Source organism: Melopsittacus undulatus, chromosome Z, assembly GCF_012275295.1.
Source record: "Melopsittacus undulatus isolate bMelUnd1 chromosome Z, bMelUnd1.mat.Z, whole genome shotgun sequence".
Classification (NCBI taxonomy): domain Eukaryota; kingdom Metazoa; phylum Chordata; class Aves; order Psittaciformes; family Psittaculidae; genus Melopsittacus; species Melopsittacus undulatus.
Genome location: NC_047557.1, coordinates 3,584,882 through 3,655,386, shown reverse-complemented (window position 1 = coordinate 3,655,386; position 70,505 = coordinate 3,584,882). Strand labels below are relative to the sequence as shown.

Genomic DNA, 70,505 nt, shown 5'->3' with positions numbered 1-70,505 from the left:
GCGGAAAAACATCAGGAGGCAACCTGATGTCCTTGTCCCTTCAGAGCAGGGAATAAGAGCGAAGAGGGACTTACAGGTTTTGTTTCACCAGGAAGCATTCTCCTGGTACAGTGTGCTTATGTACATCATTGCTTGCCGGTCTTATGTCCATCCTAATGGCAAAAGGACTACCAGTGCTGAAGCAAAGTCATCCTAAGCACATGCATAACAATTGCTTCTATTTAAATTTTTCACTGAATATTTGTCTCATTCTATCCAGGCACTTGTATTTCTATGTCCTGTTTCTATTTCAAACATAAACTTCATATCTTTAATTGCAATTACATTCACTGTCTTAGCATTAGTATATCAAACCCTTTCTTTCGTTGCCTTAGGAACTTGACCCCAGACCTAGTATAGAAAAGTCTTATTATTGCAAAGCCTTACTATTGACCTTAAAGCTCTAAAATTGGAAAGTCTTAATATTGTTCAGCCCCATCCCCAGTTATGCGAAAACAACACTGTTTTTCTCACAGCTGGGAGTAACTGGAAACACCACAACACTGTCCAGACCAACAGTGTCTTCTGCCTGGAGAACCTACAAACAGGATCAACAGCATCTAGTTATGTATCCGTCAACTGTGACATAACCAGGCTCACCTGAAAGAGAAAGCACAAAAAAATTAGGTCTGCTTATGAGAAGTGCTCATTACAAGATTCTACACTGGCCACCTGTGTTAAAGGGATGGAAGGCAATGGAGGATGAGGCTGAAAGAGATGTCTTGATTCTATGATTCTATGATTTGTTGAAAAAACAAAGCATTTTACCAAGTTCCATCATTTAAGTGCCACTGGGAATTATATAGCTCATGTTGTTGAAACAGTGAAGGGCCCAAACTGGAGAGGAGATTGGTGGGATCCCAAACTTGGACATCCTTAAGCTCCACAAATGCCTACATACAGGGCTTTGATCAGAACTTCTCCTTAGTGAAACCTTGTCTCCAGAGTCAAGAGTCCAGCTTCCCAGGATCTTTCAGGGGCACCAGAATTCACCTAAACCAGTCCCTTTAGAGAGCTAAAGCTCATGATCTGATGGGGGAAAGCAAAAGCAGAGTTCTTCTGTGGAGCCAGACACCCCCTTGTTGTGGTTTAAATCCAACCACACAGTCTCTCTCTCTCACCCCCCAGTCTGTCTTTCCTCCCAGCTTCCCCTCCTCCCCACCATTTTTGTAGGCCCCTTTCAGACACTGGAAGCTGCTAGGAGGTTTTCATGCAGCATTCTTTTCTATAGGCTGTACAGCCGCAACTTGCTCATCCTGTCTTCATATAGGAGGTGCTCCAGCCCCCTTCTGTTGCCTTCAAAAGGCGTGATGACCTGGTTCAGGAACAGCGCGATGGCCCCCCCTTGGCTGCTCGGTCCAAATGCTCACAGACACCAATGTGGTGGACGGCAAATGGTGTTTATTGAAAAAGAACATGGCATTATATAGTCTAGGTTTACAACGTCACTTCCATCTGCTTGTATCATAAAGCTTGCATCATAACCTAAATGCTATTGGCTATCAGGAGAGGGGTCCTATCTTTCCGTACAGCACGATATCTTCCGGCCGCCAGACCCTATCTGCCTACATTTCCCCCCTCCCTATGCTTAATTAACTTGGCTAAAATGTAACAATCTTAAAAAATATATGTATTGTAAGAATATACTAAATACATTCTACTCCTATTCTTTGCTCTATAACAGGCTTAGGATATATATCAGAAACTTGGATAGAAAACATAAGGCACACTAAGCAAGAGGTAACAGGAGGGCAACTGGGAATAATGGGGTATAACTGGGGATAAGTAAAGGAAATTTTGAACAAGAACATTCTTAAAGCAGTTGTTAGCTGCGTTTTTAAAGCAGTTGCTGGCGTTCTACTAACATGATGTTAACTTTCTCTAACCGGCTCCTTACAAACGACATGAGCTTATTCAGTATACATGGTCCAAAGATTAATGCAAGTATGATCATTGCAAGTGGGCCTATTATGGTAGATAGCAAAGTGGTCAGCCATGGCGACTGATTAAACCATGACGTAAACCAATTTTGTTGTTGTGCCTCTCGTTCTTTTTTCTGCTTTTCTATTCCTTCTCATAATTTGGCCATAGTATCTCTCACTATTCCGGTGTGGTCCACATATATACAACACTCCTCCTTTAGTGCAGCACACACTCCCCCTTGTTGTAAGAACATTAGATCTAGACCTCTTAGATTTTGCAACACGACTTCAGATAGCGATCTAACTGATTGTTCCAATGCACTTATTGATTGTTCAATTCTGGCTAGGTCTTCATCTACCGCCATCCTTAGGGCATGAATTCCGTACTCTGATGCACTAAGGTTGCTACTCCTGTACCTATTCCCCCCATTCCCATGAGCATTAGAAGACCTACGGTTATGCTGTAAAGGGTTCTCGTTTCGTTAGATGATGTTCTGGGGTAGTATATGAACCGTAGGCATAGTTTGCGGGATGGTAAAATATCCTGGGGACTATAGTTACCTGGATACAATATTCTGCAGATTCGTTAAATAATGGCAACGACAAACAAGGTGTAACTCCCATAATAGAACAAACCCACTTGGAATTGCTGGCTGGTATTAACCATTTTGCAGGAGTAGTTATATCTAATGTTTTATCAATACACAGTTGTTTTTTGTCCTTTGGGACTTTGCCAATGCAAATACCTTTTCCTACTACCTGTGCTAGTGTAATCCCTTGCTTTTCTGTGTCCCATGTGCACTGGGTCAAATTCAAGTTATTTTCCCGTATGGGTGTGTCAGTTACTCCTACAGCCTCATAAAAGGGTGGTTCTATTCCATAGCATAGCCAGCAGTGGTCTGTGAGATTTGGGTAGGTTTTGTTTAGTACTTGATAGCTAGCTTGCATCATTTTCCAAAGAGGATTTCTATCAAATTTGAATGTATGAATTGTGGTGACGCGTGTCGCTGTGGGTGTGGTGACTTTGGTATCTTTTGTGGTAGTGCGTGGTAAAGGTGTAGGTGTCTGTGGGGATGTGGCTATTTGTAGGTTAGGAACTAGGTTTTCTGAGTTAAGAACTGGATTAGGCCCAATTGCCTGGGGAGCTTCTGGCACGAGTTTAATAATTTTTAATAGTACTCCTGTATTGTGAATAGCCTTGTGAATGAATATCGACCAAATTTTTCCTATAGCCCAACCCGTATGAGTTGGTTGTAAGATTTTTAACTTCAAATGGGTAAAAGTGCCTCTATGATATACCAATCCATCACTTGCAAATTTTGAATGATCACAACCATCTGGTCCCCATGTTACCTGTAAGAATTCATCACTTTTTGTCGGCTTCCATCTATCACTTGTTACAATGGTCTCACATCCCCAATACCCACAATAATAATAATCCCGGATAGTTACAATAACTCATTCCTGGATTTGAAGCGGGGCACCAATACATTCCGTACAATGATCTAGATTTGTGTCCTCCTATCATGGGGAATATTTCACCAAGTGTTAGTGTAAAGCTTGGGGTACCTGCTGTTATGGTTTCCTTTATCGTCTGTTGTCTGTTGGTAGGGCTTAGTACGACCCACTTAAATGGTTGATGGGGATGGTGCTGTGCTGTTACCTGTCTTACAGCGATAAACTCTAAAATCATGATCATACAAAGGCACTGCGTTAGCTGTCATTTGGATCTAACCGGTGCGGAACTCTCAGGTGAGGGCTGGATGCTTGTCGGCTTATCATCCTCTCTTGTCACCGGGGTATACGGGTTACAGGGACATCCGATAATCCAGTCCTGTGGATAGAAACTCACAGTTTTCATTAGTTTTATTCTGGAGGTCTGGTTTAACAGATTTAAGTGGGCACCACTTAACATTACCGTCTTTTTTGACGGCAGCATATCCTCGCCCTGTCAGAACTAACCTCCATCCTTTTTCCCATTGTCCTAGCTCATTCCTGACTATGACTGGCAGACCCTCTTCTAAGGCCCGTGTGGCCCAGTGTTTTTGCACCGGGCTGTTTGTTTCGTCCCCTCTGACAAACTGGTTCAGTGCTAAGAGGGCGGTTGTTAATAAACGAGCTTGATCTTGTGGCGGGATAGTGCTTGTAAATTCTTCTGCCCTCACTAGCACCTCTAACTTAGCTTTCAGGGTTTGATTTGCACACTTGACTATAGCTTGCCCTATAGTATTGTATGGAATACCTTGTACCAATCTAATGCCCCACTTCAAAGCAAACGCTTGAGCTGACTTAGAAGTGAAGTTTGGGCCATTATCTGTCTTAATCTGGGTAGGGACACCGAGCCATGCCATGGCTGTGAGCCAGTGCTGGACAGTCACTTTAGAGTCTGTTTTGTTGTGCTGGGTTGCCACAATGACTCTGCTATAGGTGTCCACTATTACTGCAAGCCACGCTCGGGGTTTTAGCAGTTGGCAAAGCGTAAAGTCTGTTTGCCACACCTCGGCGGCTTTGAGACCTCGGGGGTTGACTCTGCTAGACCAGAGTGGTGCCCTTTGGCGGGGGGGGGCATGTAGCAACTACGTGTTTTGCATCCATTGCAGAGATTCCCGCATCTTTTTGCTAGTGCTTTAGCCCCGATGTGGAGGGACTCATGCAGTTGGCGGGCGTCCTTCAGCGTCCACACTCCTTTTGCAGCAGTGTCTGCCTTGTCGTTACCAAGGTGGAAAAGCCCTTTAATTGGATTGTGGCTGTTGACGTGGAAGACCGATATGGTGCCTTGGCGGGAAGACAGAGCTTGCTTTGTATTTTCTTCCAATCTGTGAGAGGGGTTTCTTCCCCTCGTGGTCCCTTTTTAGTTTGGGTGGGAATACTTTGGCTCTTGATTTTGTTTATCTCTGTTGCCTCCTCCTCTAAACTTGAATCGGTTGCGAACCGCTCGTCCCACTACGTGTCTGATTCAGAGTCGGAACTCGACCGGCGGTTTGCGGTGCCTGTTTGTTGGGCTCCGGCCCCGCCCGCTTTTGTGGGTGGGCCGTTCCCTCTCTCTGGGTTCGCCCCTCCCTCTGCTCGGGTTCCAACCCCGCCTGCTTCTCCAGTGGGAGGACCATTCCTCCCCTTTTGGCTCACTCCTCCCTCTACTCGGGAGGGGGGTGGTGGGGGTGGGGGGGGGTGGCGTGCTTGCCCAACATGGGCATTTTTCTGGATGGCTGCTCTGATTGGCTTTCCGCCCTTCGCCCACAACCTCTCCCCCTTTTTGTGCTTCCTCCCTCTTCCCGACAAGGGCATCCTCACCCCGCCTTTCACCTTTCTGCTCGGCGCCATCTTGGGGCGAATAGGGCGGTAGTCTAGCCCTGACCTCCACGGGCCCCTCTCTCTCCGCGACCCCCCTGGCTTCCTCGGTTACCCCACCCCAGAAGGATCCAGCCTGTTTCTGTCCCTCCGCGAGCGTGTCAGTAGCCAGGGATTGAGGGGTCGTGTCGCCCTCTTGCCGATCTTCCAGGCTAATGGAGTCGGCATAGTCTGGGGGGGCAAAGTCTGTGTGGCTGCCCCGACTCCTAATTTTGGGGTGGCCATCAAATAGTCCCTTGCCACCTTCCAGGTTTCCTGCTCTTGCAGGGCCTTCCGTAGAGCTTGGACGACTCTGCCCCATGATTTAAGATGTTTCCCGCTACCCGAGGACATCATCTCCTCAGCTAACGTGTTAGTACATTTATCCCATGATTCTGAGTGGAGGATATCCACCGGTTGGGCAATAGCCCCAATTTGCACAAGCCTAGCAACAGCGAGAGTAAAATCTTTGGGTTTACAATCAATACCCCACTGCTTATGTGGTTCTGATATGACTTTCACAAGGGCTTCCATCCTCCTTGCGGGTCCGGGAGCATCCTTCTTCACCGGGCTGGTCCAGCCGCTCCAGCCGCCATTCACCCATCCAGACAATTCCCAACCCCCTGGGTTCCTGATTATCGGGCTTCCTGGTTTCACCTGGGTTCCCGACTGTCGGGCCTCCCAAGTGTCCACCAGGTTCCCACCTTCCAGCTTCCTGGGTTTCGGCACCACTTGTTGCCTTCGAAAGGTGTGACAATCCGGTTCAGGAACAGCGCGACGGCCCCCCCTTGGCTGCTCGGTCCAAATGCTCACAGGCACCAATGTGGTGGATGGCAAATGGTGTTTATTGAAAAAGAACTCGGCATTATATTGTCTAGGTTTACAACGTCACTTCCATCTGCTTGTATCATAAAGCTTGCATCATAACCTAAACGCTATTGGCTATCAGGAGAGGGGTCCTATCTTTCCGTACAGCACGATATCTTCCGGCCGCCAGACCCTATCCGCCTACACCCTTGTCATCCTTGTGGCCCTCCTCTGGACTAGCCCCAACAGCTCCATGTTCTTTTTATGTTGAGGACACCAGAACTGTACACAGTACTCCAAGTGAGGTCTCACGAGAGCAGAATAGAGGGGCAGGATCACCACCTTCAAACCTGACACAGGTCAATAGCAGAGCACTCCCCTAGCACTTGCTAGAAGTCCTGGCTAGACCATTTTGCTATGAGTCAGTCTGCTTTAGGCTGATACATCCACTCAGAGGGGTTCCCATGCTACAACGTGAGATACATGGTGAAGGGCTGCTGGCACAGTAGGTTCACATGGAGATGTTTTTATCCAGCTTGCATTCCCAGTGTGCCAGTACCTTCTGTTGCAAACTCATTTAAAGCCCTTCAAAGTTTCAGAGTCTGCTATGTGGTGTCGTGGCTATAGGACACACAGGTCTTAAGTCACTGGGTACCCAGAGTGACCAATGCTGTTCAGGATAATGGCCACACCAAATCTGCAATCAGGTCAATTGTTAAAAAGGTCACTATGATTCTGTTACTTTGAAAAGGTAGTGGAAGGAAAAATAAAAACATAAATAAGAGTGGAAACCTTGAAGTTGTGCGACATTAAATGCAAAAATCAAGCTGAAGACACCCACAGGATTAGCTGCAAGACATCCCGCTGCTTCACTGCCATGGAAACACACAAAAGGCACATCTGTACCATCCCAAACCCCTGCAATGAGGAGTGGACATCCACAGGACCACACTGCCCTGTGAAGGCATTTGGAGGCTTTTACCTCACAAGCTTTGACGTGCTCTTTCTGCCATTCTTCCCGGATCCTCTCCAGTGTGGTAATGCTCTGCCGGTAACTCCTATCTGCGAGAGAAATCATGCTCTAATCTGGTTAAAAATTACTAAAAATACCTTTTGCTAAAAGACTATACGTGAAGCCTGAATTTGCAGGGACATCAGGGAGAAAGCAGCAGTAAAGTGTGAGCTCTGCTGTGGATGTGCACTGCAGGGAGATGCAGAGCTCCACAGTAAGGTGGAGGGTCATGCCACAGGGAAATGGTGGGAAGGGCCTAGGTGGGGATACAGAGGCTTCTCCACCTCTGGTGGTATAGTGGGCATGAGTTTCTGCGGAGCCAGACCTGACCTAAGAGCTAGAGCTCACTGAAGAGCCATGCCATGGCTTCACACCTCCTCCCCAGAAAACACTCCCCTCACATGCCAAAGCCTGCATTTCCACACTCACCACAGGCCTCCAGAGATGATTTTGTCTGAGTCAGACTGAGGAACAGCTACCAAAAATGTGAGAGAGAAGAAAGCTACAGGAGAGATAACATTCATCGCCAATGCTATTGAAGCCTAACTAGAGATTGTAGCCAGTCCTTCCATCACACCCCCAATCCCAGAGCTGGGAGAAGAGTTATGGGGCAAGAAAACTCGCCCCTCCTCCTGTCTCATAGCCACCCACCTCACTATACCTTGTCCTGCTGCTTCTGTGTAACCACATTTTGTTGTGGGGCACAGCTTGTTCTACCTCATCCTTATGCCTGCAGCTCTGCTCATAAAGGCGCTTGGCCTAGGAGAGCCAACAAACAGGGCAGAAGTGTGTTAGCAAGCAGTGAGATGCTATTACAGCTCATGCAGGTAGCTCTGGAGGAAAGCACAGCCTACAAGTGAAGAAGTGGACACAGGCTGCCCGCAGAGCAGGGTGCAACACAGAAGGTCCCCAGTGCCCTGCTGCTTGAGCAAAATTGATCTCACAAGAAAAACTGCTCTTCATTTGGCATGAAAAGCTCATGGCAATCAAGTCCTTGACATCTAAATCACTCTTACCCAACCATGCAAGGCAGCTACCAGCCATATCACTAGTAAATTCTTCAGTTTTTCAGAGCACACTATGCAGACTGAAATGTGTCAATCTTCCTCTGATGCAGCTCTTGATGTAGTGTCTGCTTGAGTTGCAGCAGAGGTAAACCCTCATATTTAAGACTCCACCAGGACTCTGTGTGTGTGTTAGCAGTGTTAAACCGCATAGCAAGAAAGAACAGCATGTCTGCTTTACCTCCATGGTCTTCTTGTACTGCAGATATTTCCCTTTTTTCAGTCGTGAGGAACTTCACCTGACTGCCATGATTTTTCAAATGTGATGGCTGGTGGCTTAGCAACTTCATTCGCCAGCTCCTTCAGTATACTAATGAAGGTTTAGATATATTTATATATATAAAGCACCACCATATTGATAAACATTCTTTGTAATAACTCGAGGCAGAGGTAAGAACAGGAGTCACACTGGTCCTACCTCAGCACTTCTGTTCCCAATAACAGTCACAAAACTTTGCTGCCAGTCTGCCCATTGTCCTACTTCTACAGTCCCTAAGGAAGAGTCTCTCACCAGCATCCTCGTAGGCCCTTTTCAAATAGTGGAAGCTGCTAGGAAGTGTCCACACAGCCTTCTCTTCTCCATGATGAGCAACCATAACTTTCTCAGCCTGTCTTTGTACAGGAGGTGCTGCAACCTCCTGATCATCCTCATAGTCCTCCGCTGGACTAGCCCCAACAGCTCCATGTCCTTTTCATGTTGAGGACACCAGAACTGCACACAATACTCCAAGTTAGGTCTCACAAGAGCAGAGTAGAGGGACACTATCACCTGCTTCGACCCTCAGTTACAGATCACAGATAGCTGCAAGACACATGTCAGCAGCAGAGCAGCATCATAGTCCTCTCTCCTGTAGCTCTAGACTGCCCCAGCACTTGCTGGTTGAGCTAGTCCTAGCTAGACCACTTCGCTATGAGTCAGTCTGCTTTAGACTGATACATCTGCTCAGAGGTGTTCCCATGCTACCATGTGAGATACATGGAGAAGGGCAGCTGGCACACTGGGTTCACATGGAAATGGCTTCACACAGCCTGCATCTCCAGTGTGCCAGCACCTTTTGCTGCAAACTCAGTCTTCAGAGTTTCACAGTCTGCTAGGTGGTGCTGTGATTGTAGGACATACTAGATTTAAGTCACCAAGTACCCAGAGGTGACCAGCGCTGTTCAGGATAAGGGCCACACCAAATGCACAAGCAGGTTAATGGGCAGAAGTATCACTACTTTGATTCTGTTAATTTTAAAATGTGGTAGACAAAAAATAAATTAAAAAAAGACAGTGGAAAACTTGAAGTAGTGGGACCTTAAATCCAAAAGCCAAGAATAAGACACACAGGGTTGGCTGCTTCACTGCCAGGGCAACACAGGGAAGGCGAATCTGCGACATCACAGACCCCTGCAATGAGGAGTGGACATCCAAAGTACCACACCGCTACGTGAAGGCATTTGGGGGCTTTTACCTCACAAGCTTTGAGGTAACAGCCCCCCCCCTGTTCTTTCTTTCATTCTTCCCAGATCTTCTCCAGTGTGGTAATGCTCTGCTGGTAATTCCTGCCTGCAAGAGAAATCACTCTCATCTGATTAACATTGATTTAAAACACCTTTTGCTAGAAGGCAATACATGAAGCCTGAATTGGCAGGGATGCCAGGGAGAAAGCAGCAGTAATGCGTGATCTCAGCTATGGATGTGCACTGCAAGGAGATGCACAGCTGTACAGCAAGGTGCAGGGTTATACACAAGGAAATGGTGGGAACAACCTTGGTAGGGTCATGAAGGCTTCTCCACCTCTGGTAGGTTGGGCATGAGTTTCTGAGGAGCCAGCCCTGACCCAAAAGCTGGACCTCACTCAAGAGCCATGCCATGGCTTCACAACCCTCTGCCCCAGAAAACACTCCCCTCACCCTCCAAGCCCTGCATTTCCACACTCACCAATGTCCTGCAGAGATGATTTCATCTGAACCAACTTCAGGAACAGCTGCCAAAAATGGGAGAGAGAAGAAAGCTAGACAAGAGACCAGGTACCTTGCCAATGGTATTGAAGCCCAACTACAGATAATTGCCAGCCCTTCCATCTAAGCTCCAAAGCCAGAGCTGTGAGAAGAGTTATGGGGCAGGAGAGCTTCAAGAACATACAACCTTCTTCCTCCTGTCCCATGGCCACCCACCTCTCCAAACCTTCTCTTCCTGCTTCTGTGTAACCATGTTTGCGTTGCAGTGCACAGCTTGTTTGTTCCACCTCATCCTTACACCTGCAGGACTGCTCATAGAGCCAATTGGCAGAGGAGAGCCAACGAACAGGGCAGGAACCTGTTAGTAAGCAATAAGTTGCTATGACAGCTCATGAAAGTAGCTCTGGAGGAAAACACAGCCTACAAGTAAAGAGGCAGCAACAAACTACCTGCATAGGAGGAAACAGCTTGAGCCAAAGTGACTTCACAAGACAAGCTACTCTTCATTTGGGATGAAAACTCATAGCAATCAAGTCCTTTGCATCTAAGTTACTCCCATCCAACCCTGCGAGGCTGCTACCAGTCATGTCCCTGGTGTACTCTTCAGTTTTTCAGAGCACACTGTGCAGACTTAAATGTGAGGATCTTCCTCTGAAGCAGCTCTTGATGTTGTGTCTGCATGAGCTGCAGCAGAAGAAGACTCTCACATTTAAGACTTCTACAGCACTGTGCATTTGTGTTAACAATGTTAAACCATATAGCAAGAAAGAGCAGCATGTTTGCTTTACCTTCATGGTCTCCTTGTACTGCAGATTCCTGAGCCAAACTGAGATGGCTTTAAGGACCTTTGTCCACCTAAAGCATCTTCACAAAGCCCACCTTTTGTACTTCTGCCTAAGACTCCTCTTGTATATGCAAAGAAACTCTACAATTAAACCTGGCAATATATTGTACCGTAAAATCTCCATAGTATCTGGAAAAACTCGTAAAGCCACTCCCTTCTGCTAGTTCCAAACTTCTAGCAGTTTTCCCTCATATTCCAGGCAAAGGAATCTCAAGGCAGAAAAAGTTAAAAGCCTCCCCCAGTGGCCTCCCCCAAAAGGCACCCAAAGGAGAAGATGTGGCAGTCAGAAGAAGGAAATCACAGGTTGCTGCACAGTTCAGCAGCAGGGTAGCAACTTATAGGAAGGAGCTCAGTACTTCCTAGCAGCAGCAGACAGTGGGGGAACGCAGGAGGCTGGGGCATGGTGGGAGACACGAGCCAGGAGACATCACCAAGGATGGTGATGGATCAACATCCTGAATTTCTTCTGATGCAGTTTTGGCTTTTCCCTAAACTACATTTGCTTTGCTTCTTCTCAAAGTTTTTGCGCCATGTGAATGTGACTGTCCCACATTGTGTAGCTCTGCAAAGAAGAAAGTTTCATATATATATATATATACACACATACACAAAAAGACTCTGTTGCTCAAATCAACTTTTATAAGTGACATCAAGCTGACCCCATATCACACCCCCATTTCCAGAAACATATAAAAGTAGTGTGACTTTTGAAGCGGCATCCAAGCAGCATTGCATATGTAAGGATCAGTCCTGCTTGGGCCTGCCTTTTAGTGTAAAAAACTGGTAACAGGAATTTATTCAAGGAAGCATAGTCACATCTGCCCCTCACCCCAATGAATTCAGCCAGGTTTCAACACACAGAAGCCTGAAGCAAAGAGTTTCACCACTTAAGCAGACAGACAACCTAAGGACAGAAAAAAACTGATACTGAAAAACCTCAAGCTCATTCTCCTGAATTGGAGTGTCATCACTTTGATAGGTGGACCACTCGGTGGATAAAGAACTGTCTGAATGGTCACACTCAAAGAGTTGTGGTCAATGGTTCAATGTCCGGCTGGAGACCAGTAATGAGTGGTGTCCCTCAGGGATCGGTGTTGGGACCGGTCTTGTTGAATATCTTTGTCGCTGACATGGACAATGGAATTGAGTGTGCCCTCAGCAAGTTTGCCGATGACACCAAGCTGTGTGGTTCTGTTGATACACTAGAGGGAAGGAGTGCCATTCAGAGGGACCTTGACACACTTGTGAAGTGGGCTGATGCCAACCTTATGAAGTTTAACCATGCCAAGTGCAAGGTCCTACACCTGGGTTGGAGCAATCCCCAGGCACAGCTACAAGTTAGGCAAAAAGGAAATTCATGGTAGTCCTGCGGAGAAGGACTTGGGGGTGTTAGTCAATCAGAAAATGAACATGAGCCAGCAGTGTGCACTCACAGCACAGAAAGCCAAATGTATCCTGGGCTGCATCAAAAGGAGTGTGACAGCAGGTCGAAGGAGGTGATCCTGCCCCTCTGCTCTGCTCTCGTGAGACCTCACTTGCAGTATTGTGTGCAATTTGGTGTTCTCAACATAAAAAGGACATGGAACTGTTAGAACAAGTCCAGAGGAGGGCCACAAGGATGATCAGGAGACTGGAGCACTTCCCATATGAAGATAGGCTGAGAAAATTGGGGCTGTTCAGCCTGGAGAAGAGAAGGCTGCATGGAGACCTCATAGCAGCCTTCCAGTATCTGAAGGGGGCCTACAAGGATGCTGGTGAGGGACTGTTCATTAGGGACTGTAGTGATAGGACAAGGGGTAACGGGTTCAAACTTAAACAGCAGAGGTTTAAACTGGATATAAGGAAGAAATTCTTTCCTGTTAGGGTGGTGAGGTACTGGAATGGGTTGCCCAGGGAGGTAGTGAATGCTCCATCCCTGTCAGTGTTCAAGACCAGGTTGGATGAAGCCTTGCGTGATATGGTTTAGTGTGAGGTGTCCCTGCCCATGTCAGGGGGGTTGGAACTAGGTGATCGTAAGGTCCTTTCCAACCCTAACTATTCTATGATTCTATGAAAGTGAGTGGCAATACCACAGAACAGCACCCCGGCAAGCTCATCAAGGGCCATAAGCAAAGTGTAGTTCACGATTCAAATGCCAGAGCTGTTTCAAACCCATAGCTATGAATAGCCAGCTGCTTCCACAGCAGAGCCACACTGGGGAGATTCACCAAAGGTCAGGGCAGCAGACAAAAGTGGCTGGGGTAGACAGAAAGCAGAGTGCCAACCCTCTGCGTAAGGATGCTGTCAGCCATGTGTACATGGAAATGATGAGACAATGTAAGGTGGCCAAAGCACCATCTTGCAAATGGTCAGATTAGAGTTGCAGACTCATTAGGCTGGAAAAGACCTTTAAGATCATTGAGTCCAACCATTTACCCTGTGCTGCCAAATCCACCACTAAACCGTGTCACAATGTGCCACATCTGCACATCTTCTAAACACTTCAGGGATTGTGACTGCATCACTGCCCTGGGCAGCCTGTTCCAGTGCTTGACAACCCTCTTGGGGAAGAAATTGTTCCTAATCTCCAGTCTAAACCTCACCTGGTGCAGCATGAGGCCATTTCCTCTTGTCCTATCACTTGGTACTTGGGAGACGAGTCCTACCCCCACCTCACAACCTCCTTTCAGGTGGTAGAATCACTGCAGTATGGGCCCTAAATCCTGGCCAAGGCCTAAAAAAGTCGGGGAAATTCAAGTGTTAAACATGCATTGTAGGAGAGAGGAACCTCTGGCAGATCCCATAGTTACAGAGTTGATAATACAGGAACATATATAATACAATATAAATTTATCACTGAACATATAAAAAAACTTCCTTTGCAGGAGTACCATCCTTGTTGTTGCATCCAGTATTGGTGGTTAAGCTTAAGATGGAATGAGCAGGGTGCTAAGGAAGTTCATGTTTAAGAAAAGATAAAACCTGCCCTGTGTGGGGAGAGTCTTCTCTGCTTTCATGAGTGGCTCCAGCTGTGACCTCCCACCAACTGAAATCATGGAACCACAGCCTGCTTTGGGTTGGAAGGGACCTTAAAGCTCATCCAGTTCCAACCCCCTTCCAACACCTTCCACAAGAGCAGGTTGCTCCAAGCGCCATCCGACCTGTGCTTGAACACTGCCAGGGACAGGGCAGCCTCAGCTTCTCTGGGCACACTGTGCCAGCAACTCACCACCCTCACAGGGAAGAACGTCTGCCTAAGATACTATCTTAATCTGCCCTCTGTTAATTTAAAGCAATTAACCAACCTCCACAACATGCCTGGCTACTTCTGGGGGGAAAAAATTATCTTAAAATATTTGTTTTTGCAGTGACAGTTCCTGAAAGATACTCAGAGGACAATAACCTGTCACACAGACATTAATACACAGCAGCGAGGAACACGCAATGCCATTTATGACAGCATACAGGAAAGTACAACAACACAGGCAGGGGCCATGAGCATCTGCCTTGCATTTGCAACAAGAGTGATAAATGGAAAGTTGCTCAAAAGTTCCTTACTCAGCTGAAGGAACCAGCAGGTTGTAGGTGTAGAAAATGAAAGAATCACTGACTATGCTAGGTACAGTGTAATTAGTAAACAGGGAGGTATTAGTGATCTGTAAATATTTGAATGGACAAGGGCCTATAGGTACAGGCCAAGGGGAATGGTTTTAATCTGCCGTGGAATGGACTCAGTCAGAGATCAATATGATCAGGCAAAAAGCCATTTATTGCAAAGCATTAACTCCTTATATACTATTGTTTACACACACCTACAGCAATTTGGCATATCATGATTGGATACTTGTCTTGAAGACCCTGAGTGACTAACATATAATTGGTTAAGCACAGGTGTGAGAACTTGACCTCGAAAGCTTGCCAACAGTCCACAGTCCTCATAACTCGGTGAATTCCAGCTTCCTCTTATCTTGCTTGCTTAAGCTTCCTTGAGCCTCTCACAGCCTTGCTGTATCTTTCAGAGTTACTCAGAGCTCATGTACCAAATATTCATTCTCCTGTGAGAACACTGTCTCCACATTAAACTGCCAGAGAGGAGACTGAGATGAGCTCTTAGGCTGAAGTTCTTCCCTGTGAGGGTGCTGAGGTGCTGGCACAGGGTGCCCAGAGAAGCTGTGGCTGCCCCATCCCTGGCAGTACTCAAGGCTAAGTTGGATGGTGTTGAAGCAACCTGCTGTAGTGGAAGGTGTCACTCCTTGAGGCAGGCGGCTGGAATGAGATGAGCTTTAAGCTCCCTTCCAACCCAGACCACTCTGGGATTCTATCATCTGACCTGAGTGCTCCCCACCAATATGCACACAGACACACAGGCTCATTTTCATCAGCTTTCGATTCACTGGTTGTGCCACCTCCCTGTGTTACTGGTGCTAGACCAGCTGAACTTTGGGGATACTATCTTCAGGAAGCCCTGGGCGTCGTTCCACTGCTTGGCAGCCCTGCAGCTGAGCAGTCTTCCTTCCAGCTCACAAGAAACTCAGCTTTTCACCAGATTATGCCTGTTTCTGGGGCATAGCAATTCAAAAGTCCTTTAATGCAACTGAGCCCCAAACAGCAGCCTCAAAACACAATATTAACAGAAGTGAGCAAAATAATAGCCACAAAAGTATTAGGAATTGTAACACTGAGGAAATATGGATTCTACACATGACATTGCCAACGAATTGTTTCACAGTGAATTACACCTGGAAGGCACAGCCAAAGACAGCAGCCACCAGAGTAATTCTATACACATGTTAATGGGCAGCGGTGTCACCAGTGAAACCCCACCTTGCTGCAGGGAACGGATTCTTCCAGGTAGCAGTCTTAGGATGTGACTGCCTCACACATGTTATGGGGCTGAATCAAAACAGTGACACACTTACTGTCAGCCATAGATGACACTTAGATCAGGGATGGGCCATGCCTTTTCAGAGGCAGACACCCCCCTGATACAACCACTTCCAGCAGCAGACAAACACAGACACGAACACAGTCTGGAGCTGACAGCCTCTCCACTGCTTTAAACTCACTCAGAAATAGGCCCGAACTCGAGACAAAGCCCTGACAAATGCCCCACGGCATTTAACCGCCACACAGACCCATCTCCATCTCTCTAAGCCCACCGGACCAGCCACAACGAGCAGGCTCCGGTTCCAACCCAGCCAAGAGCCAATGGAACCACTCCCTGCCGTCACGTCACTATCCTGTACCTTGCGCCTGCTTTTGACGCAGGCCTTGCGGGCCCCCTCACGGCCTCTGTCATGACAACACTCAGCAGCACCACCATGCCACAGCCACGGCGCCTGCAGGCGGAAGAAGGGGGTGTCTGATACCCCCCCCGCGCCTTCCCGTCCAGTCTGCAAGGTGGAGGTTACATAATGCATGGAAGGACGCGACTGGCCTGTGCAGGGAGGGGTGTCCAGGCGTGAGAGCAGTGGGTGTGCAGTCATTTAATACACGGATTCTCATGGAAAGGCCAGGATCCTCAATAAAAGCCAGGAGGGAGGCCAGGATACTCCGTAGGATCCTATGGGGAGATTGTGCCCTCAATAAGAGTTTGGAATCAGGATTGGCCCTCCTGTGAGACCCTGTGGGGGGACAACATCCTCTATAAAGTTCTGTGTAGAGGCCAAAACTCCTTTATAGGAGCCTGGGAGGGAGCAAGGTTCCCATATTGAGCAACGGATATGAGGCCAGGATCATCTATAGGAGGCAGGGAAGAATCCAGCCTCCTCTCTAAAGATACAAGCCAGACTGTCTCAACAAGGGCAACCAGGGAAGCAAGACTCATCTGCTGGAACCTAGGAGGAGGCCAGCTTCCCCTATATGGGCCTGCAGAGGGGCCAAGCTCTTACATAAGGCTCATCAGGGGTAGGGCTCCCACTATAAGGACTGTCAGGGAGGTGAAGGTCACATATAGAACCTAGGAAGAGGACAGATTCCCCTGTATGCACCTGTGGAGGGGCCAGGCTCTCCTATGAAGCCCAGGTGGGTGTACGGGTGTAAGGTTCCTCTGTAAGAGCCTGGGAGGTTGCCAGGTGTCTCTATAAAGGTCTGTGGGGAGGTCAAGCTGTTGCTAGAGGGAATGTGAGGTGCGAAAACAAGACCCTATTACTGAAAATGGGGAGTGTGAGGTCTCTTCTTTCTACTTGTGCCATAGCAGGACCTGGAAGTGCCACTGGAGCGGGGCAGCCTGTCCTGCACTGCCTGAGGCATCCCTAGCAACAGTGAGGCTCCTGGTTCAGCCTGGGGGACCGGGCATCACTGACCCTTGTGTTCCCTTGTCCTGTTGGTCTGCTGTCTCCAGGGAGCCACTGTTGGAGACAAGTTCAAGCCCCACTGGAGCAGAAGTGATTTCAACCAGTCCCCACATGGATGAGACCCTGCAGAGCTCAGTTCCTCCCTGCAGAAGACACTGTAGTCAAGGAACTAATGATCTTGAACAGGAGTGGGACAGCCTGTCTTGCAGTGCCTGAAGCATCTCCAGCTACAGTAAGGTTCCTGGCTCAGTCTGGGGGACCAGGAGTCACTGGCCTTCTGATACCTTCCCTAGTGCTCAGCTGCTCCAAGGAGCCATCACTGGAGCCGAGGTCAAGCCCCACTGGAGCAGAAGTGATTTCAACCAGTCCCCACATGGGTGAGACCCTGCAGAGCTCTGTCCCTCCTTGCAGAAGACATTGTAGTCGAGGAACTAATGATCAGATAATGTGCACTCTATTAGACCTTGTACTTTGGGCTGGAGAAGACCTTTTGTTATCAACATCATCTGTCATGTCTAATACCTGTGGGAAAAGTAAATTATGCATGGGTCAAGGCAGAGATGATCCTGACACACAGCAACCTGAAGCAAAGAGTTGCCCCAGGTTAGTACACAGTCAAGCTGAGGCACAGAAAAACTGACAGGAAAAAGCCCTCAGGCTCATCATGGTGAAAGTGAGTGGCCATACCGCAGAACTGCACCCCAGCAAGCTCATCAAGGGACATAAGCAAAGTGTACCTCATAATTAAAGCCCCAGAGCTTTTTCAAACCCATCTATGAATAGCCAGTTGTTTTAGCAGCAGAGCCATGCCTGGGAGGTTCAACAAGGGTCAGGGCAGCAAACATGGCTGGGGCAGAGGGTGGACTCAGCACAGGAAAGCAGAGTGCCAGCCCTTGTGGTAGGAATACTGCCTGCCATATCTACATGGAAATGGAGGGACAATGTAAGGTGGCCAAAGCGTTATTTTGTAGCTGCTCTGATTAGAATTCTAGAATCAGGCTGGAAAAGACCTTTAAGATCATTGAGTACAACTGTTTACCCTGCACTGCCAAATCCACCACTAAACCATGTGCTGAAGCGCACATGATTCCGCACTAAACCACATCTGCACATCTAAACACCTCCAGGGACGATGACTCCACCATGGCCCTGGGCAGCCTGTTCCAGGGCTTGACAACCCTCTTGGGGAAGAAATTGTTCCTAATCTCCAGTCTAAACCTCGCCTGGTGCAGCGTGAGGCCATTTCCTCTTGTCCTATCACTTGGTACTTGGGAGACGAGTCCTACCCCCACCTCACAACCTCCTTTCAGGTAGTAAAATCATTGCAGTAAGGCCCTAAATCCTGGCCAGAGCCTAAAAGGTCTGGGAAATTCAAGTGTTAAACATGCATCGCAGGGGAGAGGAACCTCTGGCAGATTTCACAGTTATAGGGTTGTTAATACAGGAACGTGTATTTGCACATCTACCCCACCACCACCCAAATCATGCACATAGACTTGGGAAATAGAGATCACACATTACATCAAAAGAATGTGTCACAGCACAAAATATTAAGCTTAAGAAATTCAGGTAAAAATAGAGCTACATATCCAGGGATTCTGAATTCTGTCTTAGAACAGTTGTTTGGAAGATAAATTTGTCACCAAACATGTAAAAAAACCTTCCTTTGCAGGAGTACCATCCGCATTGCTGCATCCAGCAGCGGTTATATCAGTTTAAGAGGGAATGAGCATGGTGCTAATGAAATCTGTGTTTAAGAAAAGATAAACCCTGCCCTGTGTGGGAAGTCTGCTCTGATATCATGCGTGGCTCCAGTAATACCCTGCCACCAACTAAAATCGTGAAACCACAGCCTGCTTTGGGTTGGAAGGGAGCTTATAGCTCATGCAGTTCCAAGCCCCTGCGGTGGGCAGGGACACCTTCCAGTAGAGCATGCTTCTATAAGCCTCGCCCAACCTGACTTTGAACACTGCCAGGGATGAGGCAGCCACAGCTTCTCTGGGCACCCTGTGCCAGTGCCTCAGCACCCTCACAGGGAAGAGCTTCTGCCTAAAAGCTCAATATCCCCTCTGTCAATTTAAAGCCATTAACCAACCTCCACAACATGCCTGGCTACTTTTTTGGGGGAAAAAATATCCCACAATCTCTGTTTTTGGAGGCACAACTCCTGAAAGACACCCAGAGGACAAGAACCTCTCACACAGATATTAGGACACAGCAGTGAGAAACAGGCAATGCAAAACTGACACCACCACCCCCACCCGCCCCGCCCCCCCGCTAGCTCCCATCCAATCAGCAATGCGGCAGCTACCTAAGGCATAGAAGGACACAAAGCAGACATGGGCCCAGGGGCCTGACCTGGGCTGGGGGGGGCGGGCACGGGATGTCCTGTCAGGAGCAGAGTGAGTTTCGGATTGGATCATTTATAGGCTTATATGTAAAGGCAAAGCTCCTCAGTAAAGGCCGTGGGGGATGCTGGACTTCTTCAAAGGATCATGTTGGGAGGCCACGCCCCTCTGTTAGAGTCTGGGATGAGAAGAGGCAATCATGTTAAGTGCCTTTTGGGACCTGTATGGAGGCCAAGCTCCTCCATAGGAGCCTGGGAGGAAACTAGGTTTCCCTATTGAGGACCAGATGGGAGGCCAGGATCGTATGTAGGAGCCAAGGAAGAAACCAAACTCCTCTATAAGAGAGAGGCCAGGCTTCTCCTATAAGGACTGGCAGAAAGGTGAGGCTCATCTGTAGAAGCCTAGGAGGAGCCCAGGTTCCCCTATACGGACGTGTGGAGGGGCCTGGTTCTCAGGTAAGGCCCCGGAGGGGGTGGTGTTCCTCCACAGGACCCTGGGAAGAGGCCAGTTGTCTCTATAAGGGTCTTTGGGGAGGTCAAGCTGTTGCTACAGGGAATGTGAGGTGAGAAAACAAGCCCCTATTACTGAAAATGGGGAGTGTGAGGTCTCTTCTTTCTACATGTGCTATAGCAGGACCTGGAAGTGCCACTGGAGTGGGGCAGCCTGTCCTGCAGTGCCAGAGGCATCCCCAGCCACAGTGAGGCTCCTGGTTCAGCCTGGGCGACCGGGCATCACTGACCCTTCTGATCCCTTGTCCTGTTGGTCTGCTGTCTCCAGGGAGCCACTGTTGGAGACGAGTTCAAGCCCCACTGGAGCAGAAGTGATTTCAACCAGTCCCCACATGGATGAGACCCTGCAGAGCTCAGTCCCTCCTTGCAGAAGACATTGTCGTAGAGGACCTAATGACCTTGAACAGGTAATGTCCACTCCCTTAGGCCTTGTACTTTGGGCTGGAGAAGACTCTTTGTTATCAACATCATCTGTCATTTCTAATACCTGTGGGAAAAGTAATTTATGCATGGGTCAAGGCAGAGATGATCCTGACCAGGAGCCCATTGCACATTATGTAGCTGGTGATCCCCTGAGCAGGCACAAGGCTGGTCTGCACTGCCCAAGCCCTGTGGGTGCAGAATGAGCTTGGCCATCTCATGGTAACAGGGGGTTTACGGACAGCTCCTGCCTGATACTGACCCTTACACCAGCTGCCTGGCCCTGCTTGTATCTGGAAATGCAGCAAGAAGTTCTCATATGATCTTCCTTCGTGAATAATGCTGTTTTCTTGTGATGCTTTATGTGTTAGCTCATAGGACCAAAAAGGGAAAGCTTTAACTCTGCTTGAAGGCAGGGTGCCCAGCATCTGAAGGGTGTCCTGAGTTCAGCAGTAGCAGTCAGTTTTTCTCCTTCTTAGTAGCTGGTGCAGGACAGTGTTTTGACTTTCAGCCTGGGAACAGAGCTGATAACACCAATGGTTTTTAGTTGTTGCTAAGTAGTGTTTACTCCGACCAAAGACCTTGTGAGTCTCATGCTCTGCCAGGGAGGAGGGGGTGGCTGGGAGGAAGCAGAGACAGGACACCTGACCCAAGCTACCCAAAGAGGTAGTCCATACCACAGCAGGTCATGCCTGGGGAGATAACTGTGAGTTCCCCGGAAGGGCTCACTTTCTTGTGGGTCAGGCTCGTTTCTGCGGGTGGTATCGTATTCTCTTCACTTGTTGTTCCCTTTATTATTATCATTGGTAGTAGCAGTAGTGATTTGTGTTATACCTTAGTTATTAAACTGCTCTTATCTCAACCCATGGGAGCTACGTTCTTTTGTTTCTCCTCCCCAAATCTCCAGGAGCTGGGGAAGGAAGTCGGGGAGTGAGCGAACGAGGTGTGTGGCTGGGTTTAAAGCATGACAAAGGGACATAAAATTTACATGCTATCTATATCCCTCCTCTTATTCTGTCTTATTAAAGCATCTGTGGCCTTTGTGTCCAAAGGGGAAGGCAGGAGCTGTACAGCTGATTGTCAGGGTCTCTTGTTAGGCCATTCACTTCTATGGGTGCCTGGGAGGAGGACAAACCCCTCTAGAGAGGCCCGTGAGGAAACTCAGCCTGATTCTAAGGGCACAGGAGAAGGCTGAAGTCTTGGTGTGTTCCTCCCAAAGTTGTTATTGCATTGAGCAAGTAGAAAGGATATGCGCTTGCAGGCATCTTTCCAGGAGAAGGAACCTGAACATCCTGGAGTGCTTTGAAAGAGTACCAGCCCTAGCCTGGACAAAAAGTGAGTATGACGTACTTTAGAAGAAAGCCAGCCAGCACACAAGTCTCAAAACTTAATCTTAAAAGATGTATGTGAGAACTCAGATTACAGCAGGGTACTTCAGAAGAATATTTGTACACTTGGTCTTTCAGAAATGAAAATGGACATCTGATTACTTGGATGTGCACTTTGCATGGTCCATTGGAATACAGTAGGAGAAATGTTTAAGCTCATTGTCATCTTTCCCGCACAAGAAAATACAGTAAAAGCTCCAGGGACTGTTTGGCTTAGACATGCACTGAAGTAATGCAGATTCAACTTGAAACACATCATATATCAGCAGCTCCCGTTGCTCCAAAGTTAGTCACCTGGCACCAGGTTTAAAGAGCTAAACTGTATACTTGTCCCCTTCTCCTGCATCCCTATGTCATAAGGCACTGGGGAGCAGTTAAGCCATGCTGCACATAGGGATATGAGAGAGACCAGCATCCTTGCAGTACATGAGTTTCTGAATCAAATTCATGATCATGGATAAAGAAAAAAAAAGCAAGAACTTTGAGGAGATCTGGTCAGAAAATGAGTTTCAGGGCTCCAGCCCAACATTAGTAGCTAAGTCTATTTGCAGTGATATTTAGTCACAAGAAGTGCAGAGGACTTCTTTACCAGATGTTAATCAAGTGAGGGTCTGCAGAGTCTAGCAGGTACAAGCTATATCATGAACCTAAAAATCTGCAGGTGCCTCATTAGAGAAGTGGTTGAAGAGCTGACCAGCTTCTCCAGATTTTAAGCAACACTACAGGGTGTAGGTTTGTGGCAGCACAGTCTCTCACTGAGTAGCTATGCTGTAGACTGCTGCATTAGGCAAAATGCAAATCAGCTTCCAGGATCAGCACGTAAGCCTGGAGCACATCTACAGCTAAGCCGGACACACAGTCTATTGTTAGTGCTCCTCTAAGTGAGCTCCCTGAGAGATATGGCCAAAATTAAACCTAAATTACAAGCTCAATCACCATTAATGAAGGATTTGAGAAACAGGGAAAAACTTAACCTGAGATATGAGTGGGATACATATGCCCTAAACATAAGCCAGTTTCCCAAAGCATTGTGCAGCAGTCCCCTCAGCACATATGACTTCTTGTTTATCTCCAGCCTCTTCCAGATGGCTGCTCTTTAGAAGAATTTCGAATCAAAAACTTCTTCTGACACAGATGGCCCCTGCATCTGGATCCATCGCTTAGATTCCTTTTCTTCCCCCGAGTGTGAAGATGGGTTATCTGTCCGAGGAGTTTGCTGATCAAATGCACAGATTTTTAATAGGCACTTTCTGAATGTACAAATAATTATCCGAGTCCTCAAATACTTTGCTGAAACAGCGAAGCACTTCAGCTCTGTGTGGTTGGGAGTAACTGGAAACACCACCACCCTAGCCAGACCAACAGTGTCTTCTGCCTGGAGTACCTACAAACAGGATCAGCAGTATGTAAACCACAGCTCTACCTCAGACAAGAGATGGAAGGGCAGACATGATCATAACTGCAAGCTGGTCACCTCAAATTGTCATCCCTTAACCTGTGGCCTTTTTTTCTCCGTTGACCCTCCTCTGTGTATCTATAGCTCATATTAAATCCTATCTTCATCAAGTATGAGTACTTACTGTGAGTATTAGTGATGAATCAAACTGTAGCCATCAACTGTGGCATAATCAGGCTCATCTGAAACACAGAGAACAAAAAACTTTGGTCTGCTTATGCAAAGTGCTCATTTCAAGGCCCTACACAGGACAGAAACATTGGCCACCCATGTTAAAGGAATGGGAAGCAATAGTGGTTGAGGCTGAAAGAGATATCTTGATTTGCTGAACACTCAAAGCGTTTTCCCAAGTTCCACCACTGAAGTGGAACTGGGAATTACATAGCTCATGGTATTGAATCAGTGAAGGGCCCAAACTGTAGAGACTGGTGGTATCCTAAGCTTGGACATCCTTAAGCTCCACAAATGCCTACATACAGAGCTTTGATCACAACTTCTCCTGAGTGAAACCTTGCCTCCAAAGTCAGAGTGCAACTTCCGAGCATCTTTCAGTGGGGACTGGACTTAGAGCAGGAGCTTCACCTAAACCAGTCCCTTTAGAGAGCTGAAGCTTGTGACTTTATGGGGAAGAGCCATAAAAAAAGCCAGAAACCCTACAAAATAACTCACCTGGTGCGCTGGCTGGGGTAGGTAGAGGTGCCCTCCTGTACAGAAGAAAACACAAAGCTGAGGATCTGTGTGGCTCTGGGACTCCCAGTGCTCTGGCTCTGGGCTCCCCAGCTGCCCTCCCAGAGCTGGTTGGAGGGCAAGAGGTTTGGCCAGCGTGGGCTTTAAGGAGACCTGATACCAAGGCACATCATGGTGGGCTCAGCACCAACAGCTGGCTTGGCAGACATTTGATTTAAAGCTGATATGGTGGGGGAGAAGAAGAAGTGACCAAGTGAGCCTCACGGCATGCCTTTTTACATGCCTTTGCCCAGAGTGAGACATCATGAAGCCATAATTAGACATGACTGTTCTCCAAATGTGACAGCCAAAGTGACAGACTCATCTTTAGCATAATTCTTTGGCCCTGACTCCTCACCTTCCCCATGGGCAGAAGCATCCTTCCCCGTGTCCTTCCTTGACTCACATAAGCTTTTAACTGATCCAGTCTCCTCAGATAAACAGAACACATGGAGAACCATACAGGGAAGCTCAGCAGGTTTCATTCTGTCACCAAAACCTGAACTTTTCTACGAGGGAGCTCAGATAGTTCCCAGAGAGAACAAGACATGAAATTCAGTATTCCCCAGGCTGCCTTGCTTTTCAGCTGTCTGAACACTGCAGTCCTTCACTTCCATGCAGAGGACTTCTGGAATAGCTTGAGTACAAGAAAAAAATGGGCAGACCCTCACCAAAAGCCCTTGCAGAATCAAATTCCAAATCATGAGAACAGAGAAATGACCCCCAAAGGGGGAGCAAAATCCTTTGACTGGGCTGGAGAGGATTCTTAAGCACCTTATGTTAGGCAGCACATTGGCCTAGCTCCTGCTGTGTGAACTGATAGCATGGGAAATGTTTTCCTCTAATACTCCCCAGTTCAAGCCTTCAAGCAACTGGAAATGTAGTTGCAACTGTCTCAGATGAAACCATAGTTACAACAGAAAGCAACTGCCTCTGTAGACTGAAAGCAACAAAATGTGCCCTTTTTTTTTTTCTGGGAGAGTATCATTTGCAATACCAATTGCAATTTGTCCTGAGTTCAGCAGTAGCAGTCATTTTTCTCCTTCTTAGTAGCTGGTGCAGTGTTGTGTTTTTGACTTTCAGCCTGGGAACAATGCTGTTAACACTGATGTTGTAAGTTGTTGCTAAGTAATGTTTACTCCAACCAAGGACTTTCTGAGTGTCATGCTCTACCAGGGAGGAGGGGAAGCCGGGAGGAAGCAGAGACAGGACACGTGACTCAAACTAACCAAAGGGGTATTCCATGCTGCAGCATGTCGTGCCCAATATTTAAACAGGGGGAGTTACCTGAAAGGCCCAAATTGCTGCTCAGGTCAGGCTTGGTGTCAATCAGCAAGGAAGAAGTGGGGGAGTGAGTGAACAGCAGTGTGGTTCTGAGTTACCGGCTGGGCTTAAACCACAACAATTCTTGTGGTGCCCAGCGTGGGGCATAAAGGGTTGAGATAACCCCTGAGGAATACCAGAACAACCAACAGGTGGATAAAGCTGCTAAGATTGAAGTGGCTCAGATGGACTTAGACTGGCAACAACAGGGTGAGATATTTTTAGCCCAGTGGACCCATGACACCTCAGACCATCAAGGCAGAAATGCAACACAGAGTTGGGCTCGTGATCGAGGAGTGGAATTAACAATGGACACTATTGCCCAGGTTATTCACCATGCAACCACCATGGAAACATACGCTGTGCCCCACGCCACTGCCCATGACACTGTCCTGGGCCTTGAGAAACAAATCTTGTGGCAACACAGCACCCCAGAGAGAACTGATTCAGACAATGGAACTCATTTCTGAAGCAACCTTATAGACGCATGGGCCAAAGAGCATGGCATTGAGTGGGTATATCACATCCCCTCCCATGCACCAGGCTCTTGGAAAATTGAACGGTACAATGGGTTGTTAAAAACTACACTGAGAGCAATGGGTGGTAGGACTTTCAAACATTGGGATACACATGTATCAGAAGCCACCTGGTTGGTCAACATTAGGGGATCTGCCAACAGGGCTGGCCCAGCCCAATCAGAACTTTTACATACTGTAGAGTGGGATAAAATTCCTGTGGTGCACACAAAGAATTTGCTGGGGAAGACAGTCTGGGTTATTCCTGTTTCTGGTAAAGGCAAACCCAGATATACTTGATTAGTAATGCAGGAAGATGGGGAAGTCTGATGTGTACCTCAAGGGGATTTGATTTTAGGGGAAAAGAGCTAATGAACTCAATTGTATGCTATTGCCTGCTATGTAGCACTTTTATAGCCCACCAACTAGATATCTTCAGATCACCAGTGACTGGCCCTGACTTCCCTCCAACTGTCATCCCAACAAAGAATGAACTTTGACGAAACCAGACAAGTTCCACAGTGTCATCTCAGGCAACAACCCAACACTGCACACCGTCTCTCCTGCTCTGAAAGACTGTTACAAGAGATGGAGCCTGATATCATGGAACAGATGAATTCAGCAGCTTTACAGGGATTGGTCTGTGGACTAAGGAATGAGATCTTTGCGTGTGTGTGTGTGTATCTATGTATATGAGACAAAAGCGGTGGTATATTGAAAAAAAAAATGTGGGATTTGGGCATGACATGAATGATATGGAATAAGGGGTGGATACTGTCCCAGGTTCAGCAGTAGCAGTCATTTTTCTCCTTCTTAGTAGATGGTGCAGTGCTGTGTTTTTGACTTTCAGCATGGGAAGAATGCTGAGAACACCAGTGTTTTAAGTTGTTGCTAAGTAATGTTTACTCTGACCAAGGACTTTTTGAGTCTCATGCTCTGCCAGGGAGGAGGGGAAGCTGGGAGGAAGCAGAGACAGGACAGCTGACCCAAACTAGCCAAAGAGGTATTCCATACTGGAGCACGTCACGCCCAATACATAAACTGAGGGGAGTTACCCGGAAATGGTAGATTGCTGCTTGGGTCAGGCTGGGTGCTGTTAGGTGAGTGGTGAGCGGTTGTTTTCCCTTATTATTTCCCTTATCATTATTATTATTGATGGTAGCAGTAGTGGTTTTGTATTATACCTTACTAATTGGATGGTTCTTATTTCAGCCCGTGGGAGATGCGTTATTTCAATTCTCCTCCCCATCCCTCTGAGCGGGGGGAGTAAGAAGCTGGGGGAGTGAGCAAGCAGCTGCGTGGTTCTGAATTACCAGCTGGGCTTAAACCACGAGCAATTGTTCATGTTGTGTCCCTTACCTTGATATAGGCATGGGAACTGGACTTCTCACAGGAGCTGGATTTCTCTGTGTATTGTAGTAGTTTTCATAAACAACAGGAGCTAAAAAAGTTAACAATAGTAAAGTCCAGACCTTTTAAAGCCATTAATTTTCTGTCATGTCAACATTCAGCTGCTAAGTCCCCTCTCTGTGAAAATGTCTGATCAATGAATATAAAGTTACAAGAAGAGGAGATTATCTTCAGGAGCTGATCAAGAGTGGCAGAGATCAGTGTTGCATGCCAGGGAATGAAAGGAGAGATGTTACAAGATCAATGTTTCTTGCATCCAAACTGACGCTTATCAGAGAAGCAGCTGCAAGAGAAGTACAAGGAAGATAGCACTAATCTGAGAGATTGCACTGAGCTCTTACCTGGTGCCAAACTTCCAGTTTTGCGTAAATTTACAAAAAAATCAATGTCCTTTTCAATGCTGCACAGTTCTAAACTCTTGCGGATTTCCTCGTATTTCTATGAAAGGGAAACCAAAAGCATTTTTGTAAATGAGGTGAAAGAACAGGAGGGTTTTTTCAAATGTTTTTTCACACATGGGTGAAAGCCCAGTACTCACCCAGTACATGGACACAAGCTCCAGTGGTAAGGGAGTTATAGAATCCCAGACTGGTTTGGGCTGGAAGAGACATTGAAAGCTCATCCAGTTCCAAGCCCCTAACATGGGCAGGGATACCTTCCACTAGAGCAGGTTGCTCCAAGCCCCTGTGTCCAGCCTGGCCATGAACACTGGCAGGGATGGGGCAGCCACAGCTTCTCTGAGCAACCTGTGCCAGGGCCTCACAATCCTCAAAATCATGGAAATCCCAGAGAGGAAACCTCATCTGCGAGAGCTCTGGCCAAAATCTACCTGCACACTCATGCTGGTGTCTGTTGGCTGATTAAAGGCCACAACCCAACTCAGACAACACCAGAAAGCAAACTGGGTTTTCTTTTCTCTGAACAAGGATAAAGATTTTCCTTTGACATACTTCATCATTCTGGACGCAGTCCTGGGAGAGCTGGTTGACATGAAGCCAGAGGGCATTGCGGAAATAGTTGATCCGCTCACACTCCTGAGTCTCAAAGAACTGAAACGACACAGACAAAACAGCCCTAACATCTGTGAGAAGAGAGCAAATGTCTCCTATTTTGATCTCTGTTCATCCCACTGCAAAGATCACTGGTTGATCTTTGATCAACCATCCACAGTGAGGAGCAGGTGATGTTGGTTTTCTGCAGGAAGCATTGTAACCATGAGTCATAGAATCATAGAACCAGCTAGGTTGGAAAAGACCTTGTCCAGAGAAGGAGTCATCCCATTACACACCCAGGTACTTCAAAGATGAGCGTTAAGCACAGGAAGGTCTGTAGGACCGATGTGGAAGGGGTCACTCAGCACACCGGTACCTCTGGGGAGACCAAGCCAGCTTCCTAAATGCACTGCATATTCCCTAGGTACCCCATGATCCTGCAGTCCCAGCTAACTTCTCTCCCACAAGTATGGAGCAATAAAAAAGCATTGGGGATATCTGAAAGCAAAGTGTCTTGTCTGGTTTATCTTTTCTCCATTTCCTTACCACCCCTTTTCCAAGGAGCTTGAAACTGAAGTCTTTTGAAATGTGCTGTCTGGTACAGCTCCATTTCATGAGCCTTTACACATTTCCCTGACAGATGGCCTTTCATCACACATGTACATATGCAATTGTTATCATTTATAACCTTAGCAACACACTGAGGAGAAAACCTCCACATGACCCATCTGAGGAAGTGAAACTACTGCTTTCTACACCCCACTATCATAAAGGCTTCTAGAGACTCCTGACATGGAAAGGACACCATCACTGAGGCACTGATATACCATCCAACATAGACAGCAAATTCCATTTCAAAATGAAAACTTAAAATAGAGGCTGAATGAGAAGTAGCTTGGGAAGGGATCAGAACAGCTGGGAGTGGGAAGGCTGTTTGCAAGCTTGCAGCAGACATGGCATAAAACCTAAACCGCTGCAGTCCCTGTCCATAGAATCATAGAATCAAAATAGTTAGGCCAGTCCAAACTGGCCTAGAACACTGTCAGGGCTGGAGCATTCACAACTTCTTGGGCAACCCATTCCAGTACCTCACCACCCTAACAGGAAAGAATTTCTTCCTTATATCTAGCTTAAGCTTCCCCTGTTTAAGTTTGAAGCCATAACCCCTTGTTCTGTCATTACAATCCCTAATGAAGGGTCCTGCCCCAGCATCCTTGTAGGCCCCCTTCAGATAGTGGAAGCTGCTAGGAGGTCCCCATGCAACCTTCTCTTCTCCCGGTGGAACAGCCGCAACTTTCTCAGGCTGTCTTCATACAGGAAGTGCTCCAGTTGCCTGATCATCCTCATGGCCTCTTCTGGACTTGTTCCAACAGTTCCATGTGCTTTTTATGTTGAGGACACCAGAACTGTACACAATACTCCAAGTCAGGTCTCAATGAACTCAATTGTATGCTATTGCCTGCTATGTAGAGAGGCAAGATCACCTCCTTCGACCCTCGGTTACATATCACAGACGGATGCAGGACACAGGTCAGCAGAAGAGTAGCATCATGGTCCTCTTGCCAGTAGCCCTGGAATTCTTCAGCACTTGCAGGATGTCCTGGCTAGACCACTTTGCTACGAGGCAGTCTGCTTTAGACTGATACATCTGCTCAGAGGGGTTCCCATGCTACCATGTGAGATACATGGTAAAGGACTGCTGGCACACTGGATTCACATGGAGATGTCTTTACCCAGCTTCACCCAGCTTTCATCCCCAGTGTGCCAGCACATTCTGCTCCAAACTCATTTAAAGTCTTTTAGAGTTTCAGAGTCTGCTAGATGGTGTCGTGGCTGTAAGGACATACTGGCCTTGTTACTGAGTACCAAGAGGTGACCAAGGCTGGTCAGTACAAAGACCACACCAAAAGTGCAAGCAGGTTAATGGGTAAAATGTCCCTAATTTTACTCTGTTCATTTTAAAAGATGGTAGAATTAAAATTAAAACAAAATAGTAGAAACCTTGAAGTGATGGGACCTTAAATTCAGAAGCCAAGCATGAGACATACACAGCTGCAGCACATCTTGCTTCTTTGCCAAAAGCCAAGAATGAGACACACACAGGTTTAGCTGCAATACATCCTGCTGCTTCACTGCCATGGAAACACACAAAAGACACATCTGTACCATCCCAAACCCCTGCAATGAGGAGTAGACATCCACAGGACCACACTGCCGTGTGAAGGCGTTTGGAGGCTTTTACCTCACAAGCTTTGACATGCTCTTTCTGCCATTCTTCCCGGATCTTCTCCAGTGTGGTAACGCTCTGCCGGTAACTCCTGTCTGCAAGAGAAATCATACTCTAATCTGGTTAAAAATGACTGAAAAAAACTTTTGGTAGAAGACTATACACGAAGCCTGAATTGACAAGGACACCAGGGAGAAAGGAGCAGTAATGCGTGATCTCAGCTATGGATGTGCACTGCAAGGAGATGCAGAGCTGCGCAGCGTTGTGGAGTGTCATGCCACAGGGAAATGGTGGGAAGGGCCTAGGTGGGGCTACAGAGGCTTCTCCACCTCTGGCATGAGTTTCTGAGGAGCCAGACCTGAACCAATAGCTGAAGCTCACTGAAGAGCCATGCCATGGCTTCACAACCCCATGCCCCAGAAAACACTCTCCTCACCCTCCAAAGCCTGCATTTCCACACTCACCAGAGTCTTCCAGAGATGATTTTGTCTGAGCCAGCTTGAGGAATAACTGCCAAAAATGTGAGAGAGAAAAAAGCTATAGGAGAGCCCCAATGCATTGCCAACAGTACTGAAGCCCAACTCGAGAACATCGCCAACCCATCCATCTCACCCCAAAATCCAGAGCTGGGAGAAGAGTTATGGGGCAGGAGAGCTCCAAGAACATAAACCCTTCCTACTCCTGTACCATGGCCACCCACCTCTCCATACCTTCTCCTGCTGCTTCTGTGTAACCATGTTTGCATTGCGGTGCACAGCTTGTTCCGCCTCATCCTTATCCCTGCAGCGCTGCTCATAGAGCCGCTTAGCCTGGGAAAGCCAACAAACAGGGAAGGAGCGTGTTAGCAAGCAGTGAGTTGCTATTACAGCTCATGCAGGTAGCTCTGGAGGAAAACACAGCCTCCAAAGGAAGAGGTGGCCATAGGCTGCCCGCAGAGAAGGGGACAACACAGAAGGCCCCCAGTGCCCTACTGCTTGAGCAAAATTGACCTCACAAGACAAGCTGTTCTTCATTTGGCATGAAAAGTTCATAGCAATCAAGTCCTTGACGTCTAAATTACTCTTATCCAACCGTGCAAGGCTGCTACCAGCCATGTTCCTGGTGAACTCTTCAGTTTTTTAGAGCACACTATGCAGACTTAAATGTGTCAGTCTTCCTCTGCTGCAGGTCTTGATGTGTCTGCTTGAGTTGTAGCAGAGGAAAACCCTCACATTTGACTGCCCTAGTACTGTGCATGTGTGTTAGCAGTGTTAAACCACATAGCAAGAAACAGCAGCATGCTTGCTTTACCTCCATGGTCTTCTTGTACTGCAGATTCCTGGTTTTGTGAATTGCCTCCATTATCAGCTCTATCTGTGAAGACAGCAGAGCCAGAGTCAACACATCACTGACCATTGAATCTCCATGATGGACTACGTGGCTTAGGAAAGGAAGAGACACAGGCCAAACTCAGATGGCTTTAAGGACCTTTGTCCACCTGAAGCATGTTCACAAAACCCACCTTTTATACTTCTATCTAAGCCTTCACTTGTGTATGCACAGGAACTCTACAAATGAAATCCAGCAATATATAGTACTGTGTCACCTCCACAGACTCTGGAAAAATTGGGAATCCCATTCCCTTCTGCTACCTCCAAACTTCCATCAGTTTTCCCTCAATTACTAGACAAAGGAATCTGAAGCCAGAAGAGGTTAAAAGGCTTGCCAATTTTAGCAAACCCTATGAAGATCAGGCAATACTATATATATGATATATATATATATGTTTATATATATATGCTTTAAGAACATTCCTGGTTGAGGCTGGTGTCTCTGGAGCTGAGCCCCTGCGATAGCTGGCCCCAGAAGGCATTCAAAGGAGAAGATGTGGCAGTCAGAAATAGGAAGTCAGAGATTTCTGGTTCAGCAGGATGGCAACATATGGGAAGGAACTCAGAACTTCCCAGTAGCAGCAAGCATGGGGGCACGCAGGGGGCTGGGGCATGGTGAGAAGCATGAGCTCTCACAACACCCTGACCTTCTTCTGATGCAGTTTTTGCTTTTCCCTGAATTCCTCCATTTTCTTTGCTTCTTCCCGAAGGGTTTGTGCCAGCTGGATGTGACCTTGTCCCACATTGTCTATCTCTGCAAAGAAAAGAAATTTGGGTATATATACATATATATATATATATATATACCCAAAATATACCTCTTTTCCTCAATTCAACTGTTGTAGCTGACATCATACTGACAGCTGACATCATACTGACCCTGTATCACACATCACCATGCACAAACATATAAAAGGAGCAGGATATTTGAAGCGGTATCCGAGCAACTTTGCCTTTTATCAGTCCTGGGTCAGTCCTGCTGTGGCCTGCTTTTCAGCGTAAGAAAACTGGTATCAAGCAAGCACAGTCACATCTGCCCCTCACCTTGGTGAATTCATTTAGGCTTCAACATACGGCACCCTGAAGCAGATTTCTGAAGGAAGCATTGCCCCAGGTTATCAGACAGTCAACTTGTGGCACAGAAACACTAATGCTAAAAATAACTCAGGCTTATCCTGCTGAAAATGAATTGGTCATACTGTAGAACAGAACCCCAGCAAGCTCATCAAAGGATATAAGTGAAGTGTAGCTCATGATTCAAGCCCAGAGCTTTTTCAAACTCACAGCTATGAATAGCCAGCTGCTTCAACAGCAGAGCCATGCTGGGGAGGTTCACTGAGGGTTAGGGCAGCAGGCAGATGTGGCTGGGGCAGAGAGTGGACTCGGCACAGGAGAGCAGAGCGCCAGCCCTCAGTGCAGGGATGCTGCCTGCGGTGTGTACATGGAAATGGAAGGACAATGTTAGGTGGCCAAAGCATCATCTTGTAGATGGTCCAATTAGAACTGTAGAATCATTTAGGCCGGAAAAGACCTGCCTTTAAGATCACTGAGTTCAGCCATTATTCTAGCGTTTCCAAGTCCACCACTAAGCCAAGTCACTGAGCAGCACATCTCCTAAATACCTCTAAATACATGTCTTCTAAACATCTCCGAGGAGAGTGAGTCCACCACTGCCCTGGGCAGCGTGTTCCAGTGGTAGACAATCCTTTCAAGGAAAATATTTTTCCTAATAACCATCTAAACCTTTCCTGGTGCGGCTCAAGGCCATTTTCTCTTGTCCTTTCACTTGTTACTTGGGAAGAGAGCAAGGCAAGACAGTCCAAGAAACTCCAGATGAGCTTCCCATGCACAACTTCTGATGTACAACATAAGGGTGACTTCTGAGCGCAGCCTTCCTCAAAAGGACACAAGAATCCCCCACAAGATGCTCTGTGGGTCCCTCTCCCACACATGCTATGGAGCCAAAGGGATGATCTGGGCCAGAAGGACAACCTACACCCAACTCCAGCATCAGATAGGTTTGAAAGTTTCTCTGCTTTTTTTTTCTAAACTGGCAGGCTTTTGCACTGCCAAGTGTCCTGGCAAACATTAAGAATTACTTACGTTGCTTGAAAACATCTAGGGATCTCTTTAGTGTGCTGAAAAACAAATTAAAGAGAATGGGAAAGCACAGTCAGGTTCAGGCATCAGCAGAGCACCTCTCTCAAACTAAATAGCATGTCCCCAACTTAACACAGGCCAAAACAGCTTGAAGCAGGTTTATTTACCCTCTTTACACATCTGGCTATTTCCCTCTCAGCAAATATAACACAGCCTACATCTTTCTGAACGTTGGACGTTATTGACAATTCTGAGTTTCATGACAAATATTTCAGGCAATGTCCTAAAAGTATCATTTGGGACATATGAACACCTTCTACATGGTGCACTGGCCAATGGTTGGAACTGTAGGAACTTTTCTTTCTATTGAGATTTGCAATAAATTTTTAGAAACATTTTATGTGACACCTCAGTATAAAACTCCAAATAAATGATCAGAGAATATCAGACCAGGCATGTATAAAGTATAGAAATAAAGCAGGAAATAGAAGGTGCCAGGAGTTGGTGGGGAAATGGAGGTACAGTCATGAAGCCAACTGCAGTGGCCACACTGTGGCGTGGTAACACTGGGCTTAGCAGATTTGCATGGTTTGAGTTAAGGAAGTGCCTGTACTTCCCTTCGACCACAAAAACAGTTAGGAGCAAACCCAAGGTCTAATGATACTTTTCCCTTTGCTGAACTACCACTCCACATCTTGCCTGAGCATCCACAGTGCTTTGATTAGGCTACAGCCGGTGGGAACTTGGTGGAGCCCAACTCAATCATCAGCAAAGTACAACCCAACTGTGCACTGTTCATTCACAGACCAATTTCAGATCATCCTCTGATAGCAATCCCAATCACATTTCAACACTCTTCTGTCTCTCACAGCCTCCTTCTTTCACTTCGCCAAGCAAGGACACCTATAAAAGCAAATCATACATGGAACTGTGAACTTACTTCAGCTCTGTCTGTCCGCAGGGCTTCTTCTTTGACAAGTTAATGAGCTCTTTGCCATATTTTTCTTCTATTATTGCCCTGTTGAAGAAAGATTGAAATGAAAGGAAGTTCTTATTTCAGAAACTGATACTTGTTTGCAGGCCGAGCCAAGACTCACTCTTAACACCCTCCCCATCCGCTACAAACCAGGCGTGCACAGTTGGCTGAAGGAAGACTTGTTTGCTGCTACAACAGCCTTCTAGTGAAAACATTTTGCTTTGCTGTGTCTGTGGTTCCTATGCATTGCCCATCTCTCTTATGGCCAACAGATGCAAGGACCACCTCCACAGGAGGTAGAGGACAAGGCAGCCAGTGCAGCTGGTGTAGATGGAGCCACTGCCTCTGCAGTTTTTAGCTCAGTTTCCCATGTGAACAAGGCTTGTATGAACACAAGTTTTCCATGTCTCAGCCATCAGTGTCTGTTGCTCCATCCCCACGAAGTGCTTTTGAATCTGATTTGCTTGATTCAAACCAAATGTAGTTAAATCATAAGGGATTAGGCACCTCAAAGACCACACAGCCACCGTACATGCACTCCAAAGCTCAGCTGGGCCATTTCAGTTCTTTTTGGAATGAGACAATAGGTACTCTCTTCTGCCTCTTAGGAAATACACCCGAAGAAGTGACCACATCTTATCCAGTAACGTAAATAACACCTTCGAGAGATTGTATTGTCCTCCGCTCATGTAAGAAAGCTGGTGGGAAAGAAAACCTATGTGTTGAATTCTAAGAACAACCAGCTTTCTGCAGTTGCACTGAAATCTGTATAGACAACCTGGTCTTAGTTGGTCAAATGCAGATAACTCCATCTAGTCAAGCTACCCTAGCTGTCTGCAGTCAGTGGAGAGAAACAAGCACAGCTAAAGACTTGCATTACAAGGTCTACTGGGTAAAATAGTTTCTTAAAATGCCTGTGTCTCTAGTGCAGATGCAGATGCCTATGTTACTGATATCTAGAGTTTGTCAGTGGGATTCATCTACTTTAACTCTTAAAAAAAACAGAAGCTTGTAGGAAAATGGAAAAAATAAATATTCTAAATTGATTTATTTTCCTCATCTAACAATATTCCCATGAACTTCCTTTTGAGGCAGAGCATCATATCCAACAACCATGTTCTCCATGAGTGGGACCATGTAACAGCTGAGCTGGGTGTACATGAAGAGCTGGGACATGTTCAGAGAGGGATGGAAGTAGCAAGTCCAAGGCCTGCCTCTAACTTCTTCCTAGCTAGACACCTCAGTGGGAACCTCCTCCTACAGCAAAGAGGAACAGGGCACAGGTTTTGCACTCTCTCCATTGCCATGATTGAGTGGGACACAATTCTTGGGGTTCAGTGGATGGTTCCGCAGGCAGCCTGAAAGCCCAGATTTTCCTGGAATGTGGGATTACAGCCTAGATAATGTACATGCATTAGACACTTTTAACAACAGGTTCTCTTCTTCAACCCCCTTACCTTTGTTCCAGGCTGGTTTCTGCCAAGTCTTGTATTTAGAGGTTTGTTTTCTCCAGTTCTCAGTATTAAATTACATTAATTCAGGATTGTTCTACAACACTATTCATTAGGTATTGCTAACCAGAGGAGCCATAAACTCAAAATACATGGCCAGACCATCTCTGTTGTGCCCTCTACTGAATCTCTATTTAGGTCATAACTTCTGATTAATAAATGCACTACCTAGTCTACTGCTTCTTTTTAACATAAGCTATATGGGCTGTCCATGATGTACAAAGACAAATTCAGAACAAAGCCATGCCTCTCCTGTGTCAAGGATCTTCTGCAAGCTGAACAGCAAGGTGCAATTCATTGGAGAGCGTGTGGCCTGGGCAGACTACCTGCAGCTGCAGACACATCCAGCATGTAAGACTGAATTATTAAACTGCTCCTGATTCCTCTTTTCTTTTTAATAGACAGTTCAAAATGTGATCATCTAGTCCATGTCTGGGTGGACTTCATACCAGAACACCAAGCCATGCAGTGAAAGGACAGCGTAAGAACCTACGTTCCTCATCAGTCCAGATGAGGTGTTATATGTTAAAACATCACCAGAGGTTCCTCATCACCAGAGGTGTTATATGTTAAAACTTGTTAAAACATAAAACATAGTGGATATGACAAAGTGACAGAAACCCTACTGGGAATGCATGAGTAGAAGTAGTGTCACGACCCCACTTCCCAGGTTCAGCCCAACCTGTTGTCAGAGACAGTTCCATACCTTTCCTTCAGAAAGTCCTCAAACTCTTTGCAGTTCTTCCTGCCATCATTCAGATGCTGAATTATGCTGTCATAGCCAACTGTGCTTGTCAGATCTGTACTCTGGAAACACAAGAACAGCAGTCAAACTCTAGTCAGTGCAGTCCATGGGCACTGCCACCTCAAGCAGCATTTGCACAAGCAATGGGTCAGCTGGGAGCAAGTGTGCAAGTGTCTCTTTATGAAATAAGATCTGTTTCTTTGAGGGGTGGGAAAGGCTCCAGAATGAGAACAGTGGTGGCAATATTGGATAAGGCACTTTCATGACTTCAAAAAAACAGAAGTGCTCAGTTCTCTACCACATCTCATTGATTTCTCCTAGCCTAAGCACAGCTAGCCCCATGAGGCACGGCATCTCCTCCTAGGACTTTAGCTGTCAGCTTTAACTTAATAAAATCAAACAATAAAAGCCCCACAAGTCTTTAGGTATAGCTATATATACATGCATATGTATATATACATATATATATATGGGCTGGAGATGAATTTGTCAGACTTTTCAGTTCAGGACTGATGAGCTATGGGCTTCTTGCACTCTTGCTGCCCTCACAGTAGTGTATGGATGCACCCAATGGCTGGTCCTGCAACAGCTTTCTCTTTGGCCTTCCAAAAAGCAACACTGACCAACACATCAATTCAAAACACCACTGCAAAGATCATTTCCCTAAGTAACAAGTTCTTTCCCACCACTGCTATAAGCCCTTCAATACATCAGAAATAGTTTCTTCACTGCCCACAAAACATCACAGCCATGGAGAGGTTCTGCCTCCACCACCCACAGGACTCAGTTGGTCAAATGTAAATAACTCCACCTCCAAAATGGAAGAAATTCCATTTTCCAACCCTCTCAGCTGCACAGTACCACTCACACTTCACATAGACTTCTGAAGGATCAGTGCTTTCCTTCTGATTTGAAGGAAAGCATTCTTAAACTTCTTAAAACTGTATATTGTACTGATGCCTTTTTTATTTTTTATATGTCATGCAGCAATGATGTAGGTGGGCTAGAACAAAGGTTGCCTAACTCTATCCCGTTCTTTCCTCATACACATGCCTGGAAGCAGCTTAATACAAAAAAATGGGGTTTTGACCTATGACTTTTTAAGGATTTACCTGGAAACGTGGGCCGAGAGCAGGCTGCCTAAGTGCTATAATAATACAAACAGATGCTCTGGAAGAAGCCTGAAGCAGATGAGGAGCTGAGCAGAAGCTGCTACCTGTAGTGTTCTGCAAAGAACAGCAATGTTGCATAGAACAGCACACATCAGAACGAAAATACAGGGAAAGAAGCTGCAGAAAGGAAGCAATGATAGAAGAAGATACGAAACTCAGGAAAGGGAAGCAAAAGCCACAAACAGTTATTAAGAAACCTAAAGAGGAATAATGCAGGAGAGAGAGATTCAGAGCAGCCTTGCGGAGAAGGACTTGGGGGTATTAGTCAATGAGAAAATGAACATGAGGCAGCAGTGTGTGCTCACAGCCCAGAAAGCCAACCGTATTCTGGGCTGCACCAAAAGGAGCATGACCAGCAGGTCAAAGGAGGTGATCCTGCCCCTCTACTCTGCTCTTGGGAGACCTCACTTGCAGTATTGTGTGCAGTTCTGGTGTCCTCAACATACAAAGGACATGGAACTGTTGGAACAAGTCCAGAGGAGGCCACGAGGATGATCAGGGGACTGGAGCACCTCCCATATGAAGACAGGCTGAGAAAGTTGGGGCTGTTCAACCTGGAGAAGAGAAGGCTGCATGGAGACGTCATAGCAGCCTTTCAGTATCTGAAGGGGACTTTATAAGGGTGCTGGAGAAGGACTATTCATTAGGGACTGTAGGGATAGGACAACGGGTAACAGGTTGAAACTTAAACAGTGGAGGTTTAGATTGAATATAAAGAAGAAATTCTTTCCTGTTAGGGTGGTGAGGTACTGAAATGGGTTGCCCAGGGAGGTTGTGAATGCTCCATCCCTGGGAGTGTTCAGGGCCAGGTTGGATGAAGCCTTGGGTGATATGGTTTAGTGTGAGGTGTCCCTGCCCATGGCGGGGGGGTTGGAACTAGATGATCTTAAGGTCCTTTCCAACCCTAACTATTCTGTGATTCTATGATTCTATGAAATGCTTTGAAGCTAGGGTGAGAGTATGCAGAGAACTGTTGTGAAAGTGTGGGCAGCAGAAGGGAAGATTTATCAGGAGTTTATACCTGGTGCAAGATAAGAGCAGGAACAGAGCTGGTATTTGTGATAAATGAAGGATTTAATCATGTGGACTTGAGGAGTTAAGGACTTGCATGTCAGTGGCCAGAAAGCAAGAAGTGAAATGTGGATGTGGTGGAGTGGGACCTGTGGGAAATCCCCTCGTATCCCAGATAAGCTTTGCTCCATCCGTGGCATGCATGGGAAGAGAGAACTGTGGAGCAGGACCTAAGCAGAAACCAAAACAGCTTTTGTTTCTTTGCAAAGCACAAACATCCTTCCAAAATGGGCTTATTGCTGATAAACACACCAGTCCTCAAGCTTGCATCATGTCTTTGCTAATGGGGGCTGTGAAAAAGGAAACACGCCTACACTGAAATTAGTGTTCATGCCAGTTGCAAAACACAGGAATGTCCTAACTTGTCTTCCTATCCCTGGTTTCACAGGAAATAAAATGGATGTGGAGAACCACTGACTAGAACAGTCAGATCCACATCACAGAGTGTCAGGATACCCAAAGGTTCAAAGGCAGGTGGTTGGGACTGGATGAGCTTTAAGGAACCTTCCAACCCAAACCAGTCTGTGATTCTATGATTCTGCTTCCTAAGCACCCAAGGCTGGACCAGCCCTCATAGTGCAATGTGTTACATGAAACATGGGAGGTAACAGAGCCAATGGAGTTTCCAAAAAAGCTACCTCCAGGAAGTGAAGTTGCTCCTGGCCTAGAAGGAGCAGGGCAGGTTTATATGCCCTGAAACCAGCCTTCACAGCAAGCACCCTTGTGGTCAGATGTTGGCATGGAAAGAATGAAAGCATGACTGCCCACAGGACATCCCAAAGGCAGGGCAGGAAGGGAGCAATGAAAGAGGAAGGGCAGCGCGGCAAGCACAGAGCCATGGGGACAGAGAACAAGATTTAAAGACATAATAAACTGAGCCAAAGACAGATATGGAGGATGGGGAGTTGCACCAAGCCTCCCCAACCAGAGGGATACAGGAGGATGAGCATCTCTCCTCCCACCCTGCACCCCTGCACACAGCTGTCCTGGTGCTCCCCACTGGGCAGAGCTCAGAGCCCACATGCTCTTTAGAGGAAACTACATGAAAACAGCTGATGATTTCAGGGTGACAAAGCAGCAGCTGATGTTTCCTGAGCCTGCAGGGCTCAGCAGGATGAGCCCCCCTTCCCAATCCACTGCCTAGGATTGAAATATCCTCCCAATGGACTTGACGAGGACAAGGAATTTGTGTACCTGTTGTAATGCTTTGGGTTTTGGTGTACTTACAGGCAAAAGAGCTAGAATGCTCTAGTGAGGATCTGAAGTCATGTTTTGACCTTGTATGACTCACAGCTAAAGGGCGAGCTGCTGAGTTTGGCATTCATCTTCAACATGGAAAAACTCCTCAAGACACATACCCAATGAAGCTAGTGACATGGGAGAATCAAAGAACAAGAGAATTGTTCGGAATTGATTGGAAAAGACCTTTAAGATCATTGAGTCCAACCCTTAACCCAGCACTGCCAAATCTACCACTAAACCATGTCACTAAATGCCACATCTACATGTCTTTTAAACACCTCCAGAGATGGCGACTCCACCACTGTCCTGGACAGCCTGTTTGAGGACCTGTCAACCCTTTCAGGGAAGGATTTCTCCTAATACCTGGTCTAAACCTCCCCTGGTGCAGTTTGCGGCCATTTTCTCTTATCCTATCACTTGTTCCTTGGGAGAGGAGACCGACCCGCACCTCACCACAACCTCCTTTCAGGCAGTTGTAGAGAGCAGTAAGGTCCCCCCTGGGCCTTCTCTTATCCAGACTGAACCCCCAGGTCCCTCAGCTGTTCCCCATCACACTTGTGCTCCAGGCCCTTCACCATCTTCTTTGCCCTTCTCTGGACCCACTCCAGCACCTCAATGTCTCTCTTGTGAAATGTCTCTTTTGTAGTGAGGGGCCCAGAAATGAAGTGAGTGGTCCAGAACTTTTCTTCTCAGTCTCGCTTGCTTAGATAAACACAGCAGAAGCTGAGTGACTATTTTAGTAGCCAGAAGTGCTGTGCAGCAATAAATGGCTGTGCTATTCTTGCTCACAGTCAGCACAGCCTCAGAATCACTCAGGGTCCTGCAGATACAGCTGGGGTGAAATAAAACCTTGTGCTGGTGCCTGCAGGGTGCAGAGTGCAAGAGGCTGCAGTTTCTCCCCATTCCATGACCAGGTGGGTACAACAGGACAGACAAAACTCACTGCAGGGAGGAACAGGACTCACTGTAAATTCACCCACCTCAGAAGAGCAAAAAGCAGCTTTTTGATTAATAATTTTCATCTGAAGTTTCCTTGCCATATGGAAACAGACCCATCCTGCTCATCCCAGAGACACAGAGCAATGGACCATTCCACTTCGATGCAACTGCTTCTTCCCACAAACCCCACTTTGTTCCTTTCAAACAAGGACCTGAGGGTTTCATAACACTGCTGATAAACTCTGCCAGGCCAGTCTCCATTTAGAGAAGGACAGGCAGGAGCAAGGGGAAGTGAAATGGTGCAGCCAGCATCACACTGTGGCTCAACAGCAGGGCAATGAACCCAGGAGCCTAGGGCTGGCAGAAGGGATGCAAAAAAGGGAGTTTATCCACAGCCAGCTAAACAGAATATCATGCCAATGAAGGAGAAATATAGCCAGTCACAGCACTGACAAAATACCATCCATAGCCCATGGTAGAGAGGCCACAGGGAGGAACTGCTGGTTCCTTTGCACACACCAATGCTCCCTTGCTCTGCAGCAAGGGGCAAAGCATTTCTTTTCCCCCACATTTCCTTTGTGCCACTGCAAAAAGAGATGCTGTAGTTATTTCCTGTGCATTTGGGGGTATATAAGTATTCTCAGGTACTTTGACATATGCTTTATTAGAAAACTAAATATGCCAGTGCAGTTTTTACTGCAAATGACTTGCCTGAGCTATGGATTGTTGTAGCAGCACTGCTAAATACACTGCAGAGAGCAGAGCAGTGGTTTTGTCTCATTTAATGCAAAATGACCAAAAATCCACTCTCCAAATGGCAACATGTGAGCCAATACACCAGACCTTAAGTGGGTTTTTTTAGCATTATCATAATGTCTATTTTTCTTATTACAGGACCAAAGTGCTCTGATGAAACCCAAATTTCTGCTGCTGGGTTACCCAAAATACACTGCAAGAGCAGGTTTATGGAGAACTAGGCACCTTCCAAGAAAATGATTCAAGTGAAAGAAGAACAGCATGTTGCAAAAACAAATGCAAACAAGAGCCCACACTTGCTCAACTCATGGCAATCACTATATGCCGGGCAAGAGGAAACAAACACGGTCTTTGGTGTGTCCAGAGCTCTTTCACAGACCGCACAAGCTGCATCATGCAAGTGGGGGCATTCAGAGCAATGCATGTGTAGCTGCAGGCATCTCTGGACTTTGGCCCCTGGGTAAGCAGGAGCTGCAGGAGGATGCAAAAGACAAAAACCTTTTATTTAAGGGAATTTGTCATCGTGTGCAGAGACCTGAGAGCATGAGCAAACTGGCATGCAGGGAGCAAAGTCGCCATGTACTTTCCCAGTGCAGCACATCATGAACTTTGATGGGGACTAGGTTGCTGTGCAGGAAAAGAGACACATGCACACCACTGAAAAGAACAGAACTAATGGGATTTAAAGCTAAATCAGTCCTAAATAGGCTTGAAGCACAGCCCTGCCACCCTGATAGAGCAAGGCAGGCTGCAGCTTATCCCCAGGAGAAATTCAGCTGTTGCCATTCACAACCAGATTCGTTTCAAAGCTGGGAGATACCTCAAACCCTGCTCAGCTTTTGTGGGGTTTGATTATCTTTCAGACTTTGCCCCATCAGTTGGAGCACCCCTGCCCTGGAGCCCTCCCCAGAATCTCCCCTTTCCCATTGGACTGTCCTCATCACTGCACAGTCACTCGCTTCAGCAAAGAATTCTCCTTGAATTTTGGCTTAAGCAAAGTAACTTAAGAGCAAAAACTGCAGGAGGAAGTTTGTGCTCTCACAGCACTGAACAGCAAACAGAAGGTGGATGAGAAGCCTTCTGCACCTCAGCTAAATTTGGGGGTTTCTGTCCCACCTCTTGCTCCCCCCACTCCCTCCCCAGCCCTTGTAGCTGATGCACTGTCACTGGCCCATGGTGTGAAGACTGCTTGGGGTGGTAACTGCTGTTTCCATGGGCTGATGAACCACACCAGGGCCTCTGTCTTTCCACTGAGTCACATCCATCATGTTGCACTCCAGCCTCTGCCCAAGCAAATTTCCATTGTCCGGGGTGGGGGAGAGGGAGGTAGCACACAAGCTTTGGAAAGGAAAACACTAAAAGCCAAGCAAAATCCATGTTAGCACCAATAGTTTTGGGCTCAGCAAGCATTGGGCATTATTCAGGATGCAGCCATGTTTGCAATACCGGGGGTCAGGCAGAAGCAAGCATCCAATGCAGTGTCCCAGCTCCTCCTCATCCTGGGGGCTTGGGGCTGCTCCTGCCTTGGTAGTTTTTCCTTGCTCCAAGATCCTCCTTTAGAAAGCACCCTACTGCAGCTAGGGAGGAACAAACTGGGCAGCACTAGCCAAAGCCAGCCCTGCAGCGAGGACCTCTACTCCATTCCAGTCCTCCAACAAAGCATGACAATCCGCATCTTCATAGCATCATGGTTATTCTCCCCAGCCTGGGGGTGCTGCCACCACCCTCAAATCCCTCCTCTCCCTCACATTTGTGAAGCAAAGTGAGCACTGTGGGAATAGCTGAGAAACATCTGCCAATGCAAAGCTGGCTTCACTCTCTGAATCAGGTTCAATACTCATTTGGGCTTTCATATGATGATGAGCTAGATAACGTGCTAATCATGCTCCACAAGCTGGGTGCTCTGCATTTACCCCTCATCAACACCCCCAAACCTGGCACCCACTCCTCCCAGGCTCTGAATCAGGTTCAATACTCATTTGGGCTTTCATATGATGATGAGCTAGATAACGTGCTAATGATGCTCCACAAGCTGGGTGCTCTGCATTTACCCCTCATCAACACCCCCAAACCTGACACCCACTCCTCCCAGGACCCACACACCTTCTCCCTGCCCTGGAAGATGGGAGCTTCTTCCCAGAAATCTGGGAAACCCTTTAGGCCATTTGTAGATGGGGATTTTCAGGCTGCAAACATAAGATTTTGTCATTTGTTTCCTGGAAGGCACACGCACGAAGAGGAACTGAGCAGCCACAGTGCCAGAGCTGTGCAGCAGCTAAGGGGGGATTCTGCACTTCTCCATTTCCAAAAGCAATGCTCAGAATCCAAAAAAAAAACAATTTGTTTTTCCCTGAACTGTGGCTTTTCCTCTGCGATTTGGCAGCAGCACACTGAGGAACTCGCTCCTATCCAGGATTAGTTTGCATCAAAGGAGACTTTTGGGCCATAGCATCTCTAAAGAGTTCACCAAATTAATATTATCAAACCCCACACCCAGCACCATCTTCCCCCAACTCGGCAGCTCCATGGAGTGTATTTTAGCTGGACAGGTCAGGCTGCAAAGCCAGGGATCTTGGGACATGCGTGGATAGGGAATGCCTGTCTGGGGATGCTCTGAGCCTTCAGCAACAGCACCACAGGAACATGAAGGTGGCTTTGAAGCAGCTCTGACCAGAGCAGTGACATGCCCTGCCCCCCTGTGAGCCCCCTGGCTCCGGCTGGGTCCTACCACACTGTCCCCCTACCTGATGAGACTCCACTCACCCAGAAGTGGTCCCTGAACCGTGCCTCGGGCATCCTGCTGCCTCTGACAGCGACACTGCTCCAGCACCGCTCTGTAGCCCTCGGTGCCGCCCAGTCCCGCCCAGCCCAGCCAGTCCCACCCCACAGCACCCTGTCAGAGAACCAGAGTGTTTTGTGGTAGGACCATACAACTCACCCAGTTCCAAACCCCTGCCACGGGCAGGGACACCTTCCACTAGAGCAGCTGCTCCAAGCCCTGTCCAACCTGGCCTTGAACACTGCCGGGGATGGGGCAGCCACAGCTTCTCTGAGCACTCTGTCACAGTGCATCTCCAACCCCACAGGGAGGAACTTCTGCCTCCAATCTCCTCTCAATCTTCCCTCTGGCAAGTTAAAGACATTCTGCCATGTCCTGTCTCTACAGGCCCTTGTCCAGTTTCCTCTCCAGGTTTCTTGTAGCCCCTTTAGGCACTGGGGCTGCTGTAAGGTTTCCCTTTAAGGAACCTTCTCCAGGCTCTTTGAGCCTGCCTCCAGAGCAGAGCTGCTCCAGCATTTTTTCTGCCCTGTTGCTGCTGACTTGGAGGGTGAGAACTTCCTTATTTAAGCACCGTGTTGTGAATAACTGGGATTGTCAGAGGTGGGGACAATGGGACTGGTTATGGAGGGTCTGTCACCAATTCCTGAAGATGCTGCTGGCTGCTTTGGCCACGGGGCACTGATGGAAAGCTGAGAAGCAGCATGTGGTGGTGCTGGTGACTCTTGGGGTCTCAGCCCCACTCAAGCTTACCTGCCTGTCCTAAAACCTGTTTGATCAGCAGATCAGATGGAGAAAACTACAAAATTCATTGCAAAACTCACATTTTGGAGTTTGCATGCAAGTTGTACCTCAGCTGAAAGGTCAGGTTGTTACAACTTCTTCAAAGCTTTGCCTGAAATCTTTCAGATCTGAAACAGATAGGACATGATCTCTGCTACCAGCACAGGAACTGCAGCCATCAATACTGGAAGCAAAATCACAGAATCCCAAGGGTTGGAAGGGACCTCAAAAGATCATCTAGTCCAACCCCCTGCAAGAGCAGGGTAACCTAGAGTACATCACACAGGAACTTGTCCAGGCGGGCCTTGAATATCTCCAACATAGGAGACTCCACAACCTCCCTGGGCAACCTGTTCCAGTGCTCTGTCACTCTCACAGTAAAGAAGTTCTTCCTGATGTTAACATGGAACATCCTATGCTCCAGTTTACACCCATTGCCCCTTGTCCTACCACTGGATATCACTGAAAAAAAAAAACTAGCTCCATCATCCTGACACCCACCCTTTACATATTTGTAAACACTGATGAGGTCACCCCTCAGTCTCCTCCAAACTAAAGAGACCCAGCTCCTTCAGACTCTCCTCATAAGGGAGCTGTTCCACTCCCTTCATCATCTTTGTGGCTCTGCGCTGGACTCTTTCAAGCAATTCCCTGTCCTTCTTGAACTGAGGGGCCCAGAACTGGATGCAATATTCCAGATGCAGCCTCACCAAGGCAGAGTAGAGGGGGAGAACCTCTCTTGCCCTACTAACCACACCCTATCTAATGCACCCTAGGATGCCATTTGCCTTCTTGGCCACAAGGGCACATTGCTGGCTCATGGTCATCCTCCCATCCACCAGGACCCCCAGGTCCCTTTCCCCTTCACTCCTTTCCTGCAGGTCAACCCCCAACCTGTACTGGTACGTGGGCTTGTCCTTCCCCAGATGCAAGACTCTACCCTCGCCCTTGTCGAATTTCATCAAGTTTCTCCCTGCCCAACTCTCCAAGCTGTCCAGGTCTCGCTGAATGGCAACACAGCCTTCTGGTGTGTCAGCCACTCCTCCCAGTTTAGTGTCATCAGCAAACTTGCTGAGGGTACACTCAGTTCCCTCATCCAGCTCATTGATGAAAATATTAAACAGCACTGGTCCCAGCACCAACCCCTGAGGGACTCCACTAGTCACAAACCTCCAGCTAGATTCTGCCCCATTGACCACAACTTTCTTCCTTTCAACCAGTTCTTGATCCACCTCACTACCTGATCATCAAGCCCACACTTTCTTAGCTTACCTATGAGAATGCTGTGGGAGACAGTATCAAATGCCTTACTGAAATCAAGAAAAACCACATCTACCGCTCTACCATCATCCCTCCACCTAGTCACTTCCTCATAGAAGGCTATAAGGTTGGTCAAACATGACTTCTCCCTGGTAAAACCATGTTGGCTGTTCTTAATGACCCCCTCATCCTTGATATGCCTAGAGATGGAGTCAAGAATAAGTTGTTCCTGGAGGTAAGGCTGACTGGTCTATAATTACCCAGGTCCTCCTTCTTGCCCTTCTTACAGACTGGCATGACATTTGCCATCCTCCAATCCTCAGGCACCTCTCTCATTTCCCACAACTTACCAAAGATGATGGAGAGTGGCCTAGCAATGACCTCTGCCAGCTCCCTCAGCACCCGTGGGTGCATTCCATCCGGACCCATTTATAGATGTCCAGATTGCATAGCTGATCCCTACCCCAATCCTCATCTACCAAAGCAAACTCCTCCTTTGTCCTGACTCCTTCTGGGGCTATAGGAATATGGGGCCCCTGGGGAGTGTCTGCAGGGTTAAAGACAGAGGCAAAGAAAGCATTCAGCACTTCTGCCTTCTTTGTATCTGTCTCCAGGACACCCACCTCGTTTGGCAGTGCGCCTATATTGCCTCTTGTGTTAGTTTTATTTGCTATGTATTTGAAGAAGCTCTATTGTCCTTAACCTGACTAGTAAGATTAAGTTCCAAGGCCTCAGCTGTCCTAATTGCCTCCCTACATCCTCTAACTGTCCTATATTCCTTCTAGGTGGCCAGCCCCTCCTTCCATAATCCATAGGTTCTTTTTCCACGTAAGTTTGCCCAGCAGTTCCTTGTTTAACTACGCTGGTCTTCTAGGTCCCTTGATTTCCTACCGACTGGGACACTCCGATCCTGAGCTTGGAAGAAGTGGCCCTTGAATGCTGACCAACTATCTTGAGCCCCTTTACCACCTAGTACCCTTTCCCATAAGACTTCCCTTAGCAGTTGATTGAAGAGGCCAAAGTTGGCCACACAAGCCTGTTTTTGTCAAATTAAAACCAGTATATTTGCAAAGCAGCAGTGCCCCCAGGTCACAACTGAGCCGATTTATTTCCTGCAAGTGGAAAATGCCTTTTTTTTTTACCTTAGTGGACTGTAGTTTTCCCTATGTTAAAGCAGGGTAGCAGATTAGGGCAGTGGGTACGACTCAAGCTGTCTGATACACAGTGTCATACAGTACCTGCTTTCATCATTTTGAAGAACTACTCACGCAGCAATTCCCAGTGACTCATCCCAGGCAATGACCCAGGGAAAACTATGGATGGGCACAGGACATATACAGGACAAGGGGGAATGGCTTTAAACTGACAGAGGGGAGACTGAGATCTTAGGCAGTTTTTCCCTGTAAGGGTTCTGAGGATCTGGTACAGGGAGCCCAGAGAAACTGACTGTCCTTTCCCTGGCCATGTTCAAGGCCAGGCTGGACTGGGCTTGGAGCAAGCTGCTCTAGTGGAAAGTGTCCCTGCCTGCAGCAGTGGGTTTGCAACTGGATAAGCTTTAAAAAGTCCCTTAAAGGAGAATCCAACTGCTACCTATACTCCATATTCTATATAGAGTCCAATCCACCCATTTCTGAACCCCCAGTTTGAATTTTCAGAGTTCCTCTCACAAGTGAGTGTCTGGAGTTTAACCCTGTGGTTTTAAAGATACATGTGGCACACACAGCAAGGCAGTATAACATACAGGAAACAGAACATACACCTCTTTTTACACAGGAATTTTTATTCTCACCAGTATCTGTACATTCAAGTTGCACATTCTTTTAAGTCTTTGATGGAGGTGGAGCACGGGATCACAACAACCTGGCCTGTTTTAACAGTTTTACAAGTTTATGCCTCAAAAGTAGCCAGAAAATTTGTGACAATTTCCTTCAACTTCGCTTCTGTCTGGTCAGAGATCTTCCCTTCAGTCCTGTTGAGATAATGTAGTTAAACTTCTGACACAGGAATAGATAATAATCAATCCTCAATACAAAGAAAACTAAATGACCCTTCCCATTTCTAACAAGACTAGCACAATAATTAGCGTGTTTGATGCATGAAGCTATGTAGCAGTGAAACTACCACAACACCACTTCTTCTAAAGTCAGTCCTGTTGAAGAACGGAGGTTTGTCAAGAAATAGCTTTAAAACAGCTCTACGTAGTTCAGAAAGGCTCTGCCTTCTAGAGATGGTAGGCATGTAATTTGACTCATGACAAAACAAGCTATGACTAGGGCAGAAACACTCAAACCCAGCAGTCCACCCAGCAGCAGGGAAGGCACTGAGCAGCACTTAACAACTCTCATAGCTTAAAGCTGCCAAAAATTTTGGATCTGATTAAATTATTTGTGTCACATTATAGGTATGCAAGCAGGTTTTCATTTTCCCCAAGTAAAAGCTGAAGACGTGAAGACAAGCTCCAGAAGCAGCAAAGCTGATTGATTTAACACCTCCAGCTCCAGAACAGGCAGCTCAAGGCCTGATGTTGTAGGATACCCTGAATTAACAGTTCACAGCACATTACCTGTACTCAGCCATCCATACCATCATCTTGGCACGATTAAGTATCATACCTGATCGTGGAGAGGAGGGCCTGGTGCTGGCTCAGTACATGAGCTAGGAAAGCACTCTCAAATTTGGTGATTTTGCTGGGCTCCAGCTTGTCCAAGTGACCTCTGACACCAGCATAGATGACTGCAACCTGTTCCTCAATGGCCATCGGAACTGCAGAAGAGAAAGCATTCACGCCACTGGTAACTCCCAACATCAGGACATTGTCAGTGCTACAGAGTCCTTCTTTAAAGATCAACTGCACATCTACCACATGGTTTAGTCAACAATCCAGTCTGCATTCACCGTGTTCACAGAATGGACACGATACTGCCAGAAGACCAGCCTTGTTAGCATAAGAGACTACTGGGAAATGCAGACCTGTTATGTCCAAGACACTCACCGTATTGTCCTTGTTTGAGCAGCTCTGTCAGACGTACACCACGGTTCAGCAGCTGCTGTGTGGCAGCATCCAGATCAGACCCGAACTGGGCAAAAGCAGCTACTTCACGATACTGAGCCAATTCCAGCTTCATGGTACCTGCCACCTACCACACAAGATACAGGTCAGGCTGAGTCTGACCACCTTTTAAATGTGTCTAGTAGCCTGCAAGTTATCTTCAGCTAACAGCTGTCACAAGTCAGCTTTGCCTGGCATTACAAGTCAAATGAATCCTAAGATTCTGACAGATAATTATATGCATTTCTACAAATCCTGCTTTCTACAAATCTACAAAGTCTGCTTGGCCTTTTTAACAAACATACTAATCCTCCCTGAAATGGTGACAGTGGACATGAAACCAAATTCCACATCTGGATTAAAAGATTGAGGTAAAGAGAGAATTCTCTGTTCCTAGTTATATCAGTACCCAGCTCAACATACTGAAACTTAATAGCCCTACATCTCTGTGCAGACACAATTTCCCTTTCCTCCTACTGCCCCCAGGAGGCAACAGAAGTATCAAAGAGATCCCCAAAGTTTGCTCTTTTATGATTTCAGAATGCTAAGGAATAAAAACCTTTATTCTCTGTGTATTCACTCTTTAAAGAGTGAAATGGGTTGGAAAGCCTACACACTACTTGTCTCTAGTAAGAGAACGCTGCAATTTCATGCTTACCTGCTTCATAGCCCTGGTCTGAGCAGCTGAACCTACACGGGACACAGACAGACCAACATTGATGGCTGGACGGATACCTTTGTAGAACAACTCAGTTTCCAAGAAAATCTGTAAGAGGTAATATCTTGGTCAGATGTCTGGAAGCCTCCTCAGAGATCTGCCATTAAATTACACAGAAGTACTGGCATGAGAAGTCCTACCTGTCCATCAGTGATGGAGATGACATTGGTTGGAATGTAAGCAGACACATCACCAGCCTGAGTCTCAATGACAGGCAAGGCGGTCAGAGAGCCACCTCCAAAGGAATCATTCATCTTGGCTGCCCTCTCCAGCAGGCGGGAGTGCAGATAGAACACATCACCTGGGTAGGCTTCCCGACCAGGTGGGCGACGCAGCAGCAGAGACATCTGACGATAAGCAACAGCCTGTGTAGTAGACAAAGACTTCAGACCTCAGTAGCTCATGTTAAAATTTGAATTTCTAAACCCGAGGTGATATGACAGCTACAAACATACCAGACTATAAGGCCTACAAAGTGTTTCCTGACCTGTTTGGATAAGTCATCATAGATGATCAATGCATGTTTTCCATTGTCTCTGAAGTATTCCCCCATGGAGCAGCCTGAATAGGGAGCCAGATACTGCAGGGGTGCTGCATCAGATGCTGTGGCAGAAACCACAATGGTGTACTTCATTGCATCTGGAAAAGAATGGGAAACACACACCATGAATATATTACCTCAATGTGCCTGTCAACAGCAAACAACAGACATGTGAAGTACTAGCTACTGAAGCAAGCCCAGGCAGTATCCCTACACTGTTACAAAAAGACCACCCTACTAGATTAAAACATCCATCAGCACAACTAACGTCTAACACTTGCAGGCTCATTTCCCATTTAAAATCACATTTAAACTTTCACTAAAACATGCTTTGGTTCTAAAAGTAACTCAGCCTGGAAGTCCATGGTTTCCTAACTGCTGCAAGGCAGTACAATCCTTTGTTTCAAAGTGCCAAGCAAATTACTGCAATTAAAAGTGGTTTGTTTTTGTTTGCTCTTAGGTATGACTCTGCTTTACACCAGCAAGCAAGAGGTAAGCTGTCTGATCTCTTGCAAGCTCTATTTCATACGCAGCTTTGGTCAAGGAGATCACTGTTTCTGTAAAGACACTATCATATGATCCCTTATGTTTGGTCACTAAAATCTATCCTCTGCAGTTACAACTGCCACACACGGACTTGCATATGTATGAAACAAATGCCAAATTACTTGCAGGCCACAGTTTCTCATCAGGCCTGCCTGCCAAGAGGAAGCTCAATGCTGCTGAAAAAAACCCAAGAACAAAGACAAAACAAAAATAACCACAAAAAAACCCAACAAACCAACCAAAAAAACCCCCAAAACAACCCAACAAAACCAGGCTGACTTTTCCAGAAGCAATTCAGGAGTTCCAGGGGCTCACACTAGTCTTCTAATGTGCTGCAGTAAAAGAAGGCTTTTTCCCCAAGGCAGCCAGAAAGACTTCTTGTCCACAAAAGCAAGTATTTCAGTAATTCAGTAACAAAAGAATTCTGTCTACATTCACAGGTAGGAGAGGTCACAGCAATACTTAGCATTACAATGGGAAGAAGATGTCACCAGATGCCAGGCTCAACTATCTTAAAAAATCTGTACCTGCATCAGTAAGCCTCTTCACCAGCTGAGCAACAGTTGATCTCTTCTGGCCAATTGCAACATAGATACAGTACAGCTTCTTCTTCTCATCTGTTCCATCATTAAATCGTTTCTGGTTAATTATTGTGTCAATTGCAATGGAAGTTTTCCTGTAACACAGAGGTTGGTGAGTTAAGCTGCCTACAGTTCTCCACTCTGTTCAGCTCTGCACAACAACACATGCTGTTCTCAAGTTTAAAAACAAAAAAAACATTTTTAGCTTGGGCATTTAACTTACCCAGTCTGTCTGTCGCCAATGATCAGCTCACGCTGGCCACGACCAATTGGCACCAAGCTGTCCACAGCCTTAATACCAGTCTGCATAGGCTCACGCACAGAGATTCTGGGAATGATCCCAGGGGCTTTCAAGCCAACTCTTCTACGTGTCTTGGATGCAATGGAACCCTTGAAAGACAGGAAAACCCGTTACAGTCTGTATAACATATATATAAGCAGAGGTATTAAACATCTTGTAGTTACACTTACCTTCCCATCAATTGGATTGCCCAAGGCATCTACAACACGGCCCAGCAGCTCTTCCCCAACTGGAACATCCACAATAGCACCAGTCCTCTTCACTACATCCCCTTCCTTGATCAGTCTGTCATTACCAAACACGACAACACCAACATTGTCGGGCTCCAAATTCAAGGACATACCCTAGAACAAAGATCACACTACCATGAGAAAACCCATACCACCATTTACAAGCATTCTGACAGTTTAAAATGGACGTGATTATTCTACAGTGTAGAATATCCAACATAATATCCAATATAACCTACTTCAATCTTATTTGTAACAATAGTCAGTGTTATGCTTTTACATACAACACGTGTATGTTCTTCCATGTTCTTAGAACCTGCCTAAGCCTTCAGCTTACTACAGAACTGTACTTGCAATAGTCTAGCATTCAGCCCTTTCTCTCTCTAAAAAGAAGAGAAAAAGTTAAGCAGAATTCAAATACAACATTTGTCTCTTGACTAGGAATTGGACTAGGGAGTATCACTGGCTTCTTCTCCCCATAAAGCAAGTTCAGTCATTAAAAAAAAACTGGAAGACCGGCTGCAGTACCCTCAGAACAATCAAGACAATTTTTTAGCTTTAGACTACTCTTAAGACTGTAAAAAGTCAGCAAACTCCACACAGTACTAGAGCAATTACTATCAAATATTAAACAGAAAAGCCAGCCTGAAACCAAAGAAAACAAAATCCAACACTAGATTATCTCTTATACTTCTTAGATGAAGACAAATAAAGCTCTGATGCTGGTCAAGAACCAGATACTGGAAGCAAAGTGTTACAAATTAGAAGAGTATTTGCTTTTTTGTAGTTTTATTTCAGCTAGTTCCTATGTATTAAAGTTGCAATGAAGTCTGCAAGAAGTCCATACAGGCACCTCCAGCAGAGTCTCATGTTCTCCTTATAAAACGTCTTCTTTATATTCCTAGACTAAACAATCTGCCTTAGAGAAAGCTTACCTTCAGCCCAGAAGAGAATTCAACCATTTCTTCTGCTTGGACATTTCTCAGGCCGTACACACGGGCAATACCATCACCAATTGACAGCACACGGCCAGTCTCCTCAAGTTCAGCAGAGGTGTCAGCTCCCAGAATACGTTCCTCAAGAATAGACGATACCTCAGCCGTACCTGGAAAGAGACACTTCAAATCAGATTTAGCACATTAAGACAGCATATGAACTGTGTAAGCTCGTACTGAATTCATAAGCTAAGGTACCATTTCCAGGATATACCACAAGTATAGCAAGCAACATTCTTCCTCACATAGAAACTCAACGTAAGTAATAACTTCAGGAGTCACAGACAATAAAAGCAGCTTCAACTCATCATTATGAGCCAGCTTTCATCAGAATATTGATGGTTATTCAGTTTTCAATATCCTTCATTATGTCCTACAATATTAGCTTCTCTCCCCTAGAAAGCAAATAGAATAATTAGCCGTAGCCCAGAAAGAACAGATGTGCCAGCTCTGCCTACAGAAAAATTAGTTTGACTGAAGGCATCAAAACACCTTGCCAACTGATTTGTAGTTCAGGATCTAAGTATATTTAAAAGAAGTTAATACACTTATGGAGCAAGTTTTTTGATATAAGATGTAAAAATGTAATCTTCATATTCCTCAAATTTGTTTGGCAGTGTACCTCCAACAACTTTTTATTTCCTCAAATACAGCTGTGAAACTGTTATTTACTAATAATACCTTTAATCACCTTAAACCACTTCATAAAGTATACATGAAATACTACCAAAAATACAGCTGTGCAGTGCCGCTGTCTTCTCTAAATACAAAGATACTGGCAGACAAAAAATGACACTCAAGGACATAAGGTCAAACCCAGGCAGGCCTCCGAAAGTCACCTGTTCCCTCATCCTGTTACAAATGAGACACGCAACTGGAATCTGTGGGTTTTCCAAATAATTCTGCAGGAGCTGAAGATTTAAGTGAATTCCCATGGAGCAGGTAAGCTGTGTAAGACAGCTGACCACTCATTTGGTTTGGGCATATTAAGTTATTAAATTGAAGTCTCCTAGATGCGACTATAGCCGTTCAGTGTTCCATACTGACACTGACAGTACATAAGTGTCCTCAAATGTTTTGTCAACTGACAAAACTGACACCCCTCACATTCCAAATTCAAACTCCTTTTTATCTGACAGAGCAAGTTCTGAAGCCACGCTCTCATATAAAGATCATTCTCAGACTCACCAGTTTTCTGGCAGCATGTTTTGGAGGCATGGAGATTTCTTGTAGCAACAAATGCTGCACCCAGGGTGTTTCTGGAAACCTAAAATAAGTCATTATTTCAGTGAGATTTCTCCAGTCACTCAAAAAAAAATTTTTTGAGATACCATAATCATATGAGATTATGCTTTTAACATGTCGTGAGCTCCACTCCATTCACAAGTTGTAGTTATGGAACCACGTACAGCAATACTAAGCAAGCACAGATGGAAAAGAAGACTGCTCTAAACAACTTTATGCATTTTCCTGCATTGCAGTAATGTCACCATCACAGCACTGCAGCAGCTCCCAGAGCAACACCTCATCCCGTTTGCTGTCTATGCAATGATTATCAAAACCATGGAGCATTAAGAAACAGTGCACCCCCTTCTGGTTCTGCACAAGGGAAAATAAGATTATGTCTTCTAAGGGTTGACCTAAGAAAGATCTAACTGCAGAATTTCCAAAGCATAGCAAGAACATATACAACAGAAACAAACAACAAATAATCTATGATAATGCACTAAGCCATTATAACACATGAAAAGACTACAATCAGCATCCCAAAGCTCCTAGGGTAGTCCCATGCCGCGTCAATGCTGTTTTTGTGAACGTCTGTGCAGGCCTCTCCTCCTTTCACCTTCTCAAGGGGACACGCCACTCCCAAAACACGGAGGGGAAATTCCACCTAGCCAAGCCTCCCAGCTCAAATCCCCATCCTTGCCCTTGTTCTAGCATCTTTCCGACACTAACCTCAACCCTAATCATGCAAATCCGAACCGCAAAGGACACGCCGTCCTCTAGACATCCCCTCCCCCAACTGACGGCACCACTGCCTCAGCAGCTGCCGGGCCCCGCAGCGCTGAGGTGAGCCCCGCACATCCCTTCCCTTCCCACACAGACACCCGCATCGGGAGCCCGCGACCCCTCAATGTCACCGCTGCACCCAAAATGGCGACGGCGGCCGTCTCGGTCGCCGCTGGATGCACGGAGGAGGGAGAGGGCTCACCAGGCCGGCCTGCCGCGGTAGGGACCGGGAGAGGGCGGCGGCCACACGGGCGGAGAGCATCATGGCGGCGACAGTTGAAGCGAAGAGTGAAGGTATCAGCTCCCGACTGCCAGCTCCGCACTCCCTCCACAAAATGGCCGCGGCGTGCTCGGCCCCTTTTTGCGGCGAGGCCACGCCTATGGGGCGGGGCGAGAACCGGAAGGGGTTCCTCAGCCTCAGGTGTGGGGTGCTCTTCTTTTTCTCCCTATGCCTCTCAAGGTGGGGGAGTATTTGCGTGTACGTATATGTAAATATATAAACAATAAAAAACCCGAAACGGGGCTTTTATAAAAGCGCTCGTGTGCGGTACGTGCCCTTGAAATGGCGGAAGGGGCACAGAGCGGAGGTGGATTTGGGGGTGGGGCATGAGGTGGGCACTCGAACGTGAGGCGGGGGCATGTGACATGGATACAGGCATTGCGGTGGGATGGTGTGGAGGACTTGGCGCATGGAGCAGGAGACTGGGGAGGGGTATTGCGGCATGGGGCAGAGCACATAGAGTGGGATATAGGACACGGGGCAGGGGCCATGGGACATGGAACAGGGCCATGAGGCAAGGATATGGAATACAGGGCAGGAACATAGGACATAGAGCAGGGACATGGGACGTGGGGCAGGGACATGAGCTTTAAGGTCCCTTCCAACACAAAACATTTCGTGATTCCATGATTCTACGTGTTTTTATGGTGTATTTTCCTATAAAGCGCACAGCTGCTATATGGATTTATGTAAGCAGTGATATACAAGCTATTCAGATGTCAAGTTTTACCCTTTAACTTCAATATATGATTCACCCGTGTTGATGAAGGGTTCTAGATGCCTATATTTGTAATTTGCCCTACTACATACATGAGGTATTCAACTCCCTCAAACCCCCGCAAATCAGTCCGCTCACACCCGGAACTACAAATCCCATCAGCCCTTGCGGCGCTGTGGTATGCCGGGAGGTGGCGGGAATCTCGAAATGGCGGAGGCTGATACAGTTCCTATTGAGGAGATGATGGAGCGGGTAATGGCGGGGCCGGGGTGGGAGGGGGTTACCAGAGGTTCAGGTCTGTGCACCGGGACCAGCTGCCTGGATTCCCACCGGTGGGGGACTGACGGCTGCCATTGTGCGTTATCGGAGCCCCCGTCCCTCTCTCCCAAGCGGGGTTCCTTCCTCCTTCCCACAGGAGCACAGAGCGCTGCGCTCTTGGATGTGCTCGGGTCTCGGGCAAGAACCGGCCCGTGAAGGCCTTTCGCCCCTTTCAGCGTCCTGGAAGAGGGGAGGAGTGTCCTCGTAGTGTGTTTTGCAGCAGAGAGGTCTGTATTCAATCGCTGCTACTTGCTCGGTGACAGCCCGAGCTCACGGCTTTAGATGTGAACGGGTTTGAGAGGCTAATCATAAGAATCACAAAATCAGGCAGGCTGGAAGAGACCTTTAAGATCATTAAGTCAAATGGTTTTCCAGCACTGCCAAGGCCACCACTAACCCATGTCACCAAGGGCCTCATCTGCACGGTTTGTGAACACTTACAGGGATGGTGACCACCACTGCCCTGGGCAGCCTGTTCCAATACCTGAGCACCCTGTGGGGAAGGAATTGTTCCTATGTCGTGAAAATCTTGCATTGCTGAAGTTTTTAGTGTTTCAAGTCTTTCTCAACAGAGAGACTGACAGAAAAATCTAATTCATTATTTATTTGCAAACTTGGCTTTCTTGCAGTATGAGAGTTTTCACCTACACAAAGTTAGTGCTCTTTGCTTCTAAGGCCTTGATGATTTTCTCCCCAGTTTAGTTTAGGGTGATGTTTTGTGTATGCCATGTAATGTAGCTGAGATGCTGATGTGGTAGAAGCATAAAAAAGGACATGCTAGAAAGAAAATTATAAGGCTGGGTCCCTTTCCGCCCCATTGCTTAGATAACCTTAGACAAGAACTTGCATTTGCTCAGTGTGTTTGGGACCCTAAAGCTCATCCAGTTCCAACCCCTGCCACGGGCAGGGACCCCTTCCACTGGAGCAGCTTGCTCCAAGCCCCTGTGTCCAACCTGGCCTTGAACACTGCCAGGGATGGGGCAGGCACAGCTTCTCTGGGCACCCTGTGCCAGTGCCTCAGCACCCTCACAGGGAAGAGCTTCTGCCTCTGATCTCTTCTCAGTCTCCCCTCTGGCAGGTTAAAGTCATTCCCCCTTGTCTTGTCCCTACAGGCCCTTGTCCAAAGCCCTTCTCCAGGTTTCCTGGCTCTAAGGTCTCTGCTTCAGGAGCCTTTTCTACTCCAAGCTGAACCAGCCCAGCTCTCTCAGCCTGGCTCCAGAGCAGAGCTGCTCCAGCCCTCACAGCATCTCCATGGCCTCATCTGAACTCAATCCCAACAGCTCCACGTCCTTTTTATGCTGGGGCCCCCAGAGCTATTATTCGCAATTATAATCGAATCTTTCAATTATGATTTTGTTAATCTCTTTCCCATTTCTGACCTTCTTTGCAGAGGTAGGTACTGTGCCTTGCAGGACTTAATGCCTGAACGTTGTAGTAAGTATTTCATCCCTACTAGCCTGTAGATACTGTTCCCAGTGCTCTATCAGTGTTAGGGCAGTTTTATACCATGCTACTCTACTGCTGTTTTTACCAGCTGCCCAAATACCTATTTACCATCTTTTGGATTATTACCGTGTCTGTATAGAGAGGTCATGTCAATAAAAAGATAAAATTTTATCACCTGTCGATAAACAGGTGTCCAGAGAAATGAGGGAGGTTAAAATGGAAATGGTTTTCTAAACTACAAGGGTGACTGAAGAAGAGACAAAGAGCAGCACACATACCTTGGTTGGCATATTAGGAGTTATTCTTCAAGAAGGCAGAGCCTGCAGCACTTCACATTTCTTACCTCCATCAGGTATTTTCTCTCACTTCACTGTTTACTCTCTTTTTTTCTTTTTTTTTTGTTTCACTGGTAGGTTACCACATGGCTAAAAAAAGTATTTGGGAATAAGCCTATTCCACAGTACCAAATGAATGAGCAGGCAGTTAATATCTTGTTTGAGCTTGCAGAATACAACGAAGCCAGAGTCAGAGATCTTTCTTTGGTGATAGAGGGCTTGAAGGAATTGTCAAAGGAATATGAAGCAGAAGGTGAGTTTGAAGCTCCAGTTCTCAGTTCCATCAAAGTTATTCTTAGTAATCCTGAAGATTGGCTTTGTTTAAATCTTGCAAGCATAAATATGCATGCATATATATATATCTATATATAAATACAACTGAAATGAACTCATATTTTGTTCTGGTACAGTTTTTACTACAGTGCATTCCATGCCTTCCTTTCAGCAAAATTTGTGGTTACATAAGGTTGGTCAAGAGCAATTTTTTAAGCCATGTTTAGCATGCTGCTAACACAGCTAAGGATTGTAATTGCTAAAACCTCCTGCCCTGCTGGGCTGAACAGCACAGCATTGAAATATTGTCTGGATAGACAGGGAAGCAACCCTACAGCTGATTTAAGAGTCTGAGCTGGTGATAAGCCACTGTTTAGGAAAACACCTGGGGAATCTGAAATGACAATAAGTTATGCTTGAGCTACTTAGGGTGAATGTTTGATAATGTGCAATTTTTGGAGTGAGTGAGTGGTTTGGGGAACCATAATACTTTTTTAACATATGTACTAAAGGATTGTCCCTTCACTGGCTTTTTTCAGGAACAAATTTTACTTCTCTGTGGAAAGACTGATATTATATACATAGAGATGCTTTTGTAAAAACCCTATATGTTTGGGAGTTTTTTTTACCTCAGGTCTTCTAGTGCCTTGCAATCAAACAAATGATGATGGAGACTGGATGATTGTTTTAGCCTGTCAAGGAACATGGGCACTACCAAACAGGCATATGTATTATCTCTGCTGCAGAATTCCCAAGTCTGCTGTGATGGGGAGGTTTGTGCTCAGGAAAGGCTAGGCTGAGGTCTGCAGCGACCTGTGTGTGCTAATCAACACTGCACAAGGGTGAACTCGTGTTTGAGTGAGTTCAGGCAGGCTGGTCAGGAAAATTGGACCAGTACTTTCTCCTTCAACACGCTGAATTTGTTTGACAAGCAAGGGTGTGGCAGCAGTCTGGTATGTCCAAGCCTTCTTTTAAGATGTCTCTTTCCCTAACAGTGGAGAAACAGACAAAGTTCATAGAAGTACAAAATGATTTGGGTTGAAAGGGACTTTAAAGCTCGTCTGGTTCCAGCCCCCTGCCATGGGCAGGGACACTTTTCAGTAGACCAGATGGCTCAAAGATTGGGTTCTAGCTTTAGAGAGTCCCTTAGAAGAACTTAATTAATTACTTAAAAGAATGGTAATACTAAAAAATAAAATTACTATTGGGGTTGTATTTGTTTTCCAGCTAAGCATCTAAAGCGCATTCTCTCAGAAGTGCTGGATCTTCCCAGTCAAAAGCTCTCTGGGAAAGGCACCATGTACCTGGATGTCGTGGTAAACAGCGCAATGACACTTGAAACGAAGGACACTTCTCTTGCCAGGTAATTTTTCCTACTGTGCATCGTGGGTGATGATCTGTGCTGTTCCCCTCTGTTTTTTTCAGTTTAATAGTTGCAAACTTGACTTTCACACCCAGGAATCTTACTTGTCCAGCTTATTTTTCACCTTTTGGCCAGCTCTAAAGGACATTGGAACCAAGGACAAAACTCTAACCTTGGTTATCTGGAGAAGGTAAAGTCTCTGTACCCTAAGTGCCTTGGCAAGAAATAGATGCCTCTTGGGAAGGGGGATTGCACATGGAAAGAGGAAGTGCACTGGCACTGCACTTGTGCCACAGCAACCCCGTGTAACACTCTAGGCTTGGAGAAAAGTTCTCATAGAAAAGGACCTTGGTGGTGCTGATTGACAGAGCTGAACATGAGAAGCCTGTGGCAGGCAGCCAAAGTGGCCAACAGCATCCTGGCCTGTATCAGCAATAGTGTGGCAGCAGGAGCAGGGCGGTGAATGTGTCCCTCTGCTGGAAACTAGTGAGGCTACACCTCAAATCCTGTGTTCAGTTCTAGGCCCCTTACTGCAGGAGAGACATTGAGGTGCTGGAGCGGGTCCGTAGAAGGGCAGTGAAGCTGGTGAAGGGCCTGGAGCACAAGTGTGATGAGGAATGTCTAAGAAACCTGGGGGGTTTATTCTGGACAGAGCACTGGAACAGGTTGCCTGGGGGGGGGGGGTTGTAGAGTCTCCTACATTGGAGATATTCAAGGCCCGCCTGGACAAGTTCCTGTGTGATGTACTCTAGATTACCCTGCTCTTGCAGGGGGTTGGACTAGATGATCTTTTGAGGTCCCTTCCAACCCTTGGGATTCTGTGATTCTGTGAAGGTTCAAGGGGAACCTTACTGCTCTCTACAATTACTTGACAGTAGGGTGTAGTGAGATGGGAATCAGTCTCTTATCCCAAGTAATGAGTGACAGGACAAGAGGAAATGTCCTCAAGCTGTGCCAGGGGAGGTTTAAACTGATCATCAGAAACAATCTCTTCACCAAAGGAGTGGTCAGGCGTTGGAACAGGCTACCTAGGGCAGTGGTGGAATCACTGTCCCTGGAAATGTTCACAAACCATGTAGTGGTGAACGTAGCAGTCCTGGGTTAAAAGTTGGATTTGATGATCTTAAAGGTCTTTTCTAACCCAGCTGATTCTATGATTCTTTTTTTTCCTGTGCTTTTGTGGTCAGTGACTGTAGGATGTTGTTGCTCACACTGTTATGGCAGGTAGCATAAGCTAGAGCAGCATTTATACAGTTTAGGCAAGGGCTGGGGAGCTGCAAGTGCTGGTCTTTCAGGCTCAGCTCCTCATTCTTCACTCTTATCTGGTAACTTAATGTAAGGATATTTTCTTAGTCACAGAGAAATGGCCGCTGTTAGCCTGCTCTTCCTGGGCCTGTCTTAGACCCATAACACAGCAGGTTTGTGCTGAGCACTGGTAGTAACAACCAAAATCTGCCTTGGAATCCAATTTTTATATGATGTTCAGGAGCTTGGCTCTTACAGCTCTTCTGAGCTGGAAGGGAAAGCAGCTTTGAACCATTTGGGAAGAGAAAGGAGACTGAAAATAGTGCTGGGCATGCCTCAGGAACTGAATACAGTTTCTCTCAAAGGCAGTTTTGCAAGCCAGGAGTGCAGCATCTGATGATCTCAAGTCCCAGTGGTTATATTCAGCAGAGTGCGATGTCTTGTTCACTTACTCCTACCAGATTGCTGGGCACTTCCCCTTCTGGATGAAACTTTTGTTAGTCAAGGGTGGTAAATACTTTTAGTGATTTATTTTATTTTCCTTCTATCATAATATGAGAACAAAATCAAGTCATTAGTGTAAAGCACCTAGAAATTAATAATTCTGAGTTTGAGAAGAGCTGGCTCCTGAGTATTCCCACTGAATCTTTCTCTCTTCACCAGCTTCATCTGTGCCATCAATGAAAAGATGTCTGAACTCTATACATTAGAATCGGAAAACAAAGGAATGGAACTGGAATTGAAAAATCTCATGGAAAAATTAACTACAGCACTGAATCTGGAAACTCAGTTAGAGAAGTGAGTAATGAATAAGAAAAGGGGATGTTTAAACATTTTAAGTGATGCCTCTGATCTCCACAATATGGAATGTTGGTTGTGATAACTAACAAGGATAACTGAATTTCTTAGCACATCTTTAATTCACAATGTTTTGAAGGATTTATCACAAGCCATGCACTACGGACACATTCGGTAATGAAAAGAGATTTGAGATACTATCAAATCCATTACTGTAAACCGAAAATGATCTACAAACAGTATTCAGGCATGCACTGGCTTCTTCCACCAGTTGCTTTCATTGGAGGTAAATGCTAACTTGATTCTCTTACTGCATTTAGCATGGGCTCTCTAGTTAGAGTGAAGGAGCCAAGCAAACCAAAAACCACTCACAGGTAAAAATTTCCTTTAGCCAGTGTGTAGCAGACTTCAGAGAACAACTAATAATTAATAGTCAGTATGAAGTCCAATCCCTAGAGGTTGTAATCCGAAATGCTTTGCCAAGTATAGCAGGATCAGCCCGTGCCTCAAGTGGGGATTGGCCCAGATGCTCTCCACAGCCCTCTTCAAGGCTAATTATTTTCTCATTTTTGTGTTTTAGAGTAGTAACTGTAACAAAGATACCAGACCTGTGTGCTTTGTGCAGGTTTGCATGGCTCCTCTCTGTGATCTTCAGTTGAGTTTGCCTAGCAGGTCTCTAACTGAATTGGAATTGTGCAGAAGACTGTTACACTTTGCTTTTATGCACCTGGCTTTCCCCTTGGCCTTTTTTTCCCTGCCTTGGTCTTTGGAACTCTGGATGTAACAGCTGTCATGTATCCATTGGGAAATCTCACAGGGAAATGCAAGTTTTAATCTATTCTTTCACTTCTCATTTTGGTTGTATTATAGGGTTTAGCTTGAGCATACATAATTAAGCAGTATTTGTATACCAGTATCTCTTGGAACATAAATTTGATGGGTTTTGTTTTTTTTTGCGTTTTTTTGTTTTTTTAAGGGATCTTAAAAGGACGCAGGAACTTATCAAAGTAAAAAACAACAGAGCGAGTAACAGACCCCGGGACTTGGAGTTCGTGAACGCTAAATGCCAAGAGTTAAGGAGCAGGATTGAAGCTGCTGAGGTAGATGGAAGGAAATTTCCCATGTCACAGTTATGGTTGGTTGGGTCCAAAATTGTAGTTCTGGAGATCCCAGGAGCTTCCTAAACTCCAGGACTGAGGATTTTTAGACTAACAGGAAAATATGACACTACATTTAAGTTGCTTCTGCTATATTCATGGTCTCTCCCCAGGACATCCTGTGATAAATGCGAGGGCACTTTCACTGAGAGCTGTATTATCTAGGACTACCACACGCTTATTGTGAGGTGCTGTCACCTAAGAGTATACACATAGCTACCAGTAAAGCAGTTGATCCACAGAGGTAAATTGTGTGTCAAAATTCTAATTATATAACTTTTTAAAAATTATTTCATGATTAAACACAGAAGGCAGAAATTGTATTGTCTTTCACATGATGAAGGATATGCTAGTGCTTTATTAACACTTGGATGCTGTCTGGCTGGATGGCAACCTGACAAAGATGAGATGGAAAATGTTGTATTAGAGTTGATGACACCTTCATAGAATCATAGACAAGCTTGGGTTGGAAGGGACCTTAAAGCTCATCCAGTTCTAAACCCCTCTTGGAACTAGACACCTTCCACTAGCCCAGGTTGCTCCAAGCCCTGTCCATCCAGGCCTTGAACATATCCAGGGATACCTGTTCCTAGCCTTGCCATGTGCTCTTCACCCAGTACTTTTCTGGAAAGGCTTGCTATTCTTGATATAAATTTTAGTAGCAACTGAATTCATACACCAGCTATAGCCATGGTTCACACAGCATGCTTCTTTTCTTGACAGGTTGTGTTCTCATTTGACTCTTTAGCTCAAAACTCAAAAAAAAGGTAAAATCTCTCTCATCCCTGTTGTATTTTGTGATCAATTCCAAAAGAGCTCTTTCCTCTTTGTAGACCGAGCTTGCTGCCACAGGGTTTGACGCGTCGCTGTCACACAGGTCACTGGTGAGCCTGGCTGAGGTAGGTTTGCTGGTACATGATAGATGTCTTACAGTGGCACAGACCAGGCATGTTTGTTGCATCATTTCAGGAAATGCAGGTTGTTATTTGGTTACCCCAACAAATATTAATGATAAAAAGAAACACATTTAAGAATCTCATGGATGGGCTTCTGCTGAGCTGCGATGTGTTGGGTGGGTTTTTCTCTTCTAGAAACTGAGAAGCACCTGTGGGTGCTGAAGTGGTCCTTTTTCTTCAGGGTTAGATATGGGGTTATTTTGGACTTGGTAAGAAGCTTTCTTTCAAACACTTCAGAGTGACTGGAGGAGGCCAAGTGAAACCCGAATGCTAAACAACTGTGTGGGTTCTTTTTCCCTTGTGTCTTTAAATATAAATGTTATATATTTTTTATATTATTTATATACTTGTCTGCTATATTCTAAGCCCAGTGGGATAATTTGTTAAAGGAAAAAAAAAAGCACATTTCTTGAGTTACTAGTTACCTTTATGCTGAAGCATGTTGCATGTATTGTTGTTCTGTCTGCACTCACCACATTTGAATATTATCTAATATTATTTGCTTTAATATTATTTGCTGTTACTGTTATGAGAACTTAGCCTTTCTTCCCATTTCTTTGCTATCTGTTTATGCATTTTAAGTTGAATGTAAATAGGTTTCCTGATGTTTGTGTTGTCGTTCTCATGAGCCAGCACTGGGTGGCAATGTTTACATTGCACGGTGTTTTGAAGAGTACTAACCAAAAATAATTTCTGTAGGAGTTTTTCATACAAAAAGCCATAGGTGTTCTTTTCTAGACTTGTCATCTTCTAGAACCTGAGCATAAGGGTGTGTTTGACTCCCTGGCTCTTCTGTATCTCCTTTGCCAAGAGTTCAGTGAGTTGGGCAGCACAAGTGCCTTTAGTTTTGGAGTGCATCTTTTTTATTATTAATTATTCGTGGAAGGTGCTTGATTTTCATCCCTAAAGAGAAATAGTTTCCCCTTGTTAAGAAATTAAGCAAAACAGTACAAGTGTAAAGATGGTCTTTGTGCTGCTGCATGTGCAAAACCATTTCCACACACAAGCCACAGGCATGAGAGTGTGTTTCTTTGAGGCTCAGTTCTTTCTCTGGCCTGCATGGAGGTGGTCAGTGAAAAATACTCTGTCTGGTGGATTCTCATTCAGGGAGATGTGGTCAGGTGGTTGTACTGTAAGAATAAAGATATCTGAAGATGTCTTCAGAGCAAAGAAACCTCTGTGTGAAACTTTCACTGGGTTTGACTGATTGGTAACCAAACAAGTAGCAGACCTATCGTTTTCCATGAGTTTTAAGATGGATTGCAGAAGCTGTCACCAGCATCTGTGGGGTTTGAAATGCTGTAGATAATTGTGGATCTATTTCACTGGCTTATATCATTTCTACAACTAAGACTGTATAATATAATCTGCCTTACTTTTCTTCACAGAAACTGAATAGACTGCAGAAAGAAATTGTGCCCCTGAAGAAAAAAGTGGACAAGTACCATGATTTACCTGCTGTAATTATTTTTTTTCACTTTTGTTCTATTGTATTTGCCATCAGATTAATTTTAATGGACTTTAGAATGTAAAAGATATTATGAAGGTTTCAGTGGACAGATGTATCTTGATTGTAAATGGTAAACTTGACTTAAACAGAGGCAATCTATTTATTATTCAAAGCTGGGAAAATAAGTAGGTTTACCAGACAAACTCTATCCTAAGAAAAGGCACATATTTGCTGGGTAAACTCAATATCAAGGTGGATTAGCTGGGTTAGAAATTAGACAAAGAAATGTAGAAGAAAGGATAATTCTTTAGCACAACTAGTCTTTTGTAATTTACCAGTATTTTAGATCTGCATGTCATAGAGTTGTCAATACAATGGGCACAGCATGCTGAGCAAAGGTTGGAGCTCTGAGCAAGTTTTTAATTACTATGAAGAAATAGCCAAATGTAGGCATTGGACTTTAAACAAGTACTCTAGCTTGTGTGAGTGCTTGCTACCCCATCATCTTCTTTGATTTAGAATCATAGAATGGTTTGGATTAGAAAGGACCTTAACATCATCCGGTTCCAGCCCCCTGCCAGGGGCAGGGACACCTCACCCTAGGTCACGTCATTCAAGGCCAGAGCCTTGAACAACCTGGCCTTGAACATTGCCAGGGATGGAGCATTCCCCAGTTCTTTGGGCAACCTGTTACAGTGCCTTACCAGCCTCATAGCAGAGAAATTCTTCCTTATATCCAGCCTGAACTTACCCTGTTTTAGTTTGAACCCATTACCCCTTGTCCTATCACTACAGTCCCTGATGAAGAGTTCCAGTCCAACATCCTTGTAGGCCCCCTTTCTCTTGAGGGTGCTGTCTACTCATGCTAAATGAGTGTCTACTTATGTCAGGTTTGTCATTTAGGTGACTAAGTTGCAGTTTTGAAAGCCCCATCTGTCTTTTCTTTGGTTTATATTTTGGCTATCATCACTACTGGTCCTTGTGCTAAGGGGTACTATCAGAGTGTTATGGGAAGCATCTTTTATAAAAATGATTTTATCATTTTCAAATTAGAATGCTTGTGACAAAAATACAAAAAGGGTAATTTTGTGAACAACTTCATAGTGGCTTAAAGAAATCATGGGTGAGCAAGGCCTTAGTCCATGAAACAAGGCCTTGTCTGTGAGTGACATGTGTACATTGCCACCTGTGGTATCTGGAACTACCAAACCCAAGCATTTATAGTCTCCTTTAAAAGATTGCCATTGCTTTTACAGAGAAATATTAAGGGCTTTTTGTCATTTGGGGAGAAGTAGCTAAAGCTGGAGTGTGAATAGTTAAATGGGTTTTGGTTTTGTTAAATTCAGCTGTAGCTGTCTAATTTACAGTTTTGCATTTGAGTTAGTTGACTTAGTGCTTGTTAACTCCTCATCTGAGTACTGCACTACCTTTAACAGAGCTAACCTCAGACCTTTCTGTGTAAAAAGTGAAAAAGTTTTATTCCACTTCTTATAAATGGGGCATAAAGGGTCAGAGAAACAAAGACCCAAAATCACACAGAAACTCACAATTAATCGCATGTCTTGTATTATAAACAAGTGACCTGTTTGCTAGGCCCCACCTTGTTATCCCTTCCATAGAGTTCCTGCTTCTCAACACAACTCCCTCTTACTGCTACTGCTGTCTTATTTCTCGAACAGAGTGAAGGGAGAGAACACTGCTTTTCTCTCAGATGCATTTTATTCCAAGAGGCAGCTGCCTTCTTTTCTCAAGTGAAATGGGATGTTCAAGCCGGATTAGGTTCTCCAGTTCCCCATCCCTCCCCTTGTACTGGCACTAGAGACAGACAGAGCCCCACTGCCTTACTCCTGGTGCAGTTAGAAGGAGGGAGGAAGGTTAATCCTTGCAAACTCACTGTGCTTTGTAAAAATTCATGCATGGATATGCTTTAAATCTAGTTCCTTGTTTAGTAGGTAATCTGTGAAAAATTCTTTGGGTTTATTTTTTCCAACTGTAGGCATATCAGACTTTTGAAAAATCTTGTGATTACCCAAACCAAATTGGGTAAAAGTCTGAGACCAGCCTTTTAATGTCAGTACCTCTTGCATGTGAAGGGTGTAGACATAACTGATTTAATTATTCCAGAATTCCCCTGCAGCACATCATTAGGTTCTTGCAATGATGAAGGAACTCTGTGTTTCCAGCTGAAATATTAACTTTTATGCCATTTTCTCTCATTAGAATATTCCACTTGCAAAAGTGAAGCTTGAAGCAGTAAGACATGAACTGGTAAGAGTTTTTTATCTTTCACAGAAATTTAAATGGGCACTGATATTCCAAATTACATGTATTAATTGGTTGTTGATTTATCGACCTCGGATTGTGGTCTTAATGATCTCCAAAGGGAGATTTTCTTCTGGTAAGGCAGAAGCCATGCATACCAGTGGCAGGAACTGGTGAAGGAATGATAGTCTCAGTTACAAAGGCAGTTGGGATAATGGTATCAGTGAGGATTAGGTATCTATATCCAGCTGGATTTTGTCTCCTTCACCTGTCAAGAGTGTTTATCCACCCAGGTGTGTTGCAGCTTCTTGGTCTCACAGCCTTCCTTGCTGCTCCTGAACTCTCAGAGGGCTCTAGGGCATGTATTTTGTTTAACAGCTGTGTTGTAGACTGCAGTGGGGACCTTCCCCTATAAAACATAACGCCCATTTCATCCATGTTTGTGTCATCTGCACTTACGGTTGTATAAACATGTTTGGGAAGTTCATACGTAACCTCCCTGAGTCAGCTGGGCCACTGAACCTCTTTATTTCTTTGGGCTACTGTCAGCTTGCTCATGGGTAAAGCATGAGGTATCCAGCCATAAGCCTTGAAGCAGCAATCAAAAATTACAGTTATTTGGGAGCTATTTTGTACATTTTCAGATGAGACTGCTCAGGTTGATGAGCCACTTGGATTTGATTCAGAAATACAAGCTCACCTTAACAGCCTGAGGCTTTTATCAGGTCAGAATATTCAAGGGAGAGTATCTGTTCAGCTTGAAGGTGTTTAATATCACACTGGGGTGACTGAGCTTGTTTAGCCCTTCCTGTGAAGATTTCTCTGTAGTTGTCTAGAAACTACTGCTGCCTGTGGCAGTGAGACCTTCTGGTTCAATACTTGGGTTAACTCATGCTAATAATGTCCCACGGTTTGATCATTGTAGATATGTGTATCTAACAAGATAAGGAAACTGTTTTCAGGGTTACTGATTGCTCTGTGTTTTCTCTTCTGCTAGAATTGCTTGGATGAAAAGTTCTCCAAGGCGCTTGAAGAGTTGACCTATGACATATAAATATCCAGCAAATTCTACTGAAGTGGCCTGGATGGAAGAAGATCTCCCTTCTATTTTCTATTTGCACTAGTAAAAGATTTTTGCATTCTTGCTGTACTTCTGCAGCTTTCTGCCTTACTTTTCTTGGTGTTGGATGGCACACTTGCAACCTTCCAGTAAACATGCTTGTTTTTAGGAATTCATGTACCTTTGTACACAATAAAAATACCTATTTCTCATAAAACAATAAACAATACCTATTGTAAACAATATATATTTCTCATAAAATAACCCCCTGAACTGTCCTACCTTTTATATGTGGTGCATACCTGTAACTGGCCTCCAGATGGCACCTTCACCATGTGTGTCAGGGTTTGACTGATGTTTGCCACTTAAAATTTGACTGATAAGGGAGTCGATTTGTCTTTTTCCCTGTCCAGGCCCAAGGATTGGGCATTTTGCTGGAGTGCTGTCTTTGGTGGCACAAGTATGATGATGACAGACTCACGTTGCATCAAATAGATCATTGGCATTTGCTCCTTTGTTTTTACTTTTTCTTGTCACTGCATGGTTGGGGACACAATTTTTTTTCCACTTACAGAATGTCCGATGTTTACCAAGGTTGTGAATTTGATTCTAGACTAGAGCACT

General features: G+C 45.9%; 3 protein-coding genes across 4 annotated transcripts; 1 reads left to right on the top strand and 2 right to left on the bottom strand.

The window, feature by feature from the left end:
* Nucleotides 1-21,924: 21,924 nt before the first annotated feature.
* On the bottom strand, nt 21,925-45,241 carry PSTPIP2 (proline-serine-threonine phosphatase interacting protein 2). 2 transcript variants are annotated; one of them, XM_005145393.3, is made up of 15 exons: nt 45,194-45,241; nt 37,212-37,312; nt 34,959-35,036; nt 34,022-34,056; nt 32,566-32,672; nt 31,839-31,901; nt 31,259-31,357; nt 31,013-31,058; nt 30,564-30,643; nt 28,280-28,378; nt 27,671-27,767; nt 27,279-27,360; nt 24,025-24,059; nt 23,480-23,537; nt 21,925-23,283 (listed from the first exon to the last, which is right to left on the bottom strand). In XM_005145393.3, the coding sequence occupies exons 1-14, from the start codon at nt 45,224-45,226 to the stop codon at nt 23,488-23,490; spliced, it is 1,005 nt and encodes a 334-aa protein (XP_005145450.1). In that variant the 5' UTR covers nt 45,227-45,241; the 3' UTR covers nt 21,925-23,283; nt 23,480-23,487. The 2 variants fall into 2 exon arrangements, with proteins under 2 accessions (XP_005145450.1, XP_030901559.1); XM_031045699.2 differs by having other exon boundaries at nt 21,925-23,115.
* Nucleotides 45,242-48,984: 3,743 nt separating this feature from the next.
* Nucleotides 48,985-56,579, bottom strand: ATP5F1A (ATP synthase F1 subunit alpha). Its single transcript, XM_005145391.3, has 12 exons — nt 56,423-56,579; nt 55,399-55,477; nt 54,151-54,320; nt 53,156-53,329; nt 52,908-53,074; nt 52,631-52,779; nt 51,504-51,655; nt 51,157-51,381; nt 50,957-51,064; nt 50,242-50,386; nt 49,862-50,012; nt 48,985-49,218 (listed from the first exon to the last, which is right to left on the bottom strand). Exons 1-12 carry the CDS (start codon nt 56,483-56,485, stop codon nt 49,137-49,139), a joined length of 1,665 nt encoding a protein of 554 aa, XP_005145448.1. The 5' UTR covers nt 56,486-56,579; the 3' UTR covers nt 48,985-49,136.
* An 818-nt stretch (nt 56,580-57,397) lies between these two features.
* HAUS1 (HAUS augmin like complex subunit 1) lies at nt 57,398-70,159 on the top strand. The gene is made up of 9 exons (XM_005145405.3): nt 57,398-57,470; nt 59,396-59,570; nt 60,818-60,953; nt 62,862-62,996; nt 63,973-64,096; nt 64,987-65,052; nt 66,498-66,569; nt 68,780-68,827; nt 69,819-70,159. The coding sequence occupies exons 1-9, from the start codon at nt 57,399-57,401 to the stop codon at nt 69,873-69,875; spliced, it is 885 nt and encodes a 294-aa protein (XP_005145462.3). The 5' UTR covers nt 57,398; the 3' UTR covers nt 69,876-70,159.
* Nucleotides 70,160-70,505: the final 346 nt, after the last annotated feature.

Bases quoted from the DNA above. Each gene is read 5' to 3' on its own strand.
- ATP5F1A (XM_005145391.3), bottom strand. From the start codon at position 56,485: ATGATGCTCTCCGCCCGTGTGGCCGCCGCCCTCTCCCGGTCCCTACCG. The intron at 54,321-55,398 runs GTGAGTCTGAGA...GTCTCTTTCCAG, and splicing joins AACATGCTGCCAGAAAACTG to GTACGGCTGAGGTATCGTCT. The intron at 51,656-52,630 runs GTACAGATTTTT...ATTCTTTTCCAG, and splicing joins GAAGAGGCTTACTGATGCAG to ATGCAATGAAGTACACCATT.
- HAUS1 (XM_005145405.3), top strand. From the start codon at position 57,399: ATGCCGGGAGGTGGCGGGAATCTCGAAATGGCGGAGGCTGATACAGTT. The intron at 62,997-63,972 runs GTGAGTAATGAA...TGTTTTTTTAAG, and splicing joins CTGGAAACTCAGTTAGAGAA to GGATCTTAAAAGGACGCAGG. The intron at 66,570-68,779 runs GTAATTATTTTT...TTCTCTCATTAG, and splicing joins AGTACCATGATTTACCTGCT to AATATTCCACTTGCAAAAGT.
- PSTPIP2 (XM_005145393.3), bottom strand. From the start codon at position 45,226: ATGCCCGAGGCACGGTTCAGGGACCACTTCTGG. The intron at 35,037-37,211 runs GTATGGAACTGT...TTTCTTCAACAG, and splicing joins GAGGACTTTCTGAAGGAAAG to GGCAATAATAGAAGAAAAAT. The intron at 31,902-32,565 runs GTCAGGGTGTTG...CTGTCTTCACAG, and splicing joins AAAAACTGCATCAGAAGAAG to ATAGAGCTGATAATGGAGGC.